General features: G+C 40.1%; 2 protein-coding genes across 3 annotated transcripts; one reads left to right on the top strand and one right to left on the bottom strand.

Moving 5' to 3' along the window:
• Positions 1-28,289: 28,289 nt before the first annotated feature.
• On the bottom strand, positions 28,290-43,170 carry LOC143636350 (uncharacterized). Of its 2 annotated transcripts, XM_077103968.1 has the most exons (3): positions 41,958-43,170; positions 29,388-30,572; positions 28,290-29,252 (listed from the first exon to the last, which is right to left on the bottom strand). In XM_077103968.1, the coding sequence occupies exon 1, from the start codon at positions 43,127-43,129 to the stop codon at positions 42,062-42,064; it is 1,068 nt and encodes a 355-aa protein (XP_076960083.1). In that variant the 5' UTR covers positions 43,130-43,170; the 3' UTR covers positions 28,290-29,252; positions 29,388-30,572; positions 41,958-42,061. The 2 variants fall into 2 exon arrangements, with proteins under 2 accessions (XP_076960083.1, XP_076960082.1); XM_077103967.1 differs by having other exon boundaries at positions 28,290-30,572.
• On the top strand, positions 33,052-35,483 carry LOC143636341 (uncharacterized). The gene is made up of 3 exons (XM_077103963.1): positions 33,052-33,994; positions 34,453-34,941; positions 35,020-35,483. Exons 1-3 carry the CDS (start codon positions 33,052-33,054, stop codon positions 35,481-35,483), a joined length of 1,896 nt encoding a protein of 631 aa, XP_076960078.1.
• Positions 43,171-68,526: the final 25,356 nt, after the last annotated feature.

Below are 68,526 nucleotides of genomic sequence, written 5' to 3'. Positions count from 1 at the left end.
GGTAGAATATGATTGTCGTGTTGAGCCCCTGGTCATGCGAGCGACTGTGAACAATCAGCAAGTTCAGTTCAATTCTAAACAGATACGGGTGGCTTTACGATTCGGTGAAGAGACTAGGGATGACCCTACAGAGTTTGTGGCTCCGTTCCGTGATGGAGCGTTTCTCCGAATGGGCTACTCTGGTCTATTAGGTGATACCCAGAGGAGGAAGGGTTTCCTTCTAGATCAGTGGCGCTTCCTCATGCACGTTATGATAGTTTGCATGTCTGGGAGGAAGGCGGGCACTGACGGTATGGGTGCGACCATGCAGTCTGCAATGACTGCACTGACTTACAATAAACGCTTCAGTTTCAGTCAGATGGTCTTTTACGAGATTGACAGGCAAAGAAGGGCGATGTCTCGGGAGCGGTTCATTATGTACCCACGTTTTATCCAGATGATATTGAACCATGTGGCTCCGAATCTACCTCCGAGACGCCCGATAAGATACGTGGAATCTGTGAGCAAACGTATCTTTGCTCAATGCCGCACTTCGAGTGCGAGGAGCAAGCCTGAACGTCGTCCCAGGCATACTCCAATGTTTGGATTTTTAGTCAACCCGGAGTATGTTCCTGCTGGTGGGGACGAGTTCAGAGATCCTCAACCGCGACAGGCAAGAGCAACTCAAGCTCCACCTGCTGTGCCTGTTGTGTCGGCTGCAGAGGATATAGATCTTGATGCTGTTTTTGGAGGTCAAGGCTATTTTGATATGGATCAAGTTGAAGAGGTGCAGGTCTCTGCTGCACAGGGTTCGAGTGTGAGTGCTACTAGAGCAGCTACATCGATGGCTGACTCCGATTTGGATGAGATCATGGATGAGGGGAGACGGTTGATGGTGTCTCGAGAGAGAACTGTTGGGAAGAGAAAGAGAATGGAGGATGATGATGAGTCGGAAAAGGAAGAAGACATACATAAGCTGATAAGACGATCAAGAAGGGAAAGGACAGGTGTTGGTATGGGAGCTGGAGAGACTTCAAGGACGGTACGTTTTGCTCCGGCCGCACTGTCTGGTATGTCTATCGTTCCTACTTCTGTACAGGTTACAGGTATAAGCGCTGCGGATGTTCCCGTGGTGGCTACATCATCTGCTGGCATTCCATCCATCACTGCTATCCAGACGTCAACTCCGGAGATCGTGTCTCTACCACCTCCAACGCTTACTCAGTCGGTGGTAGCTGCACGATTTGTAGAGTCAACGGTCATCACTACTGCAGGGTTATCAGGTATGGTACCACCTGCGGTTACGCCTGCTTCTGATGTCTCGCCTACGCCTATGTCAGACTCAGAGAGAATAGCTTCACTAGAGCGGATCGTGGCAGAGCAATCGAAGACTATTCAAAGCCTAGTGGAAGCAAATCAACTACAGTCATCCCTCCTGGTTGAGCATGGGAAAATTATAGATGCCTTGAAGGAGTTCTTGGCATCTCAGGGGGAGATGAGCTGTAAGGGCGACGAGCTCAGGAAGAAAAGAAGAAATGACCGAGACGATGATCCCAATGCATCGAAAGATGCAGGTGGTGAGCTGCCAAGAACTTCTCAAACTCTTGGTACTTCCACAGCTGAGGGGGAGTCTACCGACGCGGCTGGTGGTGATGATGTGGTGTTGGTTGAGGATGACGTGATTGATGCGCTGAAGGAACTTGACGATGATATGTTCAGCGATGATGTGTTGTTTGATGAAGATGTGCTGCCGAGTGATGTGATTGAGAAGATCGGTGAGCAGATTGAGATTGAGAGTGAGATTGAGGAAGGAGAGATAGTAGTAGAAGACGTTGAACACGAGATCCCTGATGTTGAGAAAGCCGACATGGGTACTGAGATGGATGAGACTGAGTGGGAGGAGCAGCCTAGGTGGAAGGAAGGCTGTGCTCATTGGTTTATTAAGACCAAGAAGCCTGCTGTTCCAGCCATGTTCAAGAAGAGTTATAACATCAAAGGCTATGCTGAGTCGAAGAAGGGAATTATCTGTTGGATATATGATGAACAGATAAAGTTGTTTGTGGTGAAGCGTTATGATGGTATTCAATACTTCAAAAGAACTCTGAGATCTCTCAATACGTTGCCGGAATGTGAGGTGAAGGATTTGGCCAGGTTGGGCCTGATAAATAGAAGTGACGACAACATGGCAAGAGTGATTGGGAAGATCGTGTGGAAAGAAAGCATAAAAGAAGAAGTTTGAATTATTAAAGCCACAGAAGGGAAAGCTCGTGGAGGATACAAAAGGGGAATGAGAGCAGATGGCAAGCCATGGATGGTGATGAAGTACAAACCGATCCGATGCATCAAGGAGGTTCCAATGAAGACTATGCCTCAAGATGTGTTGAAGAATCTAAAATGGTGGTACGTTGATTGCCAGACTGCTGAGGCCGTGATGGAAGACGAAGATGAACAAGAAGTGCTGAGGGTGTATGATCCGATGCATCTTGTTAACTTATCGAAAGCTGATCTGCAAGTGTTGAATGAAAAGAAGATATTCTATATTCCTGCTTGGAAGGATGAAGCAAGGAAATATCAGCGAGTAGTCACGGTGTGTGTTAGAGAAGGAGTGCACGCGTGAAGATACAGGATTATGAGACAAGAGCTGAAAGAACAAGATATGAAGCTACTGCCAAGGGGGAGTCTGTTGATGCATAAATGTCAGTAGTTCATATGTCTAATGTCTGTAATCGAGTCTGTAATATTGTTTATGTATTTGTTTGTTTAAAGCGAAGTTGTTGACAAGTTCGCTTAACCAAGCGAAGTTGTTGAGGCGAACTTGTTGAACGAGCGAAGTTATGGACAACTTCGCCTGAGGTGAAGTTGTCGTGTATTTATATAGATTACGGATTACGGTTTTAGTGTTGGTTAGTTAGTAAAAGTTACGTGTAATTCAGTGAGTCAAGTGACGTGAGGTCGAGAGTCTGTAAGTATCACGGTTTGAGTTATTAATATAACGTGTGTTTGTTCGTATCGTATTCGGTGTTCGTGTGTTTGTGTTCTACGTCCGTAACGATCTACACAGGGATTCCGCACCTGTGTATATCGGGATATCTCGTGTGATCCGTCCAGGGAACCTACAGATGTTTATTTGATGTTTATACTTGATTATTTGCCTTGTGATTAATTTCTCAAGAAATCTAGTATTTCTGGTAAGCTTTCTTTATTATGTCTTAACTCTAAATTAATTATCTTGATCGAGCAAGGTTTATAAATAGAAGGATTCAGGCAAACTTTGTATATTCAAAAATGAAAATTTTCCAAGCAAAGTTTGACCGGGTAAGCTTTGTAAGTGGATGTATACCGAGTAGAATTTGAAAAGAATAATTCCGAGTAAGGTTTTATTAACTTAAAAGATAAATATTGTTTTTAATATCAAGTGGATAATGTTACTGTTTGACAGCTAATAATTCACAAAATGAAAAAAAGCATTTAAAACCCACTTTCAAAAGGTATATAAGAGGGAGTTAGGCAAAATTTTTAACATTATTTTTCTCTCTCTCTCCTTCCACTGCAAACTGCTTACTCTCAAAGAAACCTAACCGACTTATCACATTCTATTTTTCCTAACCCTAACTTGAATTAGCCCTCTAATTCCGACTGGGTAAGCAACATTAATGTGTCTTTCGACCACGATTAGACTATAATGGGCTTTGGTTATGTATCTGATTACTGATACTCTGTTTATGTGTTTAGGTTATAAATTTGTCGAAGAACAGGTTCTTGATGATTTTTCTCTCTTTTCTTTCTTCTTCATTTTTATACCTTGAAATTATCTATAGTACTGAACTTTATGACTAATTTCACTTTGAATATGTTTGTTTATGTGATTCAGATATGGCAGACGATGAACCCAAGTATGTCTTCGAACCAAAACATAATATGTGTGCACTTCTACAAGTCACACCTGACAATGAGCCGATGGCTAGGATGATAACTTGGATGGCTCGGTCCAATGTCAGTTTCGCATTCACTGAAAGCCCTATAATTTACAGAAATCACTCCTTGGATTTCTGGAGATCTGCAGAACTGGTTGAGGACATAAATGGAAAAAGAATCAAGGCAACCGTGGCTAGACAAGAGATACATATTACAGAGAGAATGATAAGAAGATGTCTCTGGTTGAATGATGGTGATCACAACTCAATAAACTTCAGCACACCCCACCTGATGAAAATATTTGAAGAGACAATGGGTTATCAAGGAAATGTTCATGATGGACAGTTTCAGAAGGGCATGTTTCCTATGCTGTACAGATTTCTTATTCACCATGTTATACACGGATTTGCTCCAAGAAAGGGATCATGGACCTTGATGAGTCACGACTTGGCAAATGCCACAGTTGGGATTATATATGATTTGCCCTTCAATTTCTCTAAGATGATATTTGAAGGACTAGTAGGAAATCTGAAGAAGCCTGAAATAAAAAGATTTTTACAATATCCAAGATTCCTGCAGATAATCTTCAATAGTGAGCTTCAAGATCTACCCACTGTTGGAACTACACACCAACTGCAAGACCCTGACACATATAGAAGAATAAAAAATCCAGGTGTCTCAAACACATACAACTCAAATGTTCCATTTGAGATATTACCATAGTTATTGGACCATGACTTGCAAGTGATGCCAGTACCTGATTTAAGCTCAGAAGAGGAAGGAGGAGAGGATGATGACAATGATGATGATGGAAACTCTGATGATGGAGAGGGTAATGTAGATGAAGGAGGAGACGAAGTGAATATTGAAGTTTTTGCATCTATTCAGGGGGAGCAACTTGAGCACATTGAACAACCAATTATTCCATCACCACCACAAACTCCACCACACCAGATCACTCACACACAACCACAAATCCTAACCTTAAGCCAACCAGAAACATCTACACATACATCCCCACCACCACAAACACCACCATCCATATTTCAATCCAACATTTCAAACCAAGAACAACCTGATTATGAACATTTCACCACATCACCACCTACAACACCACAAACTGATAGTGACCTTCTGACCTTATTAAAAGAAATTGCTGAACTGAGAAGAAGGAATGAGGAAGTAACCGAGGAAAATGTTATGTTGTTGAAGAGACTAGTAGAAGCAAATTTGAGAATTCAAACCCTGGAGCAGGAGGTTGAGAAGACCTCAGCTGCCCCAAAACAGGGGGAGAATGTATCTATGCCAACTGTCTCAGGTGGAAATGATGAAGAAAATGTAACAGTTGCAGAGACTGCTGATGCTTTAAAGTTGATTGTGAATGTGTATGATGATGGAGAGGAAAGAAGTGATGAAAGAAGGATTGATGATGATGAGTATGAAGGAGATATGTCTGAGGGTGCAGAACAAAACTATGATTACATTGATGAATGAAGAGATGAAGAGACTGTTGAGAAAGTGAATGAAATTGAAAAGATAAATGTTGAAGAGCAAGTTGAGACAGAGGAAAGGATTAAAGAGATAAATACAGAAGAAAATATGGCTATCACTGATATGGCCACTGATACTCCTACTGACATAGCTACTGATGTCTTGACTGACATACTTACAGAAGTAGACACTGAAGTGATGAATGATGAAGATACTGCTACTGAGGAGCTAATACTCACTGAACTAGAAAATGAACAAGCAGAATGCTCCAAGAATGTAGAATGTGATGATGAGATGGATGAACTTGAAAAAGAAATTGATAATTTCCCTCAAGAAAGTGAAGAAGAGTTAAAGAAAAGGATGGACAAAGGAAAATCAAAAGTTACAGAAGAAGAGCCTTTTAAGGCATATCCTGAAAAGGATGTATTATTTAGAGATGATGCTATTGCTGCTGATGCTGCCTTAAGGGAACAAGAAAGAATTATCAGAGAATCAATGGAAAGGGAGAAAATAGCCCAATCCTTAACTTCTGAAGAAATGGCAGAGCATGAGATCTTGATCAAACAAGCCAATCTTGCAAAAGAAATGATTGATGATGTGGCTGATCAGGAGATAATTGAAGAATTGATTAATATGAACAGAGTTAAGGAAGTTGACAACTCTCTGGCTTTAGTGGTTAGCATGTTTCAACCACAGAGCCAACCTGAACCTGAATCTGAAGAAAGGCCTCAAAAGGAACCTGAAAGGGAACCTGAGAGACCAACTGGTGAATCTGTTGAAGAGATGATGGCTAATATCACCAAGATCAGGATGGAAAGAGAGAAAAGTTTTGAACAGGTGTATACAAGAAAGAGAAAGTATGATGAACAGAAGAAGGATTATGAGAGGAAAACAAAGAGAGGAAAATGGGATGAAAAGAATAAATACTATGTTGAGACTCCTGATAATGAAGGTGATAATGAAACTAGCCCAATCAGGGCAATTCCTTTGCAGACATTACGACCAGGACAAAAGATCCCAGGTGTCCCTGATGTGCCAACCAGAAATGAACCAAATCATCCACCTTCTGATGAACCAAAAATTTATGCCATGAATGATTTAACTGAAGAAGAGGATGAATCTGAGGATTCTGATGATAATGATGATGACCCTGAGAATGATCAGGCAATGAATGTGAAAGCTGCTAATGTTGTGTCCCCTCAAGTCACAATGACTGAGGAACATAGGGCAAACATGAGCTGAGTGTGTTGGAAGCTAAAAAGAAAAATCCATTGGTGATAAAGTTAAGAAGATTTGGTATAAGCTTTGAAACTCTGGCTGCTATGAATGATGATGAATTGAAGCATAGATTAGAAGAAGAAAATAATACTCTCAAGAAGCTTATGCAACAAAAGAATAGAGATGCCCAGAAATACAGAGATTATCTCAGAAGGCACAACTATTTTGAAAAGGATTTGTCTCACTTTACTTTTAATAAACTCCAAGATCTCTATAACAGTGAAAGAGAAAAGGTGATTGAAAAATGTGTGAAAGAAAATGAGAAACTGGAAAAGATGGAGGAGTTGAAGAAAAAGTTTGGAGGCATGTGTGGTTATTTACTGCAGAGAGGTATGAAGCCTGAGATTGTTGAACATTTATCCAGAGAATCAGTGTTGGACCAATACAACAAACTGAAAAGAAAAGAAAAATTAAAAAGGGTCCAAACTGAGAGCTCTACCAAACAGGCTAAACCAACTGATGAACCTCAAGCAAAGAAGAGAAGAATCCAAACTTTGAGGGAGAAACAAAAGAAACAGGCTAAAAAGGAAAAACCAGATGAAGTGCCTACTGTTGAAACACCCATCCCAGAGGAACCTAAGCCTGAACCTGAGGATGAACCATTTCTCCCTTGGGAAAATGAAGAAATGATAAACATTCTAAGAAACATAATGATAAATCAAAGAGGAATGACTGAAGCAGACTTCAATGTCTTGGAAAATGAGGATTTGAAATACCTCTTTTATATTAAAAAGGATGAATGGGAGAAAGCCTTAAGGGAAGGAGAGAACCCAAGATATTATGCTGATGGTAGGTTTGTACCTGCTGGATTGGCAAGAACTCCTGGAATGGATAAAATGTTAAAAGAACTTAAAGCAGCAGAACACAATGTTGTTGAACTTGCCAATCTACCAACAGAGATGGTTGAAGCTATATACATTAATGTCTTTAACTTGAGGCCTGCAAAACCAAAGAAGTCCATTCCCTTCAGACCTCCTATTTCAAGAAGATTTCCACAAGGAGGAAGAGGTCAAGGAGGAAGAGGTGAGTCAAGCAGTTCTGCACAACAAAGAACAACAAGACCACAGTCTGATGTGGATCTTCCTAGGGAACTGTACTTTGACTCAGTTACTGAATCTTTAAAAGTGATTATGGAAAGCAGATTGCTGAGAGAGATTGTGGTTAGGAGTGACTTTCGTGACTACAATGAAGAACAGTTGGATAGAATGGCCACTCTCAGATTGTATGATTACAGAAACAGAAGCAGATTGGCAGGTAGACAGATGAATGATCTGTCAAAATACTTGTATGAAGAAGCTGGAAAAGGATTCAAATTCTTAAAAGAAAAGAGGAGCTGGAGGTTGATTCAGTCTCACAAGTCAAAAAGGACTGCAAAGCTGAAAAGAATGGACATAGCTGAAAGAGACTTTCAGATGACCTTCAGAGATGAGAATCCATTGTCCAACTTGAATACATGTATAAGTCTGGGAAGAAGAATGAGACGCCCCAATTACACTGTACAGAAAAATGGGATTATAGCTGACAATGAATTCAAAGAGAATGATAATCATTTTGTACTGAGAAATTCAGATGGAAAAATACTGGGGATCATTAAAAAGGATGAAGACTTGACCTGCCTGCACAATGAAGATCTAATGGATATAAGGGAATTGGCTATACCAGAAAGTCACACTCACTACCAAGCCCTTAATATCTTCAAAATGAAAGCTGCTTCAGAGATAATCAATCGAAGACAAGCCATTCATAATGCAAGAAAGAGACAAGATCAATAGAATAGGCTTTGTTTTGTAATGTCTTCGGACAACTTTCTGATTATGTAATTTGCTTATGTTATTTGAATATGTAATTTTGATTTTTGATTTGATGTGTATTTTTGCTAAGTGTAAGTAACCATAGAAATGTTTTGGGTCAGCAGAGGTGTTCCAATCTAGGGGGAGATTGTTGAGTCAAAGATTTGACCAGAATGAAGTATATGGAAGATTGGAATCTTCTCAACCTCCTCAGAATTCGCTAAGTATGGATCCGGGCACACCTTAGACATCCGAGCAAGGTTTTACTTAGCCGGGTATGATATTTTGTCTATCGGGCAAGGTTTACTTCAAGAAGTTTTCTTTAGTGGATATCCGAGCAGGGTTTGCAAATTAGTGCATTGTCGGGCAAGGTACACTAGTTTATGTAAATCCGGGCAAGGTTCACTTTATCAAGCAAGTCTGTTCTTCAGAGCCAAGTATATTACTCTTCCGAGTAAGGTTTGGTTAACCAAGTCCAAGAAACCAAGTGATTGGAAGACCGGGCAAGGTATTCATTAATAAGTATGGTCCAAGTATGCTTGATGATCTAAAGGAATATCTCTAAGTAATATCGGGCAAGGTTCAGCTCAAGCAAGGAACAGTACTCCCGAGTACACTTTGCTAATAAGTTATTTTATAGCAAAGAGCTGAAATGGATCATTGAAGAACAAGGTTGCTCGTAAGGATTTGTCGGGCAAAGTTTGACAAAGCCAAGAAGACTGAAGTCTACCCGGTGAGTATTTTACTTGGTAAAATACTCTTCAAGTAAAGTTTACCCGGAAACTGATTTCGAGTACACTTCTATGTTACCAAGTACTGAAGGATGGCAGAGTACACAGCGTACTCGAAAAATGAAGATTTATGAAAAAGCCTACCCGGAAGACTTGTTTTACACTTAGTTTATTTTGAATATGTAATTTGAATATGTATGATTGTATTTAGGGTTTCTAGAAAGAATGACAGCTGTCCTAGGTTGGCAGGCCTATAAATAGAATGTTTAGGGCACGACGCCAAGGGGGCACAACAAGGATAGACAGACACATTTATTGAGATAGAATATATCGTGTGCCGGCTGTCCTAGGATTCCTAAAACTCTAAATCGACTATCCACTTTGTATGATGAAAATTATATAGATGGAAATCTTTTGAGTGAATCCTGTGTGTGATTTCTACCTTTGATTATTCATTGCAACCGTATGTTTGTTATTGATTCCGCCTTTAACAAACGGATATCTTTCTAAATATAGCAACCCGTCATTAATCTCTTGTCGGCACATTAATCTGTGTGAGTTATGACATGATTAAGTAAGATCCAGCTGAAATCGAGGGGCCTTACATCGGGGATCATATCTTAATCGTGGGCTAGGCCAAAGAAAGCAGTAGTGTACCTTAAGTGTGATGGAGAGGTGGCCAATATCTTAGTCATTGAACCTCTTGTGGACATCTGCATTGTTACTTAAAAACTTGCAAAAGATAAACGTTAAGAATAAATTATCCTAAAAATAACAAGCATCTGAAATGAATAAGTGATAAGATAGATATTACCGATTTCAGGTTCCTGGATGCTTTAAAGGATACTCGATCCTCCGAGGATATTGGATCCTGATCAGAAAAAGTACTTTTTTGAGATGGATAACATTCCATGCTCTTGGTAACCTGCTGCCTACCATAGTGAGCAAATGATATGCACCTTTTCCTGCCTCCGGATCGATCAGATAAGGACCTTCCCACTTAGGTGCTATCTTCCCATCTGTCAGATTAGTTGTATTTTAAAAGGCTTTTCTCAAGACTAGATCTCCTTCTTGAAATCTTCTGATCCTTATGCTTTTGTTGTATGCCCCAGCTACCTTTTGTTGATATGCTGCCATTCTGATTTTTGCTAGGTCTCTGAGTTCTTCAACAGTGTCCAAGTCTTCCTGAAGGATTTCTTCATTGGCTTCAAAATCACGGATGCTTGTTCTAGCAGTGGGAACTACCACCTCTGTAGGGATTACAGCTTCCGATCCAAACACCAATGAGAAAGGCGTTTGACTGTTGCATTCTTTGGTGTTGTCCTGTTAGCCCAAAGTACATATGGTAGCTCTTCGGCCCACTTGCCTTTCTGGGATCCTAGTTTCTTCTTCAAATTGTTGATGATTATTTTGTTACTTGATTCCGCTTGGCCATTAGCTTGAGGATGCACCGGAGTAGAGGTAATCATCTTGATGCCCCAACTGTCACAAAAGTTAGTGGTTCTTTTCTCGATAAACTAGGAACCATTGTCACAAATAATCTCTGAAGGAATACCAAATCCAGTAATAATATTTCTTTTAATAAAATATATCACCTCTTTTTCACGTACTTGAACAAAAGCTTCCACTTCTATCAACTTTGAAAAGTAATCGGTCATTGCAAGCATGAATACCTCTCCTGGGGATTTAGGCAGCTTACCAACGATATCCATGCCCCACTTCATGAAAGGCCATGACGAGGATATAGGATACATAGGCTCCGCTGGCTGATGTAGGATGTTACCGTGTGATGTACATAAAATTATACATCTTTTCAGCATCAAATAACCTCTAAAAACTGCAATTTCTATCAAATAACATAGCACATAAGACTACTTATCATAATAAAATGTAATTGCAAGTGAAACCAAGCCCCAAACGAAGAAACAAGCGAAAATATGAAGAAAAACGGAAGAAGACACAAGAAAAGCAAAGAAACACGCCCCCATGCCTCAAGAAACACGCCCTCATGCCTCTGAACACCAGAAAAGACAAAAATTGGGAACAAAAGCACGGGGCCGTGCCCTTGACCACGGGTCCGTGGTCGTCTACAAGAAAAGACAAAATGAATTTGGCAAATGTCATAAAAATGCACGGGGGCGTGCCTACGTAAGCACGGGGCCGTGCTTCTCACTCCATATTGCCTATAACTAGTGGCTCATGTTGCACTCATTTGGTGTGCCTTGAAGAGAGTTCTATCCGGTTTTCACTTATAAAAACACGCACTAACACTCACATTGAAGATCTAGTGAAGAGTTTGAAGGCTTGGAGGTCATCATCATTAACCATCATCATCAACCATCATCATCATCATTAAGAAGGAAGATTCATCCATATTAAGTTAGATTGTTATAGTTTAATCATGTGTTTGCTATCATCATCCATCTTAATGTTAATCATCATGCTCATCAGAGCTAAACTCCATTTACCATCTAATATCTATGAAGAAGCTTTGTTTTACTTGATAATTATATAAAACATGTGGTTTAGTCTAGTAAAGTACATGGTTATCTTACAGTTATCTTTTGATGAGAAATATTTCACCATCTTAAATTAACAATTCAAAGTTGGTGATTGTTAATTCTATTGGCAATCATTCATAATCGATTCATGTGCTTGAAAAATAGAAATAATTTGATAAACTATCGAAACATGGATCCTTATATTGTACTTAGAAATGATGAGGTATAAGTTATGATCTATTTCTCTAAGTCTTGGTAATCCCAAAATGGCATTGCTTAGGATATCATGCTAGTTAAAGAAATCATATGTTAACGGAATGTGTAATTATAACCTACTTAAATCAACCAAGGGGAGGTTGTGTGACTAAACTACAACCACCCGAAGTTGTTAGAATTGGTATTTGAGAAATCGAAGTCAATCCTAAACTTTCTACTTTACGAAACTACTTGCCAACTTAAATTGACATTCTTGAGGTAGCATGACATTAGGAAAGGGTGGACTTTAAAATGCACATGTTACTCCTTTTATGTCAAAGATGCTCACTTAAGGCTTAAGGATCTATCTATCATATACTGTTACGGCGAGTTTACCACATGTTTACATATTAATTATCAAGGATAAAATGGAGTGGATTCTTGATCTTAGATGGTAACCTTCATATAATTGAACTACTTGTTTAGAATCTCTCATCTTGGTCACCTATATATTATATATAAGTATTTATATTTTATAAAAAGTTCAAAAATTAACCCCAAAATGATTAAAACATCCGATTAAAGTAAAACAACGATTTATTATTAGAAACATTTGTGTCACGGATCGATACTTGGTTCTTATCAATACTATTCTACATATACGATAGGTACACTTGCCTATTTTGTGTGTGTTTAGTCTTTGTAGAAATCACTTTTATAAATTTAAAACACGATCTTGTGCAAAAGCTAAATCATCCCATCTATCATATTTATACAAGCTACGCAACATGCATCACCGTTCCTTTGACATGAGTCACACTTCTTCGAATATTCCATGGCATCTCTTTTCATGGTTGGCCAGTAGTAACATGTTCTAAGAATTCTAGAGAATAGGGCTCTTCCTCCAGTGTGGTTGCCACAGTCACCCTCATGAAAGTCTTTAAGTACCTCTTGAATTTCAGGATCTTCGATACACCTCAAGTAGGGTCCTGTAAGAGATTTTTTATACAAAATATCATGTAATATAATTTATTGTGATACCTTAAGTTTGAAGGACTTAGGATTTTCTGTGGATGAATTTCTCCAGTTTGAATGTACTTCTTGATTGGGAGGATCCAGGATCCTTGATTATTCGAGGATGATGGATTCCAAAGTACAATCTCTTGGTCATTCGTTATCTCTCCACCTTCTTGTTCTCATATTGCTGGCGAGAGTATATGAAAGATTGGGATCTTCGTATCTTCAGGGATCTTCAAAGATGAAGCTAAATTTGCCAAAGCATCTGCCCCAGCATTCTCTTCCCTTGGTACCTGCATGATACTAAATAATTCGAAGGATTTTGCTAATTCTTTCACAACATCTAGATATTTGATTAGTTTTTCACCCTTAACAGCATATGAGCCATTAAAGTGGTTAGCTATTAATAATGAATCTATATATACTTGAAGATACCTGATCCTCATGCGCTTAGCTAATTGCAAACCTGCGATCAGAGTGTAACATCCTACTTTCGTTAAGGATTAATAAAATAATTTCGTTTATTTTATAGTGTGTCGTGTATCGATTTAAATTAATAAACTAATAGAAGATGGGCTTGGACTTTAAAAGATGGAAAAATAGATGAAATGGGCCTTAGGTCCATGGGCTTAAGGGAGTATAAATACCCTTAAACCCTAAACCTTTCCATTTTTATCCATCTCTACACCATAGCCTACACCATCAAAAACACACACTAACACCATCATATATCCCGACTCAAGATCCGAAGGCAAAAACCCGAACCCGTTGGTGCTAGATCGTCGTGAATAACCAAAACAACATCAAGGCTTAACCGTGTTCGTAGTTCGACTCGTTTAAGGTACGTTTATATCTAGAAATCGTTCATTAAGGTTCGGATCTGTTTGGGAAACCTTAGATTTGTATGAGAATGATAAAAACGAACCTAGCACAACAAACCTTACTGAAAACCATTAACGATTGATGGGTAAATCGATTGATAAACGAACCGTAGGTGCTTAGATGTAAATCGCACCCTCTAAACGTGGATGTTAGACAGATTTTATGGTTAGGGTTTGTTAGCGCTGATATTGCGAATCTATTGGTACCAAAATCATGTTATTTCTTCATGATTTGAAGGGTTGATTGCAGATCTAAGGGTCTGTTGACTATTCATTGGTCATATCGATTTTGACTTTGACCCTGAGTCAAAGTCCAGATAAGAACCTACGCCAATTCTTTATGATAATATAATGAATCAGGAGGATTCGTTATTCGCCAATTCGTTATAAAAAGATAACGAATCAGGAGGATTCGTTATTCGCCATTCGTTATGATAAGATAACGAATCAGAAGGATTCGATATTCACCAATTCGTTATATTAAGATAATGAATCAAGTGATTCGTTACTCACCATTCGTTATGCTAATGAACCAGGATAACGAACCAGCTAACAGAAAATAACGAATGAAGTTAACGAATCAGATTATCAGAAGATAACGAATTGGCTAACGAATTAGGCTTAATTCGTTACAGAGAATGAGTTAGCGAATCAAATAATAATTTAAAATCCTAGGGGAAAATGTGTTAAGACAGCTCGACCCCAGCCAGGGGCTCTGCCCCTTGGACCCCACTAGGGGCTGCCGCCCCTAGAACCCCGCTGCCAGGGGCGCTGCCCCCGGACCCCCGATCGTGGTGGGTTACGATTAAACTAGAAAAACGTTATGGAAGTGATAGTAATTAATACATGTAATTGTTATACAGTTAGTCGTGCACAACTCAAGAAAGGTATTACTATTAACGGTGAACGTAACCGTGTTCAGGTGAGTTTATAGCCCCATTTCCTTGTTATGTTTTCGGGGCTGTGTGCATACTCGATGTGATAGTTAATACACTTACCCTAAGTGGTAAGTGTATGCCACGTATGATTTATATGTTATTTATGTATATCTTGAATGTGAATGAAAGCTTGTCGGTACGTGAATGATCTTCGGATATTGCACGTATTAACAAGTGAGGTATGTATATGATTTTGAATGATAGATATGTGAACAGCGTATGAATATGTATGAATGATTAAAGAAAGTATATGTATGTTATGGGTATATAAAGATAGTATGCACGAAGATGAAGAAAGAGGGATCAGACCCTTATAATATCTGAGATAGAGAAGAAAGGGATCAAACCCTAATAATATCTGACATAGAGAAGTAAAAAGGGATCAGACCCTAATAATATCTGAGATAGACAAGGAAGGGATCAGACCCTAATAATATCTGAGATAGACAAGGAAGGGATCAGACCCAAACAACATCTGAGATAGAACGGACAGTAAATATATAGTGTTTTGGACAAAAATCTGCTAAGGATCAAGTATCCAAATTCGTAAAAGTGAGGTATAATGCTAACACGATAATGACAAGTGTGTAATCGTAATATTGGTGAACAAAAAGGTTTGATCACGAGGGAAAAACCCTTAGTCACGATAATCTTACTACGGTCAAAACTTAACAAGGTAATCTTTGGACGAATTGCTTCGGTCAAGGATTAACGAGGTAATCGTTGGTCGAATCTCTTCGGTCAAGGATCAACAAGGTAACGTTTGGTCGGATAGTACATGATTATCGTAATCCCCAGCACAAAAAACTCCCAGACGGTGAAAACTATCACCGTCAATTATATTAATCAAAGAAGGATGTTACAATCGTTGTGGAGTTGATGATCGAGATTACAAAGTAAACTAGTGAATAGAGAGAATGTTTGCTTCTGCTCTAGTGTGTGTGTGATAGTACATGTGTTTTCTAACTGATCACAATCTCCATTATATATAAAAGATAATAACTCAAGGGAGTTATGATTAATAAAGACTATTAACTAATAATCGCTAAAAATCCGCCATGTCTTCAATATAATCGTAACAGCAACTTTGACCACGTGCTCCATCACTCAGGCTGCGAAATATGTGGTAGACCAGGTCTTCTAGCCGTTACACTTGATAAATATCAGCTTTCATATAAGAAACAACCGTTAATAGCACCAAATACCGAGGATCCATGATTCTGACATAGCTCTGGAACTCTTCTGAAGGATAATTGATCCAGACACGTCAATATCTTCTTGATTGCAAGATAGTGGATAGACTGAGTCTTCTAACCGTACCTAGTAAATATAAGACTACACATGAGAGCAACCATTAGTAAATAATAATTACTAGAGATCCTTGATCCTGATGGGATCTGGAACACACGCTAAGGATAACTGATCCAAAACATATGCCAGGATAACATATCCACAGTGTCAAATTTCTGTGCACTAACAATTGCCCCCAAAATGGTGGTTGTGATAAGATCACAACTGTCATTTTGCCTTTGAATTTAGACTTCCTGCAAAAACATATGAGATTTTACAAGCTGGATATAATTGTCATATATCAATCGAGTTTCCTTGGGAACTTCCCTTCCGGCTGTATATCCCTCTCCCTGTAAATCATGAACAACTAGTAACACCTGTTTAACCCGGGTGGATGGGCCATTTTTTGAATGGTGAAATCCGGGTTAAGATTTTTGGTAATTGCAAGTAAGTTTAATAGTATCTTTTAACTATCTGTTGATTGTCTATTATTTTAAAATTTTGTCTGATATAGCTTTAGACTTGTTGAAAGTTTTGAGAAATATTCTTTAGTAAAAAGTCTTTAGGATAGAATATCCTTGCAAAAATAAACCAGGATCTTAAATCCTTATAAAAATAGATTGAGAATAATGAATCCTTATATCTATGAAGATGTAAACTGAAATCAAATAAGTGTAAATCGATAAACAGAAATCATACTGTAAGGTCTGGTTAGACCTAAGTTACCATAAGTATTGATCCTTTTGCAATCCTTATAAAACTGAATTTAAGGATTTTGAATCCATAAGTATTGATCCTTCGGTGATCCTCATAATCTAATTTATGATACCTGATGCAAATAACTTATGATATTATCTGGGATTAGACCCAATAAACTGGGGACAAGCCAAAAAAATAAACTGGGGACAAGCCCGTGCAACTGGGGACAAGCCCATGTAATCTGGGGGCAAGCCCGTGAACTGAGGACAAGCCCAAAAACTGGGACAAGCCCAAAACTGGGGACAAGCCAAAATACGGATGTTAACTGGGGACTCGCCCAAACCGGGATTTAGCCCAAACGTGAGATAACGTGAAAACGTTATAAACCTTAGCTAACCTGAAAATGTTAGAAACCTTTGTCTTGAGATAACGTGAAAACGTTATAAACCGGTGGTATGGTACGTCTACCATAAATCGTAGGATCGTCCATATAGCCGAAAACAACGAAATTGTCAGCCACTAAGCGTGTACTGGTCCCGCTGCCCCGGATTATACGTTGGATAACGTGCGCTCCAGGCGAGAGTGTAGAAACTCTAGTTTATAAGAAAGGTGAAAACCTTTAAACCTTGGAGGGTATGACCATCGGGGGTCATACCCAATCGTGGGCTAGGCCAAGGAAAACAGCGATGTACCTTAAGCGTGAGGGAGAGGTGGCCAACCTCTTAGACATTGAATCCTCTTATTGAAACCTGCATTGTTACTTAAAAACTTGGAAAAGACAAACGTTAAAAATATATTATCCTTAAATTAATAAGAATCTGAAAAGGATAAGTGATCAGATAGATGTTACCGATTTTAGGAGCCTATATCATTTAAGGATACTCGATCCTCTTGGGATACTTGATCCTGATCAGAAACAGTACTTCTTGAGATGGATAGCATTCCATGCTCTTGGTAACTTGTTGCCCTCCATTGTGAGCAAATGATATGCCCCCTTTCCTGCCTCCGAATCGATCTGATAAGATCCTTCCCATTTGGGTGCTAACTTTCCATCAGCCGGATTGGTAGTATTTTGGAAGGCTTTCCTCAAAACTAAATCTCCTTCTTGAAATCTTCTGATTCTTATATTTTTGTTGTATGCCCCAGCTACCCTTTGTTGATAAGCTGCCATTCTGATTTTGGCTAGGTCTCTGAGTTCTTCTACAGTATCCAAGTCTTCAAGAAGGATTTCTTCATTGGCTTCAGGATCACGGATGCTCGTTCTTGTTGTAGGGATCACCATTTCTGTAGGAATTACTGCCTCTGAGCCAAATACCAATGAGAATGGTGTCTGGCCTGTTGCATTCTTGGGTGTTATCCTATCGGTCCAAAGAACATAAGGTAGCTCTTCTGCCCACTTTCCCTTCTTGGATCCTAGTTTCTTCTTCAGATTATTGATGATGATTTTGTTGCTAGACTCCGCTTGACTATTAGCTTGAGGATGTACTGGAGTAGAGGTTATCATCTTGATGCCTCAGCTGTCACAAAAGTTAGTGGTTCTTTTCCCGATAAACTGGGAACCATTGTCACAAATAATTTCCGGTGGAATACCAAATCGAGATTACAAAGTAAACTAGTGAATAGAGAGAATGTTTGCTTCTGCTCTAGTGTGTGTGTGATAGTACATGTGTTTTCTAACTGATCACAATCTCCATTATATATAAAAGATAATAACTCAAGGGAGTTATGATTAATAAAGACTATTAACTAATAATCCCTAAAAATCCGCCATGTCTTCAATATAATCTAACAGCAACTTTGACCACGTGCTCCATCACTCAGGCTGCGAAATAGGTGGTAGACCAGGTCTTCTGGTCGTTACACTTGATATATATCAGCCTTCATATAAGAAACAACCGTTAATAGCACCAAATACCGAGGATCAATGATTTTGACATAGCTCTGGAACTCTTTCGAAGGATAATTGATCCAGACACGTCAATATCTTCTTGACTGCAAGTTAGTGGATAGACTGAGTCTTCTAACCGTTATACCTGCTAAATATAAGACTACACATGAGAACAACCGTTAGTAAATAATAAGTACTGTAGATCCTTGATCCTGACGGGATCTGGAACACACGCTAAGGATAACTGATCCAAAACATATGCTAGGATAACATATCCACAGTGTCAAATTTCTGTGCACTAACATATAGTATGAAATTATGTAATGAAACTAAATTAGTAAGTAATTATTATGTATCTTCGGATGCATAGTTGACGGTAAGTGTATGAATTGTATGATGTATGATTAACTAGAACTCACTCAGCGTAGCTGACTTTTAGTATGCACGCAGGTGAGTAGAATGAGACAGCTGGCTTGAGCGAGGGCACATGGCGGAAGAATAAGAGCCTGGCATCTGAAGACTAATGATGCTTTATATTTAATGTTTTAAATTTGAAATACAGGAATGTTTTAAGACAAGTTATGGTTTATTTTGTAATGTTATGAAAGTTTTATATTACACGTAAAGTTTTAATTAACTCTGATATTTAGAACTGTGTTTATGAGTAAATCCAACGTCTAAATGTGAGGTACCGGTAACGGGGCCTTACACAGAGCTTCATACTCTTCCTCATTATTCGTCGCTTGAAACTCACAAGCTATAAACTGAGGTAATATGTCCCCCTGTGGTGATTTCAGTAGGATACCTAATCATATTCCTTTTACATTGGAAGCTCCATCTGTAAAGAGGATCCAAGGATCCTTGGTTTCTTCTAGTTGCTGTACCTCCAAGTCGGCTTCTTTCTGCATGTCGCTAGTGAAATCAGCCACAAAGTCTGTGAGTGCTTGTGACTTGATGGCTGTTCTGGGCTCATACTGAATATCATATGCACTCAGTTTCACAGCCCATTTGGCCATCCTTCCTGATAATTCTGGCTTTCTAAGGACATTCTTAACATGATAGTTAGTTCTCAAAATAATACTATGAGTCTCGAAGTAATGTCTTAATTTAGTAGATGCCATAATAAGTGCAAGAATTGATTTTTCTAAATGAGAATACCTGGCTTCTGCATCTAGAAGACTTTTACTCACATAATAAACGGGATGCTATTCACATTCATGATCCTTCACAAGAACAGCACTTACAACATTTGCTGAAACAGCTAGGTACAAATATAAGGATTCTCCATCCAGAGGCTTCATCAGAGTTGGTGCTGAGGATAAGTTATCCTTTAAGGATTTGAGTGTAGTCTCATACTTCTCCGTCCACTCGAACCTTTTATTTTTCCTAAGAACGTCGTATAAGTCTTTACACTTTTCGGAGGATCTGGAAATGAATTTGTTGAGAGCAACTATTCTTCCTGTCAGCCTTTGGACATCTTTAGCATTTGCAGGAGACTTCAAGTTAATGATGGCTTCTATCTGCTCGGGGCTTGCTTCTATCCCTCTCTAAGTCACCATATATCCTAGAAACTTTCCAGCCTAAACCCCAAAATGGCATTTTGACGGGTTCAGTTTCATGTTGAACAAGGATATTGAATATTTCTTCCAAGTCTTTAAGGTGGTCTTCAGCCCTCTTGGATTTGACAACCATGTCGTCTATATAGACTTCCATGGTTTCTTCGAGCTGGTCTTTAAACATCATGTTGACTAATCGTTGATACGTCGCACCTGCATTTCTTAGTCCAAACGGAATAACAATATAACAGTATATGCCGGTAGGAGTCATGAACGTTGTATCCTCTTGATCAGATGGTTCCATCTGAATTTGTTGAAATCCAGAGGAAGCATCCATTAAGGTAAGCATATCATGTCCTGTCGTTGCATCCACCATGGAGCCTATATGTGGTAACAGGAAAAGATCTTTGGGGCATGCCTTGTTTAAATCAGTAAAATCGACACACACCCTCCACTTTCCATTCTTTTTAGAAACAACATCCACAATAGCCAACCATCGAGGATACTTAACCTCTCTGATCATACCGGCCTTAAGAAGTTTTTCAACTTCTTCTTGTATGATCGCGTTCCTCTCAGGAGCGAATTTTCTTCGCTTCTGATGGACGGGTTTAACAAATAAATCAATGGCTAACTTGTGAGTAATTACCTCCTTAGAAATATCTGTCATGTCTGTTAGGGCTGATATTTTCTGTGCTGGGGATATATTATCCTTGAAGATATGTCTGGATCAGTTATCCTTCTGAAGAGCTCCAGAACTATGTCAAAGATCAAGGATCCTCAGAGGTTGATATTATTAACAATTGTTTCACGTGTGTAGGTTATTGATCAACAGAAGTAACGGCTTTGTGACTTGGTCCACCTTTAATTTCGCTACTGGAAGCTACCAGCATGTGGTCAATGAACGTTGGAAGAGTAGTGGAAGAGTGGCGGATAGATAGGACTTCTTGTTGTATTTATTTTCTTTATAAACATCGAGATATGATCGATTAGAGATATCACTTGTATTCTCACACACTTAGTGCATAACTCACTATTCTCTCTATACACGTTAGCTACTACTGTAACATCGATGTTTTCGCAGGTCAAAGCATATATGGAGCAGCAGAACAAGACCAACCAGAGGATCCTTCGTGAGATAGAAGATCTCAAGAAGACTAAGAGGCCAGCAGAGGATCACACTCCTCTGATGCCCAGGATGTTGGATTTCACCAGTCCAGGATCCATGGGTCAATAGACTCAAGGATTCTCGTTGGTTCAGCCAGGATCATCTATCCTTCAACAAGGGTCCCTGGGTCAGCAAACTCAAGGATCGCCATACTTCCAACAAGGATCATCCATCCTTCCACCAAGATCCTCTGGGTTATATCTCCAAGGATCCTATAATTCCCAACCTCAAGGATCCTTCTTTCAGAATCAAGGATCCTCAGGGGCCCAACATCAACGATCCTCCGAAGTCCATGAAGGAGATATAATCCCCATGCAGACCATAGCTTCTGGAGGACCAACTCTTGTAGCAGACTCTTCTTATCCCAGCTACTCATCCGGAATGCCGACCTTCACCCAGCAAAGAGGTAACTTGTATGATCCTATATCCTTAGATGCTAACCATGGTTCCATGTAGGATGCAGGTTTCAACCAGGCTATGGCCAAGGAGCTACAGAAGCTCAAGGATATGATATCCAGTGTTCCCGGGGTGTACGACCAATCCCCGAGATACCTGAGGGAAGCTACAAGTTATCCAGATTTGCTCCACCTATCTGTGATGCTGAAATCCGAAGCGATTCCAAACTCCCAACATGAAGACTTACGACAGAACCACTGATCCTGAAGAGCATGTGGCACAATACAGAGAAAGGATGGAGATCAATCCTATTCCTGAGAGACTCAAGGAAGCCTGCCTGTGCAAAGGCTTCGGATCCACATTGACAGGATCAACATTAAAATAGCTGCTAAGTCTTCCTCCCTTTTCAGTTACTTCCTTTTCACACTTAGTTAACTTGTTCAACAGTCAATTTTATAGCAGGAAATTTGAGAAGTTAACTAGTGATTTATACCGAGTTATCCAACCAAGTGATGAATCCCTTAGGGATTATGTTACAAGGTTCGGTAGGGAAGCTATGGAAATCCCTAATCTTGACATGGCCACTGCTGTTGAAGCCTTCAAGATGGGACTTCAGAGGGGCTCCCCCTTTTATGATGATCTTGTGATGACTCCTTATAAGTCTCTAGATGAAGCAAGGAACAGAGCACTAAGGTTTATACGGCTGGAAGATGACAAAAGGATCCAAAAAATATTGGGGGCTCAGACAAAACAAGAATCCCCTGACAAGAATAAAGGATCCTCGTATAGGAACAACAACTTAAAGCCGTACACCAAGTTCAACAATCAAAACGCAAGAGCAGTAGAAGAAGGAGATGATGATGAAGACTATCCCTGCATCTCTGAGTATTGCTTCTTCGTAGATACCCATGGCTTAATTTGTGCCATGAAGGATCTAGGGGAGAAAGCAAGGTGGCCCCGAAAGAACGAGAAGACGACCACCTTCAAAGACAAGTCTAAGTGGTGTGCCTTCCACGAAGATTTTGGCCACATGACAGATGATTGCATTGGCTTAAGGAGGGAAATTGGATACCTCCTGAGCAAGGGCCACTTTAAAGAGCTCTTGGGAAGGAAGAAATCCAAGATCCTGAAGGTCTTCCACAAAAAGCAACACCACCACCACTAGATGCTCACGTGATCAACTTCGTCTCCAGAGACTAAGACATGTTTCAAACTTCTTGTTCTGCAGAGAAGGAGCCCACTGAAGAGACCGGGTTGGATAATGAAAGAAGGCCGCTCATCCCCACTACTTCAATAACTGATAGAAGAATATTCTTTGAACAAGAAGGTAATACAGGGATCCATGATCCTCATCGAGACGCTCGCATGGTCAATTTCATCTTTGGAGGGTCAGACATATGCGGCACTTCTTTCTCTGCAGCTAAGAGGCTCGCCAAGGAAATCAAATTGGATAGCAGGGACCGACCGGTTATATCCACCACTCTGACCACTGACAAAAGAATCTTCTTCGATGAAGAAGATAAATCAAGCATCCAGGATCCTCATCATGACGGTTTGATTATTACTTTATTTATAGCTAACCATTATGTTCGCAGGATCCTAGTTGACGATGGTAGCTCGGTCAATATTATCCAACATGATGTCCTTCAGAAGATGAACATACCGGATTCAGAAATCATCCCAAGAACATCAGTGCTAGTTGGTTTTAGTGGAGAAACCAAGAAAACATTGGGGGACATCAACCTCCCGATATACATCGAAGGGTTAAATTCTTATCAAAGATTATGTTTTATTGATAACCTTTCTTGTTGCAATGTTATTTTAGGCAGGCCTTGGCAACATGGAATGAAAGCAGTGGCTTCTACATACCATCAATGCATCAAGCTCCCTACCCCATGGGGAGTAGTAAGGATAGACGGTGATCAAGTGGAGGCCAAGAACTATTATTCATCATCGATGAAGCCAACAGCCAAGTAGACTGTGGCATAGCAACCACAACAACATCCTAGGGACGTTCTGGAAGCTCGGGAGAAAGACATTAAAGAAGTATCCTTGGATCCCGAGGATTCAGATAAAAAGGTGTTCCAAGGATCCAGTATCCCCAGCAAGATCGAAGAGGATTTGGTATCCTTCTTGGGGCGAAGAAAATCTACCTTTGCCTTTAAACATTCAGACATGACAAGTATTTTTAAGGAGGTAATCACTCATAAATTAGGCCTTGATTTATCTATTAAACCCGTCCATCAGAAGCGAAGAAAATTCGCTCCTGATAGGAACAAGATCATACAAGAAGAAGTTGAAAAACTTCTTAAGGCCGACATGATCAGAGAGGTTAAATATCCCCGATGGTTGGCTAATGTGGTTGTTGTTTCAAAAAAGAATGGAAAGTGGAGGGCGTGTGTCAATTTTACCTATTTAAACAAGGCATTCCCCAAGGATCCTTTCCCGTTATCACATATAGACTCCATGGTGGATGCAATCGCAGGACATGAAATGCTTACCTTTATGGATGCTTCCTCTGGATTTCAACAAATTCAGATGGAACCATCTGATCAAGAGGATACAACCTTCATGACTCCTACCGGCATATACTGTTATATTGCTATGCTGTTTGGACTAAGAAATGCAGGGGCAACATACCAAAGACTAGTAAATATGATGTTCGAGGATCAGTTGGAAGACTATGGAAAAGCTGAGGATCACCTTAGAGACTTTGAAGAAGCATTCAATATCCTCGACCAATATAACATGAATCAGAATCCGTCAAAATGCCATTTCGGTGTTAAGGCTGGAAAGCTTCTAGGATATATGGTGACCAAAAGAGGGATAGAAGCAAGCCCCGAGTAGATTGAAGCAATTATCAACCTGACGTCGCCTGCAAACGCCAAGGATGTCCAAAGGCTCACGGGAAGAATAGTCGCTCTCAATAGGTTCATCTCAAGATCCTCCGAGAAGTGCAAAGATTTCTACGACATTCTTAGAAAGAATAAGAAGTTTGAGTGGACGGAAAAGCATGAGGCTGCGCTCAAAGCCTTGAAGGATTACTTATCCTCAGCTCCAGCTCTAATGAAGCCTGTGGATGGAGAATCCTTATATTTGTACCTAGCTGTTTCAGAAAATGATGTAAGTGCTGACCTTGTGACGGATCATGAAGGTGAACAACATCCTGTTTATTATGTAAGTAAAAGTCTTCTAGATGCAGAAGCCAGGTATTCTCATTTAGAAAAGTTAATTCTTGCACTTATTATGGCTTCTACTAAATTGAGACATTACTTTGAAACTCATACTATTATTTTGAGAACTAATTATCCTGTTAAGAATGTCCTTAGAAAGCCAGAGTTGTCAGGTAGAACGGCCAAGTGGGCTGTGAAACTGAGTGCATATGATATTCAATACGAGCCAAGAACAGCTATCAAGTCACAAGCACTCGCGGACTTTGTGGCTGATTTCAGTAGCGACATGCAGAAAGAAGCCGACTTGGAGGTCCAACAACTAGAAGAGACCAAGGATTCTTGGATACTCTTCACTGATGGAGCTTCTAATGTAAGAGGAACAGGATTGGGGATCCTACTGAAATCACCACAGGGGGACATATTACCCCAGTCTATAGCCTGTGAGTTTCAAGCAACGAACAACGAGGCAGAATATGAGGCTTTGATCGCAGGTTTGCAATTAGCTAAGTGCATGAGGATCATGTATCTTCAAGTATATATAGATTCGTTATTGATTGCTAACCACTTTAATGCTCATATGTTGTTAAAGGAGAAAAACTAATCAAATATCTAGATGTTGTGAAGGAATTAGCAAAACCCTTCGAATTGTTTAGTATTATACAGGTACCAAGGGAAGAAAACGCTGGGGCAGATGCTTTGGCAAATTTAGCCTCATCTCTGAAAATTCCAGAAGACACGAAGATTCCAATCATTCATGTTCTCTCACCAGCAATAGGAGAACAAGAAGTTGGGGAGATAACGAATGACAAAGAAATTGCACTTTGGGATCCATTATCCTCGAATAATCAAGAATCATGGATCCTCCCAATCAAGAAGTACATTCAAACTGGAGAGATTCCAACAATTGAGAATCCCAAATCCTTCAAACTCAAGGTATCACAATACATTTTATTAGATGATAAGCTATACAAGAAATCTCTTGCTGGTCCATACTTGAGGTGCATCGAGGTTCCTGAAATCCAATAGGTGCTTAAATATTTTCACGAAGGTGATTGTGGTAATTGTTTTGGACAAAAATCTGCTAAGGATAATGTATCCAAATCTGTTATTTGAGGTATAGTGCTATGCAAATATCAACTATTGGATGAACGAGAATGAAATGAACACCGTGATTTGGTACGAGGAAAAACCTTCGATCTTGTTCAGATCGAAAGAAAAAAACCCCGGGTGATGACAACTCGTCGATCACCAATTTATTAATCACAAAAAAGGTTACAAGTGTTTGGAGATTGTGATCGATATTACAATAGTATGCTGGTGTATAGAGAGAATTATGATTTCTGCTCTAAGTGTGTGTGAATACCAGTGTCCTTCTAATCGATCATTATCTCGATATTTATAAAGGAAATTACAACTAACAATAATTCCTATTTTCTTGGCACTACTCCCACTAGCTTAGTCTTCACTATTGACCACGTGCTGAAGGTGCCTTGTAGCGAAATCTTAGGTTAGACCACGTCCTTGAGCCGTTATATTTATCAAATATAAGACTACACATGAGAAACAACCGTTAACAACACCAGATACCGAGGATCCATGATCCTGACATAGCTCCGGAACTCTTCGGAAGGATAATTGATCCAGACACGTCTTCAAGAATAACATATCCTCAGTACTCAGTTATTTGTGACACAAAAAGAAGTCCTATAAATCCGCCATTATCCCCACTAAACGTTTTACAGCCATTTGACCACGTGCCATATCTTCTTGACTGCGAGTTAGTGGATAGACTGAGTCTTCTAAACGTTACACCTGCTTAATATAAGACTACACATGAGAACAACCGTTAATTATTAATAGGTACTGAGGATCCTTGATCCTGATATGATCTGGAATACATGCTAAGGATAACTGATCCAGACATATGCCAGTATAACGTATCCACAGTGTCAAATTTCCGTGCCCTAACAATTGCCCCCCAAATGGCGGTTGTGATAAGATCACAGCTGTCATTTTGCCTTTGAATTCAGACTTCCTGCAAAAACAGATGAGATTTGACAGGCTAGATATAATTATCATATATCTACAGAGTTTGAGAACTTCCTTTCAAGCTATATATCCAAAACTTCTTATTTTCCCTGCAAATCATGATCAGCTAGTAACACATGTTTAACCCGGGTGGATGGTCCATATTTAAATGGTGAAGTCCGGGTTAAGGATTTGGGTAAGTCCAGGTAACTTATGTTCAATAATATAAAACGTTTGACTATTTACTTGTTATTGTGAAAGTTTGTTTGATATAGCTTTAGTCTTGTTGAAAGTTTTAAGAAATAATCTTGAGTAAAAATTTTAGGATCGAGTATCCTTGCAAAAATAATTTAAAGATTTTAAATCCTTAAGTAATAGAACTTACAAATATTTTAACCAAATAAATGTAAATCGATAGGTAAAAATCTTACCGTAAGGACTAATTTGACCTAAGTTACCATAAGCGTTGAACATTCCGTAATCCTTGTAAAAAATAATTTAAGGATGTTGAATACTTAGATGTTGATCCTTCTATGATCTTTGTAATCAAACTTAGGATAAGTGATGCAAACAACTTATGATATTAACTGGATTAATCCCAACAAACTGGGGACAAGCCCATAAAATAAACTGGGGACAAGCCTGTGCAATTGGGGACAAGCCCGTGTAATCTGGGGACAAGCCCGTGAACTGGGAACAAGCCCAAACTGGTGTTAAACTGGGGACAAGCCCAAAAACTAGGGACAAGCCCAAAAACTGGGGACAAGCCCAAACTGGGGACTGGCCCAATGATACGGATGTCAACTGGGGACTCGCCCAAACCGGGATTTAGCCCAAACGTGAGATAACATGAAAATGTTATAAACCGGTGGTATGGTACGTCTACCATAAATCATAGGATCCTCCATACAGCCGAAGACAACGAAATTGTCAGCCACTAAGTGTGTACTGGTCCCGCTGCCCCGGACTATACGTTGGATAGCGTGCGCTCCAGGCGAGAGTGTTGAAACTCTAATTTATAAGAAAGGTGAAAACCTTTAAACCTTAGAGGATATGACCATCGGGGGTCATACCCAAACATGGGCTAGGCCAAGGAAAACAGTGGTGTACCTTAAATGCGATGGAGAGGTGGCCAACCTCTTAGTCATTGAACATCTTATCGAAATCTGCATTGTTATTTAAAGCTTGGAAAAGACAAACGTTAAGAATATATGATATTAAAGTAACAAGAATCTGAAATGAATAAGTAATTAGACAGATATTATCGATTTCAGAATCCATGATCCTTTAAGGATATTTGATCCTCAGAGAATATCTTATCCTGATCAGAAAAAGTACTTCATGAGATGAATAGCATTCCATGCTCTTGGCAGCATGTTGCCTTCCATAGTGAGCAAATGACATGCCCCATTTCCTGCTTCTGACTCGATCAGATAAGGACCTTCCCACTTGGGTGCTAGCTTCCCATCAGCCGGGTCGGTTGTGTTTTGGAAGGCTTTCCTTAAAACTAAATCTCCTTCTTGAAATCTTCTGATTCTTATATTTTTGTTGTATGCCCCAGCTACCCTTTGTTGATATGTTGCCATTCTGATCTTGGCAAGGTCTCTGATTTCTTCAACAGTATCCAAGTCTTTGAGAAGGATTTCTTCATTGACCTCAGGATCACGGATGCTCGTTCTGGCTGTAACCACCATCTCTATAGGGATGACCGCCTCTGAGCCAAACACCAACGAGAAAGGTGTTTGACCTGTTGCATTCTTTGGTGTTGTCCTATCTGCCCAAAGAACGTAAGGAAGTTCCTCAGCCCACTTGCCTTTCTTGGATCCTAGCTTCTTCTTCAAGTTGTTGATGATAATCTTATTTCTTGACTCCGCTTGACCATTGGCTTGAGGATGAACCGGCGTGGAAGTAATCATCTTGATTCCACAACTGTCACAAAAGTTAGTGGTTCTTTTCCCAATAAACTGGGAACCATTGTCACAAACAATTTCAGAAGGGATACCAAATCTATTTATAATATTTCGTTTAATAAAGGATATAACCTCCCTTTCTCGGACTTGCATAAATCATTCTACTTCAATCCATTTGGAGAAGTAGTCAGTCATAGCAAGCATAAAGACCTTTCCGCCTGGTGCCTTTGGTAGCCTTCCTACAATATCCATGCCCCACTTCATGAAAGGCAATGAAGAGGATATAGGATACATAGGTTCAGCTGGCTGATGAAGGATGTTTGCATGCCTTTGACAAGCATCACATTTCTTTGCATACTCCATTGCATCAGTCTTCATTGTCGGCTAGAAGTATCCGGTCCTAAATATCCTGGAAAATAATGTTCTTCCACCTGTGTGGTTCCACAATCGCCTTCGTGAAGATCTTGGAGTACCTCTCGTATCTCAGGATCCTCGATGCATTTCAAATAGGGACCTACAAAAGATTTTCTATATACGATATCTTTTAAAATAATGAATTGTGATACCTTTAATCTGAAGGCTTTAGGATTTTATCCTGTAGGGATTTCTCCATCTTGGAGGAATTTCCTGATTGGAAGGATCCAAGATTTTGCTTTTGTAAAGGATGAAGGATCCTTCAATTCTTGAGAACGGTCTGTGGTTACTTCCATCGCTTCTTGTCCCCCTATTGCCGGAGACAATATGTGGATGATAGGTATATTTGTGTCATCTGGAATTTTCAAGGACGATGCTAAGTTTGCTAAGGCATCTGTCCCAGCATTCTCTTCTCATGGTACCTGTAAGATACTAAACAACTCGAAGGATTTTTCTAATTTCTTCATAATTTCTAAATATTTGACCATATTCTCACATTTTACAGTGTATGAACCACTAAAGTGGTTAGTTATGAGTAAAGAGTCTACATAAACTTGAAGATACCTGATCCTCATTTGTTTGGCTAAGAGTAAACCTGCGATAAGTGCTTCATATTCTGCCTCATTGTTGGTGGCTTGAAATGCACATGCCATTGACTGGGGTATTATGCCCCCCTGTGGCGATTTTAGTAGGACAACTAATCTTGTTCCTCTTACGTTGGAATCTCCATATGTATAGAGGATCCAAGGATCCTTGGTTTCCTCTAGTTGCTGGACTTCCAAGTCGGCTTCTTTCTGCATGTCACTACTTAAATCAGCCACAAAGTCTGCAAATGTTTGTGACTTGATGGTTGTTCTTGGTTCATATTGAATATCATACGCGCTCAGCTTTACAGCCCATTTGGCCACCCTTCCTGATAACTTTGGTTTTCCAAGTACATTCTTAACAGGATAATTAGTTCTCAAAATAATAGTATGGTGTTTCAAAATAATGTCTCAAATTGGTTGAGGCAATAATCAAATCAAGAATTAATTTCTCAATGTGAGAATACCTGACCTCTGCATTTAAGAGGCTTTTACTTACATAATATACCGGATGTTGTGGACCTTCATGATCCTTGGAAAGAACATCAATGACTATATTACCTGAAACGGCTAAGTATAGAGACAACAACTCACCATAAATTGGCTCCATCAAAGCTAGTGCTGAGGATATATAATCCTTAAGAGCCTTCAGTGCATCATCATGCTTTTGAGTCCATTCAAACTTCCATGGTCTTGCCTAGCTGATCCTGGAACATCATGTTGACTAATCTTTGGTGTGTTGCCCCTGAATTTCTTAGTCCGAACGGCATAGCAATATAACAATATATGCCGGTAGGGGTCATGAATACGGTATCTTCTTGATCAGATGGTTCTATCTGAATTTGTTGAAATCCAGAGGAAGCATCCATGAAGGTAAGCATTTCATGTCCTATCATTGCATCCACCATGGAATCTATATGTGGTAACGGGAAAGGATCCTTGGGGCATGCCTTGTTTAAATCAGTAAAATCGACACACACCCTCCACTTTTCATTCTTTTAGAAACAACAACCACATTAGCTAACCATCGAGGATACTTAATCTCTCTGATCATACCGGCCTTAAGAAGTTTTTCAAATTCTTTTTGTATGATCGTGTTCCTCTCAGGAGCGAATTTTCTTCGCTTCTAATGGATGGGTTTAATAGATAAATTGATGTACACAAAATTATACATCTTTTATACATCAAATACGCTCCAATCTGTGGTATTTCTTGGGAATTTTAGTTAGAAATGATACTTAACTTGTTTAATTTGAATTTCCAGGGATAAACGAGCTAATAAAAGAGAAACGGGCAATTTTCTAGAAGAAATGGCGATGATAGAACTTCCAGCGCTAAGCATGCACCATGCCCAGGAAGACACAGCCCAATTCTTAGTCAGGCACAACCGTGCGCTCATTCAGGCACAAACTGATGTCTACATAACAAAAAGAAAAGTACAATTTGTCATCTAGCAAGGTCAAGCACAGCCATGTGCCCACTTTGGCACAGCCCGATGCCTAACATGATGGAAGCAAAAAGTACTGTTGTCGGCCAACAAGGGTTCACACAGCCCATGCTTGATTTGGCACACCCGATGGTCAAATGTGTGCACATGCTTTAAGTACAAAGATATTCTGTCAGAGATTTGGGGACCAGCATGGGCTGTGCCGAATTTGGCATACCATGTGCCTCCTGCAGCAGTTTGCCTATAAATTGGTCTTTTGTTTTCTCTTCTTGACACACCGAGTTACATACACAAAAACACTCCCTTATCACCATAATTCCAGAAGATTGAAGGCAAGAAGAAGCTCTTGAAGATCCATACAACATCAAGAAGGGGTTCTAAGCATTCACATAATCATCTAGCTTGGTTCTTGGGTTAGATTATCTTAAAGTTAATTATGAATGCTATGTTCTTTTACTTTGATGTATATTTCATTATTATCATGAGCTAAACTCTTCATATCACCTTAACTTATGATGAAACTTGATAACTTTTGATGGTTTGAAATAATATATGGTAATTTTATGTTGAAATAATGATTAATTCTTGGTTACCTTTGATGAAATATTGTGTTTAAACAATTGAAATTAATATACAAGAATTATAAATGGTATGTCTTGTTATGTTGAAAGACTCTTGATTTTATCATTTATTTATAAATGTTGTTCTTGCAACTTTATAACTTTTAATCTAGAAATAGTTAAAATAATTCTTGCATATTAACATGAAAACTGGTTAAACACATATCCTCATGTTTAAATTTGAAAAGATTGAACATTTGTTATGAATTGATATTCTTGTTAAGTAATATTATAAGTATTTTGTTAACACAACTATTTTGATATTACACTTGGGTTGAAAATTTATAAATTAAAGGAATACTTGAACTTTTTTAATCAACCATAGGTGGATTAGGTGTTTTTCATGTAATCTTTCCGAACGGTTGTTAGATTTGAGTTTCGTAATTGAATGATAATCTATATCCTTAAATTTCAACATAAAGGTTCACTTACAATTATGATTTGAGGTGATTAGTTTGTATAATTCATACTAGTTTTCCAAAAAATCAAAAGAATAGTTATCTATAACTAGTGACTACTCTTTTCCATAAACAAATTAAAATAGTGAATTTGTCATATATTTGAGTTTACCATCATAAGAAGTCAAGTGGATTCTAAAGTTAAGGTGATGGCTTTTAAATCTTGAATCTTTCCGTTATCATATTTTTGCTTGCTTTATATTATTACTATAAGTCACTTTAAAATATTACTTTTAAAAACAAAAACTCTTAAGATATTTCTTACGGTTATTTTAAAATACAAGGATTTAATATTGAAATTTACGTGTCCACGGATTGAAACTTGGTTCTTACCGTGACTATATTACTTACACGATTGGTACACTTGCCATTTGTGTGTGTTTTATTAAGTTTAAGTGAAAACCCATTTTTAAAACCCGACAAAGTGTGAAAAATATTTAATAAAAACATACATATATCACACCACATCAAGTTTTTGGCGGCCGCTCCCGGGGACACGGTAAAATTTTAATACTAATCTAAGTTTTTTATTTTAACCGTTGTTTATAATTGTTAAAAAAAATTTGTTCATATTAGTTTATTTAGTTTTAGTCTAATCTTAGTTTACTCAAAAAAGAAAAGAAAAAAAAAGAGTTTATTTATTTTCGCTTTACTTGTAGTTCACTTTTAGTTGTTTAGTTTTCTTTATATATTTTCTTAAGTAATGAATGTCCACCACGCCCGCCCCTGAGCTTGTTTCACCACTTTCGGAACCCGAACGTCACCTTCACCAAAGGTTACGCAACCGTTCACGTGTAGTATCAGAGACAATAGAAAACGAGGCGTTTGCGGACATAACTACCGAAGAAAACATGGCGACACCCAATAACCCAGAAAACGAACCTAACATGAACCAATACAGCAAGCCGACCCTTGAAGGTTATGGAAGTGGCGTGGCACAACCGGAAATCACTGTAAACTTCGAAATCAAATCCAGCATCATTCATATGGTGGAAAATTCTGTTCAATTCCATGGGCTTCTCGATGAAGATCCCTTGTCTCATATCTCTCGATTCTTACGAATATGCGGTACATTCAAAATAGAAAAGTGCTCTGAGGACCAAATTAAGCACAAGCTTTTTCCCTTCTCCCTTCGAAGCCCTGCCTTGGATTGGCTAGAATCACTGCCATCTGGCACAATTACCAATTGGGAACAGATTGTAGAGAAGTTCCTCCTAAAATACTTTCCACCAGACAAAACCGCAAAGTACCGAGCCAGCATCACCGGATTCAGAACCGACGAAGACGAGTCGTTGCACGCAGCCTGGAAGAGGTACAAGAGCTTGCTAAGAAGATGTCCACATCACAGTCTGAACAAATGGCTTCAAGTCCAAACATTCTTCGACGCCCAATCAAGCCAAAACAAGCAGGCAATCGACCAAATTGCTGGTGGGGATCTCGGAACCAAATCTCCAAACGAAGCATTCGAAGTTCTAGAGAAAGCAGCCAATAAAAGCTTCGCTTACAACCCACCAAGGTCCACACCATCACACAAGGGTATACACCAAGTTGGCTCCAACACTCTTGTCACAGCGCAAATCGAAGCATTCTCAAAGAAATTTGAGCAACTACAAACAGAGTTGGTGAAGGCGAAGAACAAGTGTGACACTTGTAGGGGAGAACACAAAACGAACTATTGCCAGCAGAGCATGATGGTTGAAGAAGTCGATTTCGTAAGCCGAAAAAAAACTCCTACGGGAATTCATACAACCCAAATTGGAGGAGTCATCCTAATTTCAGCTGGAAGGATGGAGCAAACAACCAAGCACCACCTGGGTTTGACAAACGTCCTTTTAACCAAAACCAAACCTACCAACCCAAGCCCCAATACCATAACCAAGAGCCAAGTACCAGTCAACAAACAACCAACAAAACCATAAAAAATAGTCTTCTAACACAATTGTTGGCTAACACTGAAACTGCAAACAAACTAGTTGAGCAAAGGAACTGACTAACCGAAGAGAGATTCCAAAAGAATGAGATAGAGCTAAGGAATCAGAGGGCACACTTGCAAAACATTGAGACTCAAGTGGGGCAACTTGCTCAACTATTCTCTGAAAGACAACCAGGTGGCCTTCCAAGCAACACAGTAAACAACCCGAATGCAGCTGTAAATGCAGTTACCTTGAGGAGTGGCAGAACCACTATGGTTACCGAACCAACCTCAGAACCAGTGGCCACGGAAAAGGAGACTGAGATTCCTAAAAAGGTGCAAGAGAGGCTAGTCCCAGCAAGTACCGCACGACCAAAGGAACCAGTCAGAACCTATATTCCTCCAATTCCTTATCCAACGCGTTTGAAGAAAGAAAGGTTGGAGGCTCAATACGAAAAATTCCTCGAGCTATTCAAGCAACTCCACATCAACATTCCATTCGTTGAAGCACTTTCACAAATGCCAAAATATGCCAAGTATTTGAAATATGTTCTTACCAACAAGAGGAAGTTGGAGGAGCTATCTCATGTCACATTGAACAAAGAATGTTCAGCCATTCTGCAAAACAAGCTTCCAGAGAAAATGACTGATCCAGGGAGTTTTACTATTCCTTACCTAATAGGAAGTTTGTCTGTTAGCAATGTCTTAGCCGACCTAGGAGCTAGTATCAATTTGATGCCTTATGCGGTTTTTGCAAAATTAGGGATAGGTGAACCAAAACCCACCCGCATGAGCATCCAGTTAGCTGATCGTTCCATAAAATACCCTCGGGTTATTGTTGAGAACATGCTAGTCAAAATTGACAAGTTCGTGTTCCCAGTAGATTTTGTGATCCTCGACATGGAAGAGGACAAGAATGTTCCCCTCATATTAAGAAGACCCTTCCTAGCCACGGCTAGAGCACTCATTGATGTTTGCACGGGAAAGCTAACTCTTAGAGTAAATGATGAGCAGGTCACATTCGACATAGGTAGATCCATGCAGCACCCACAACACCATGATGATTCACTTTATTGCATCAATGTTATTGATTCTGTTGTGAGTTGCCATGTGAGTAATTCCGCCATCTCGAATGCTCTTGATACACAAATTCTCGAAAAACCTATCTCTGAACCCATTCGAGAGGATCACATCGTCGAAGAAGTCATCAAATTGGAGGACCAATAAACGTCTTCGCCACAAGAAGTTTTCAAAGTTGTCGATCTCAAACTTGAAACTAAAGCTAAAACATCCACTGAGGAACCACCAACCTTGGAGTTAAAATAATTACCAGATCACCTAGAGTATGCTTTCTTGGGAGGTGAATCTCAACTCCCTGTGATCATCTCAGCTAACTTGTCGATTAACGAGAAGAAAAAGGTGCTCAATTTTCTCAAACTTCATAAGAAAGCCATCGCATGGAAAATTATGGATATCAAAGGAATTAGTCCTTCTTTCTGCACCCACAAAATCCTCATGGAGGAAGACTACAAACCTGTAGTTCAATATCAAAGGCGTCTGAATCCCAACATGCAAGATGTCGTGAAGAAAGAAGTAATCAAACTCCTTGATGCAGGGTTAATCTACCCTATCTCTGATTCACCTTGGGTAAGCCCGATTCAAGTTGTACCCAAGAAGGGAGGAATGACTGTGGTAATGAACGAGAAAAATGAGCTTATACCAATGAGAACTGTCACAGGCTGGAGGGTTTGCATTGATTATCGCAAGCTTAATGACTCCACAAGAAAGGATCATTTTCCACTCCCTTTCATTGATCAAATGCTTGAACGTTTATCTGGAAAAATGTTATATTGCTTTCTTGACGGTTTTTCTGGTTATTTTCAAATTCCCATTGCTCCTGAAGATCAGGAAAAGACTACATTCACATGCCCTTATGGCACATTTGCCTACCGGCGAATGCCCTTTGGGCTATGCAATGAACCTGCTACCTTTCAGCGTTGCATGGTAGCCATTCTTCACGAGATGATTGAGCACTCAATGGAAGTCTTTATGGACGATTTTTCTGTTTTCGGAGACTCTTTTGATCATTGTCTTAAGAATTTGGAAAAAATGTTGACAAGATGTGAAGAAGTAAATCTAGTTCTTAATTGGGAAAAATGTCATTTCATGGTTCGTGAAGGCATCGTTCTCGGTCACAAGATCTCTCAAGCTGGACTTGAAGTTGACAGAGCAAAAATCGAAACAATTTCCAAACTCCCACCTCCAACATCTGTCAAAGCAATCAGGAGTTTTCTTGGTCATGCGGGTTTTTACTGCCGCTTCATAAAAAAATTTTCTAAAATCGCTCGACCAATGACCCAACTCCTTGAAAAAGATGCACCATTTATTTTCTCTGATGAATGTTTGAAAGCTTTCAACTTTTTGAAAGATAAACTTATCAATGCTCCGATTATGGTTGCTCCAGATTGGACATTACCTTTCGAAATCATGTGTGACGCAAGCGATTTTGCTATAGGAGCAGTTCTAGACCAAAGGAAAGATAAGCATTTTCACACAATCTACTACGCCATCAAGACTCTCAACGATGCACAAGAAAACTACACAACCACCGAAAAGGAGTTGCTGGCCGTGGTGTTTGCTTTCGACAAATTCAGATCTTATCTTGTTCTTTCAAAAACCATCGTTTACACCGACCATGCAGCCATTCGCTATCTTTCCAATAAGCAAGATGCAAAGCCTCGACTAATCCGCTGGGTCTTGCTACTTTAAGAATTTGATATCGAAATTCAAGATAAAAGGGGTGCAGAAAATGTCGCCGCCGATCATCTTTCGCGTTTGGAGTGCTTAGCTTCACACGAACCACTGGGGTCTCACATAAATGACAATTTCCCCCATGAGGTTCTTATGCACATTCAAACGATTCTGAAAGAAGAAGAAGACGAGTGCCCTTGGTTTGCCGATTATGCAAACTATTTAGCATGTGGTATCATGCGAAAAGGATTAACACACCAACAGCGTAAAAAATTCTTTTCTGATCTCAAGTATTATTTTTGGGAAGATCCACAACTGTTCAGGATCGAAGCCGATCAAGTCGTTCGTTGATGTGTGTTCGGAGATGAAGCAACAAAAATCCTCCAACATTGTCATGAAGGACCCACGGGAGGACATAATGTCGGTTTCTTCTGGCCCACCATCTTTCGAGATGCTCATGACCTTGTAAAATCTTGTGATGCATGCCAATGGGCAAGCAACATTTCTGCACGAGATGAAATGCCTCAAAAGGCCATACAAGTTTGTGAAGTGTTTGATGTTTGGGTAATTGACTTCATGGGACCGTTTCCAAGTTCCTTTGGAAACCGATACATCCTAGTAGCAGTTGACTACGTTTCTAAGTGGGTTGAGGCACAAGCACTCCCCACTAATGATGCTAGGGTTGTTGTCAAATTCCTTAAGAAGTTGTTTTCACGATTCGGTACCCCAAAAGCTTTAATCAACGATCGAAGGACCCACTTTTGCAATGCCCAAATGGAAAAAGCCTTGTCTTGCTATGGTATCCACCACAGATTTTCAACATCATACCACCCACAAACCAGTGGACAAGTTGAAGTCACTAACCGGGGCATTAAGCGTATTCTTGAGAAAATAGTCGGGCAAAATCGTAAGAATTGGTCTGAAAAGCTAGATGACGCATTATGGGCTTTACGAACCGCTCATAAAACTCCTATCGGTACCACACCGTTTAGGGTGATTTATGGAAAAGATTGTCATTTTCCTGTGGAACTGGAGCACCGAGCATACTGGGTGTTAAAAGCCGTTAATCTTGACTTGGTCGATGCAAGCGAGACTCGGTTCATGCAAATTCATGAGCTGGAAGAATTAAGAAATCAAGCTTATGCGAATTCCACAATCTACAAGGAACGCACTAAGTTGTTACACGATAAGCGTTTGAAAGAACACAAAGATTTCAAAACGGGTGATCGTGTTTTGCTTTACAACTCTAGGTTGCGTTTATTTCCCGGAAAACTTAAATGTCGTTGGTCAGGCCCATATTTGGTAAAGAAAGTTTTTGATTACGGGACCGTGGAAATCAAAAATGGAGATGGTCAGTCATTTAAAGTCAATGGTCATCGTTTAAAACTCTACGTCGAAGGACAAACTGGAACCGTCTCGGAGGTAATGCTCCTCCATTCCAAGAACCCTTGAAAGAAAGCCTCGGGTCTAGCCAAGACCCTTAACCAAAAACTTGGCACTTGCACATAGTTTTTGCTTAAAAAAAAAGAAAAAAACTTTTTTTTTCGGGAAATGTCTAGACAATTTTCAGCGTGTTTGGGGTACTAGTTGTTCCGTGCCCAGTCTAGACGTTATGTTATCTTATTTTTATAACTTTTATTTTTTGATGTTTGTTTCGATGGTAGTTGCCTCTTTCGTTGAAACATCTACCTGGAAGAGAAGTGTGGATTTCGGATGCAGCCCTACGTCACCGACATATATGGGAGTTACTTTTCATTCTTTTCCTACATTTTGTATTGCATTTTTATATATCTTTTCACATTGAGAGCAATGTGAAATTCAAGTGTGGGGAGGGATTTACTTGAACTTTGTTTTTTGTCCAATAAAATATTTTTTAAAAATCTCTCCAAATTTTAATTTTTGTGTCAAAAAAAGAAGAATATTAATAATAATAAATAAAGACCGTTAATCCATTAATAAATTTTTGACAAAACCATGGGTTAAGGTTGTTTTTTTCGAAAAGTGCTCGTACAAACCAACCACCGAATCAACTTTAATTTAATGTGAACACCAAAAATATGGTTTGTATTTATTGAGAAAAACTTTATGCAAAATGTGGCGTTTAACCCCAATCCCTCTGTTTTCGTGAGCAAAGCTTCAAGACTTATTACAATATATCATCGGTTACGTTTTGGCGGATTGAGTTAGTCATTTGTTTCGTGTGAATTAGAACTTGTTTGGGCATACCTTTCGAGATCCGACCGAAATGTTTGTATAAAGATGGAGGTAATATATGACCTACCAAAACATTTCCTCATATACCATTAAAAAACACATTAACCCTACTCCAAAGAAACATTTCCTTTTACCCAGCATAAAATCATCCAACCACATCAACCTCTTCAATTTCAAACAATTTTACACCATTTTTACTTCAAGATCAAGTTTCAAGAAGACCAAAGGAAGTCAAGAAATATGTTTCAATTATTGGTCTCTATTTTTGTATATAGTCATACCCAAAAAAAAAAACTCAAAAGAAGATCAACATACACAAAAGTTGATGAAAGGAGCAAATATTGTGAACTCAAAAAGCATGGAAGATTTATCACAGCTCCCGATCAAGATACATTTGTTTATAATTATTTTTCTTTTAAACCCATGAACCTTAAACCAACAAACCTTCCACACTCTATCCCAACCAAACGCCAACATATATTACCTCCCTGTTTATGCAAACATTTCAATAAGTGGGTGGAGAATGAATCCCCCGACAAGCTTATTTTTCACAAGTGGCATTTTAACAAGAGTGTTCATATACATACAACATTACATGTATGAACAGATATAAAACCGAGTGTGAGTGAACATTGTGAGAACGTGTAATTTTGCATAAAAAGAAACTCATAAATACAAACCATGTTTTCCTATATCACTACATATATTCATAAGATCTCCTTTGGTTGGGTTGTTCGTGTATCTTTCTTCGGGGTCACCTTAACTTTTTGGGGATGTTATAGCTACGGTCTCGTTATCTTTTACCATTTGGAGAATTTTCATGTTTAGCTTGCTTGAGGACAAGCAAGGTTCAAGTGTGGGGATGTTTGATGTACACAAAATTATACATCTTTTATACATCAAATACGCTCCAATCTGTGGTATTTCTTGGGAATTTTAGTTAGAAATGATACTTAACTTGTTTAATTTGAATTTCCAGGGATAAACGAGCTAAAAAAAGAGAAACGGGCAATTTTCTAGAAGAAATGGCGATGAAATGAACTTCCAGCGCTAAGCATGCCCCATGCCCAGGAAGACACAGCCCAATGCTTAGTCAGGCACAACCTGATGTCTACATAACAAAAATAAAAGTACAATTTGTCATCTAGAAAGGTCAAGCACAGCCATGTGCCCACTTTGGCACAGCCCGATGCCTAACATGATGGAAGCAAAAAGTACTGTTATCGGCCAACAAGGGTTCACACAGCCAATGCTTGATTTGGCACACCCGATGGTCAAATGTGTGTACATGCTTCAAGTACAAAGATATTTTGTAAAAGATTTGGGGACCAGCATGGGCTGTGCTGAATTTGGCATACCATGTGCCTCCTGCAGCAGTTTTCCTATAAATTGGTCTTTTGTGTTCTCTTCTTGACACACCGAATTACATACACAAAAACACTCCCTTATCACCATAATTCCAGAAGATTGAAGGCAAGAAGAAGCTCTTGAAGATCCATACAACATCAAGAAGGGGTTCTAAGCATTCAAATAATCATCTAGCTTGGTTCTTGGGTTAGATTATCTTAAAGTTAATTATGAATGCTATGTTCTTTTACTTTGATGTATATTTCATTATTATCATGAGCTAAACTCTTCATATCACCTTAACTTATGATGAACTTGATAACTTTTGATGGCTTAAAATAATATATGGTAATTTTATGTTGAAATAATGATTAATTCTTGGTTATCCTTTGATGAAATATTGTGTTTAAACAATTGAAATTAATATACAAGAATTATAAATGGTATTTCTTGTTATGTTGAAAGACTCTTGATTTTATCATTTATTTATAAATGTTGTTCTTGCAACTTTATAACTTTTAATCTAGAAATAGTTAAAATAATTCTTGCATATTAACATGAAAATTGGTTAAACACATATCCTCATGTTTAGATTTAAAAAGATTGAACATTTGTTATAAATTGATATTCTTGTTAAGTAATATTATAAGTATTTTGTTAACACAACTATTTTGATATTACACTTGGGTTGAAAATTTATAAATTAAAGGAATACTTGAACTTTTTCTACTTTAATCAACCATAGGTGGATTAGGTGTTTTTCATGTAATCTTTCCAAATGGTTGTTAGATTTGAGTTTCGTAATTAATGATAATCTATATCCTTAAATTTCAACATAAAGGTTCACTTACAATTATGATTTGAGGTGATTAGTTTGTATAATTTATACTAGTTTTCCAAAAAAATCAAATGAATAGTTATGTATAACTAGTGACTACTCTTTTCCATAAACAAATTAAAATAGTGAATTTGTCATATATTTGAGTTTACCATCATAAGAAGTCAAGTGGATTCTAAAGTTAAGGTGATAGCTTTTAAATCTTGAATCTTTCCATTATCATATTTTTGCTTGCTTTATATTATTGTTATAAGTCACTTTAAAAAATTACTTTTAAAAACAAAAACTCTTAAGAGATTTCTCACGGTTATTTTAAAATGCAAGGATTTAATTAAAATTTACATGTCCACGGATTGATACTCGGTTCTTACCGCGAATATATTACTTACACGATTTGTACACTTGCCATTTGTGTGTGTTTTATTAAGTTTAAGTGAAAACCCATTTTTAAAACCCAACAAAGTGTGAAAAATATTTAATAAAAACATACATATATCACACACATCATAAATCAAGGCCTAACTTATGAGTAATTACCTCCTTAGAGATACCTGTCATGTCTGAATGTTTGAAGGCAAACGTGGATTTTCTTCGCTTTAAGAAGGATATCATATCCTCCTTGATCTCACTAGGGATACTGGATCCTTTTGTCATATTATAATCGAATGAATCGGAGTTCTCTGTTCCTGACTTCATCTAGAGTCCTGCATGGAGTTATCACAAGATCATCATAAAAGGGGGAGCTCCTCTGAATTCCCATCTTGAATGCTTCAAAAGCAGTAGTCATGTCAAGATTTGGGATTTCCAGAGCTTCCCTGCCAAATCTCGTAACAAAATCCCTAAGGGATTCATCACTAGGTTGGATAACGCGGTATAAATCACTAGTTAACTTCTCAAATTTCCTACTACAGGAAAATTGACTGTTGAACAAGTTAACTAAATGAGAAAATGATGTAACAGAAAAGGGAGGAAGACTTAGCAGCCATTTGAGCGCGGATCCTGTTAGTGAGGATCCGAAACCTTTGCAAAGACAAGCCTCCTTAAGCCTTTCAGGGATTGGATTAATCTCCATCCTTTCCCTGTATTGGGCAACGTGCTCTTCAGGATCCGTGGTCCCATCATAAGTCTTCATGTTAGGAGTCTGAAATCTTTTAGGGATCTCAGTGTCACAGATACGTGGAGCAAATCTGGACAACCTGTGACTACCCTCTGGAATTTCAGGAACCGGTCGGACCACCCCTGGTACACTGGATATCATATCCTTGAGATTTTGCAGCTCCTTAGCCATAGCTTGGTTAATACCTGCATCCTGCATGGAACCACGATTAGCATCTAAGGATATAGGATCATACAAGTTATCTCTTTGTTGCGTGAATGTTGGCATTCTAGAAGAATAGCTGAGATAAGATGCATTTGCTACAGGAGTTGGTCCACCAGAAGCGATGGTCTGCATGGGGATTATATCTCCTTCATGGACCTCGGATGATCGTTGATGTTGAACTCCTAAGGATCCTTGATCCTCGAAGAAGGATCCTTGAAGATGGGAGTTGTAGGATCCTGGGTGAGACATCCTAGAGGATCCTGGTTGAAGGATCGCTGATCCTCTCTGGAACATGGAGGATCCTTGAATCTGCTGACCCATCAACCCCTGGTTGAGGACAGAAGGTCCTTCCTGGAAATTAGAGGATCCTTGAATCTGGTGACCCATGGACCTCGGATCCATAATAGTCGATCCTGGCTGAGTGATCAAGGATCCTTGGGTTTGATGACTGTAGGTTCCCGGACGGATCTTACACGGGATATCGCTATCTGCGCAGGTGCGGAATCCCTGCGTAGGTAGTTACGAGCGTAGAATACGTAAAACACGAACACACGATACTAACGAAACCACGTTATAATATAACTCGAACCACGTCTATTACAGACACTTGACACGTGAAATGATCACACACTATCACTAACTCTCAAACAAACTCTCGAAAAACAACACTGAAACAGTAACCCGTAGGTTACTTAAATACACGACAACTTCGCCTCAGGCGAAGTTGTCAATAACTTCGCTCGTTGAACAAGTTCGCCTAGGCGAACTTGTCAACAACTTCGCGTGTTCAACAAGTTCGCCTAAGCAAACTTGTTGACAACTTCGCTTACATACATAAAGATAAACTTAAACACAATTACATTACAGACTCGATTATAAACGCTAGACTATGAACTACTGACATCTATGTACCAACAGACTCCCCCTTGGCAGTAGCTTCATATCTTGATCTTCATAGCTTGTGTCTTGTAATCTCTCGTCTTCTCTCTGCATCCCCTCAAGCATGCACTCCCTGTCTAACACATACAGAGACCAGCTTCTGGTACTTCTTAGCTTCCTCTTTCCAAGCTGGAATGTAGAAAATCTTCTTAGCGTGTAGTACCTGCAAGTCGGCTTGAGACAGATTGACCAAGTGCATAGGATCATACACCCTCATAATCTCTTGCTCATCTTCATCCTCCATGACCGCTTCAGCAGTCTCACAGTCCACGTACCACCATTTCAAATCTTTTAAGACATTCTTGGGCATCACCTTCATCGGCACTTCTTTTAAATTACGGACTGGTTTATACTTCATAACCATCCATGGTTTGCCGTCTGCCCTCATCCCTCTATCTTTATCTTCAACTAACTTCCCTTTCTGAGGCTTCAGAAGTTCAAACTTTTTATCTTTGATGGCCTCCTTCCAAACAATTTTCCCAATCATCCTCGCCATATTATCATTACTTCTGTTTATCAGCCCCAGTCTCGCTAAGTCTTTCACCTCACACTCCGGTAAGGTATTTAGGGATCTTAACATCCTCTTGAAGTACTGAATGCCGTCGTAACGTTTGATCACAAATAATCTCAACTCTTCATCGTACAACCAGCATATGATTCCTTTCTTCGACTCTGCATATCCCTTTATATTGTATGACTTCTTGAACATCGTTGGTACTGCAGGCTTCTTCGTCTTTACAAACCACTGAGCGCAGCCTTCCTTCCAATTTGGCTGTTCTTCCCACTCAGTGTTGTCAACCGCAGCATCTTCACATATAGTCGATTGTTCAACCACAGGGATCTCATGCTCGACATTTTCTTCCACAATCTCTCCTTCCTCTATCACATTCTCAACAACAATTTCTACACCAATCTTTTCAATCTCACTGATTGGCAGAACATCTTCATCAAATAACACATCGTCGCTGAACATGTCATCATCAAGTTCCTTCAGCGCATCGATCACGTCATCCTCCACCATCACTACATCATCACCACCAGCCGCTTCGGTAGACTCCCCCTCAGCTGTGGAAGCCCCAAGAGCTTGTGAGGTTCTTGGCAGCTCACCACCTGCACCTTCCGGTGCATTGGGATCATCGTCTCGGTCTTCTCTACGCTTGGTCCTCAACTCATCTCCTCTACAGCTCATCTCCCCTTGAGATGCCAAGAACTCCTTCAAGGCATCTATTATTTTCCAGTGCTCAGCCAGGAGGGATGCCTGCAGTTGATTTGCTTCCACTAGGCTTTGAATAGTCTTTGACTGCTCAGCTACAATCCGCTCTAGTGAAGCTATCCGTTCCGAGTCAGAACTGGGCGTGTCCGCAGGTGGTACCGTACCCGATACTCCTGCAGAAGTGGTGATCGTAGACTCAACAAATCGTGCTACTACCACCGGTGGAGTACGCGTTTGAGGTGGTAGAGACACAATTTCTGGAGCCGACGTCTGGACGGCTGTGATCTGTGGAAGGTCAGCCGACGATGTAGCCACTACGGGAACAACCGTAGCGCTTGTACTCGATACCTGCACAGAGGTGGGAACAAGGGACATACCAGACAAGGCAGGTGGAGCAAAACGTGCAAACCTTGAAGTCTCTCCGGCTCCTACACCCATACCTGTCGTTTCCCTTCTTGAGCGCTTTCGCACCAGCTGCACAGCCTCTTCTTCATCATCTTCCTCATCTTCGTCATCGACAATTCTTTTCTGCTTACCCACCGTTCTCTCATGTCTCACCATCATCTGTCTTGCCTCTTCCATCACCTCATCAAAATCAGCTTGTGGACCCGAGACTTGAATATTCTCATGTGGATCAACTCGGTCCATATCAAACAACCCTTGCCCGCCGAACATGGCGTCAAGATCAATCTCATAAGCTGGCACAGCAGCAGATACAGCAGTAGATACAGCAGGCGCAGCTGATACAGCCTGGGGTGCTGCCGCCTGTTATTGTCTTGGGTCCCTAAACTCGTCCCCTGCCGCAGGCACATACTCCGGGTTAATAAGATACCCAAAAAGCGGAGTATGCCTGGGACGCAGCTCAGGCTTGCTTCGTGCGCTGGAAGTGCGACACTGAGCAAAGATACGTTTCGTCACACATTCCACGTATCGAATAGGGCGTCTTTGAGGTAGCGACGGAGCCACATGATTTAAAATCATCTGTAGGAATCGTGGATACATTGTAAACCGCTCACGCGCCACAGCCCTCCTCTGACGATCGATCTCGTAAAAGATCATCTGACTAAAAGAATATCTTTTATTGTAAGCCAGGGCAGTCATAGCAGACTGCATCGTCGCACCCATTCCATCAGTGCCCGCCTTCCGTCCTGACATACACACTATCATGATGTGCATTAGGAAGCGCCACTGATCTAATAAAAATCCTTTCCTTCGCTGTGTATCCCCTAAGAGACCTGCATACCCCATCCTGAGGAACGCGCCATCACGAAAAGGAGCAACAAACTCCGTTGGGTCATCTCTTGTTTCTTCTCCAAATTGCAACGCCACCCGTATGTGTTCAGAGGAAAACTGAACAATTTGACCATTAACGGTGGCTTGCATCACCGGGGGCTCAACCCGGCAATCATACTCTACCGTCTGCCAAAAGTCTTCAATATTCGGTAGTGAAATAGGCAGGGTAGTTGTGATAGCGTGAAATATTCTTGAGCGCAGTAGAAAGGTAATAATCTCCCTGTAGTCCTCCACGCCTTTTGCATCTGGATCTAGAGTGATGAACTGGTTATGAGCTGGAAAGAATTGCCTCTGATCGTCACCGTCATCACCACCAGCTCCTCCAACAGCAGCCATATCTGCACTAAACGAACCAAGTTAGATAACCGTTAAGCAACTCACAAGTTCGCTTTATACCATGAGCGAAGTTGTGATCAAACATGTATAGGCGAAGTTATAGGTGAGGCGAAGTTGGGAACAACTTCGCTTCATCTGTAAGTTCGTCTAATTAATTTTAAGTAAAATGATCTAGGCGAAGTTGATGTTAACTTCGCCTTATCACAACATCGCCTCAGGCGAAGATAAGTGTTAGGCGAAATTAAGCTTCAGGCGAAGTTGCGGATAACTTCGCCTCAAGCGAAATTAAGCCCCATGCGAAGTTGCGGATAACTTCGCCTAAACCCTAACTTCGCCTACATCTGAATCGGCGACTGTTAGGATTCCAACCACCGGAAATCCGGTGTTTACGGCTAAGTTCGACGATCAAGGACATCAAAACACATGACATTAAGGATGTTTAGATGAGAAGGATGTCCATGCACACGTTAACACAAGTTTTGAAAGTTTCGGTTTTGAAGGTCCGACGACCCGAGGTCTCGAACCGGGTAAAAAACGACCATGAAAGAACATGTTTGTGAGGTATATCGACAACATGTACCCTCAACTGATAATAGAAACTGGAAACGAAGATCGAAATCGGAAAGAGATGGTAAGTTCGCCGGAAAAACTTAGCTTAAGTTCGCTGGAAAATGTGAAAATAATGAAAATCACTGTTTAAAAGTCCTTATATAGGGTCAGTGTAGTTCAGGCGAAGTTACGGATAACTTCGCCTAGGCGAAGTTAAGCACAAGTTCGCCTGATTCAACAACTTCGCCTATAATTTCAAAATCAAACCTTTAAGTTTGAACATTTTGCAATTAACATTTGAAACTTCCAAAAAGAGTTAAACAAATATGATCATGTCTAAGTAACCAGTTATAAAATAATACAACTACAAAAATAGGAAAAACTTATAAAAATTTAACGAATAAGGGATCAAATTTCAGTCTAGTCAGGGACACCACGTTTTAGAAAAGATCCTAACAGGAATCATACTAACTACGTGACTATTACATAGATCCGTGTTTAGCTGTATTATGACACATAGAGACAGGTTGTAAGCAGGTAATATACTTAAGATGGTTTTCATCGTTTCTGTGATACGAGTTAGGTTCAATTAATCCTTAAAATTTAAGTGGGCAACAACTCAGAAATATTGATGCCTCCTATCTATCCTCAAAGTGTATTTGGCTTTCCCCAAGTCACCCCGAATTGACTTCGACCCATAGTGTCTGATTAACTTGTAAGTATTCTATGTCTGGATCCCGTATTCATTCTTACTCCATGATTGAGAAGTCTCGATATTTTGAACTCTCTAATGTTACAATAACTTCATAAGTACTAATTTTTTTTTTTTTCAAACGTACTTATTGACTTCTGAGTAATAATCAACTGCAAGTCCCGAATCTGGATCACTGCAGTGTCTTGAAACGCCTTCTTCACGGGAATCAGAACACTTACGGGCTCGTGTATGACTGGGTAATCACTTTTCTGCCTATCCTTCGGAAAGATATACATGAAGACACGCAAAACTCTTAAGGAGTTTCCACATAAAATCAAGTAAACTTTAATTTGTATCACATTTACTTTTACGCACCATAAAAAGTTACCATGACATACAATGATTGTCCTAAAGCCTTTTAAGCCTAATAACTTCACCAGTTAAGCACACAAAGTTAGTATATATATCATTTTCCAAGGTTGGATCAATTTTCTGTTAAACATAGCAAAGAACTTCTTTACGAAGTATTAGACTTGAAAAGTAATTTCATTTCCCAAAAAAAATTTTGACTTTAGTCACCCCGATCACGTCAAAGTCTTCAGGTAAACGGCAATCCCGAAGATCCAATGGATCACCTGGACCGACCACATACAAGTATGTGTCCTTCTCACTAAGAATGACCGACTAATTTTCAGCGACAGAAAGAAAACACATCTTAACTGCCCCGGTCACTTTCAGTCATCTGGTTAATGGCGACCCTCATTCTCTAAGTAGAAACGAGGACCAAAACATATCCGAGGATATGTCCATCAAACTGAGGTAACCGACTAATTTTAAGCAATAGTGATGTTTTTTTTTTTTTTTTTTTTTTTTTTTAAATAATCACAAAAACATGGTTACTCGGGATTGATCATCCCGTTCAGCTCAATTAGGTTTTGAAATCTGGATTTATCAAACGCTTTTGTAAATAAATCAGCGAAATTTTCCAGCGTATCGACCTTTTCGACCTTGATCAGTTTCTTCTCAGCACAATCCCGTATGAAGTGATGACGAATGTCAATATGTTTAGTTTTACTATGCTTCACGGGATTGTTAATTACTGAGATGGCAGCAGTGTTATCAATTAAAATAGGAGTGAGTAAGAAATTCAGACCATAGTCGCGCAATTGTTGCTGAATCCACAAAACCTGAGAACAGCAGTTGGATGCTGCCATATATTCAGCTTCGCACGTTGAGATTGCGACTGACGTCTGTTTCTTGAACTGCCATGAAACTAATCTTCCACCGAGAAACTGACATCCTCCTGTTGTCGACTTCCGACTCTGATTGCATCTTCCATAATCAGAATCTGTATATGCTACCAGTTCTACGTCTCCTCCCTTCGGGTACCACAACCCTAGCTTCGGCTTGCCTTTGAGATACCGCAAAATCCTCTTCACACCTTTCATGTGAGATTCCTTTGGGTTTGCCTGAAAACGAGCACAAAGACAAACAGCAAACATTATATCAGGCCTAGAAGCAGTTAAATACATCAAAGAACCTATTATAGCCTGATACTGAGTTGGGTCCACATCTGCGTCACCGTCAATTTCAGCTCCCAACTTGTGGTTGACGCAAATTGGAGTGTCAAATGGAGAAGAGTCCTCCATCTTGAAACGCTTGAGGACATCATGAACATATTTTGTTTGATGAATGAACATCCCATCCTTCTTTTGATCAACCTGCAATCCTAAAAAGAACGTTAGTTCACCCATAGCACTCATCTCGAATCTTTTCTTCATAACGGCCTCAAATTCCTGACACATGGAGACTCTTGATGCAGCAAATATGATGTCATCCACGTAGACTTGAACTAGCAGGAAGTCACTTCCTTCTCTCTTCACAAACAAAGTACTGTCGATCAAACCCCTTTCAAAACCATTTTCTAGCAAGTAGTCCGATAACGTTGAATACCAGGCACGAGGTGCCTGATGTAATCCATACAGCGCCTTGCTCAACTTGTATACGTGATCAGGAAAGTCTGGGTCGGGAAAACCCAGAGGTTGCTCAACATACACAACCTCATCCACTTTCCCATTGAGGAACGCACTCTTCACGTCCAACTGAAACACTTTCATCTTCTTAAAAGCAGCAAACGCCAAAAACAATCGTATCGCTTCCAACCTGGCCACCGGAGCGAACACTTCATTATAGTCTATCCCCTCTTGCTGATTAAATCCTTTAACGACCAGCCTCGCCTTGTTTCTTATAATGATCCCCTTTTCATCTCTCTTGCACTTAAACACCCATTTTGTGCCTATCGCATGCACATTCCTTGGTTTTTCAACCAAAGTCCAAACTTCCATCTTCTTAAACTGAGCCAACTCTTCTTGCATGGCCTCGACCCACGAGCTGTCCTTAAGAGCCATTTGATAATTTTTCGGTTCAATCTGGCTAATAAAGCATGAGTACAAACATTCGTTCATTATACCCGTTTCTTTTAAGCTTGTATAAACACAGGTGTGCTCACTCAAGCTGCTTCTGGTTTGTACACCGGAGGACACATCACCTATAACATTCTCCAAAGGGTGATCTATGTGAATTCTCGTAGTCGGCACAGCACCGACATGCAGATTATCTTCTAAATTAGTAGAGAGCTCATCAATGGTTATTTCTGGCTGAGAGTGAAAAGGATTGATAAACTCATCTTCAGGAGAGACAGCAGGGGAACCAATAGAATTTGATGAGGAAGGTTGACAATCATCAAATAGTTGTCTATGAGCCAAATTTTCTTCCTCATCTAGAATCATCTTCGTAGCAACACGTTCTTCTTCTTCTGTACGAACCAAGTCAGGTATGTTAAAAGACTTGAAGAGCCTATCATAGTCGAAAATCCCGGGAGGTCCGATGCTCGGTCTTGGCGATCTGTAACTCGTAATGTCGGTGTTACATACCACTTCAACCTTGCCGTTCGTTGTATTAAAGACACGCCTGTTGGGAGTCCCAACTTCGTAGCCGACTAAGATTCCTTCATCGGCTGCTTCACCAAACTTTGAATGTGCCTTTAAAATTGAACACGGGGACCCGAAAGCTTCAAGTCCACACAAATTGGGCTTTCTTCCATGCATCAGCTCGTAGCATGTTTTATTAAGTCTTTTTACCGTTAATACTCTATTCAGGACATAGCAAGCTGTAGAAACAGCTTCAGCCCAGAACACCACCGGAAGCTTCGAATCAGCCAGCATTGTTCTGGCTCCTTCAATTAAAGTTCTATTCTTCCTTTCAGCCACTCCATTCTGTTGCGGAGTATACGGAGCGCTGAATTGGTGTTCAATCCCTCTTGACAGACAGAAGATCTCCATTTCAAAATTTTTAAACTCAGAACCATTGTCGCTTCTGATGAACTTCACTCGTTTATCCATAATGTTCTCAACTTTGGTAATCAGATTCTTCACCAGTTGAGCCGTTTCGTCCTTTGATTTCAGGAAGTATACCCACGAGTATCGTGAGTAGTCATCAGTAATCACCAAGCAATAAGTTGTACCACCTAGACTTCTTACATTCACAAGACCGAAGAGATCCATGTGAAGCAGCTCTAGTGTACTAGCAATTGAGTTTACCTTCTTGGTGAGATGGGACTTCTTGTGCTGCTTTCCCTTTTTGCACGCAAGACATTTGTCTTCAAAATTGAAACTTTTTAAGGGAACACCCAACACAAGCCCATGTCTGACAATATGGTTCATCTTCCGAAGATGAATGTGCCCCATTCTCCTGTGCCACAGTTCAGATTCCGATTCGCTTGCTTTCGTCAAAAGGCACGATTCTTCCGTTGACATTTCAGTTGAACTTAGATCCATCATATACGTATTTCGATCACGTGGAGCCTTCGTTACTATCCACTCCTCTGGTATTTGAAAACCAGGCTTCAACACAATAGCATCAGTCTTCGTGAAGTGTACGGTATAATCTTTATCACAAATCTGCGACACACTCAGCAGATTGTGCTTCAGTTCTTCAACAAAGTTCACATTTTCTAACGTCATCTTCCCGTTAGTTACCGTACCCCTTCCTGTTATTCTGCCACCACTCTCACCAGCAAAACTGACTCTTGCTCCCTGAACAGGTTTTAAATCTTGTAACAAATTCTTGTTACCAGTCATGTGCCGGGAACAGCCGCTGTCCACAACCCAAAGATTATTGGAAGCCCTGTTCAACTGTTCCTGCACAAACAAAAGAGATTATTAAAATTTGGGGACCCAAGACCTCTTGGTCTTGGGTCAACTAACTTTCTTATCAGAACTCACACACCTTGACTGACCATAGTTAGCATTAGGAAAATTTTCACGAGTCCTAACAGGATACCTCCTTGGAGACTGATAGTGAGGCCAACCAAACTGACGAACATTAAGAGAATTAAAAGAATTATAGCAGTTGGTTTGGTTATTAGTAGTGTGAAAACGAGATGTGTTTTTTTGAAAACCGGTATTATATCTCAAATTTGAATGGTTTTCATTTTTAACATTTAAACGATTACTAAAAACCTTAGTCTCAGTTTTCGAGGGCCTCACCTCTCTGAAACGCTGCTTCAGAGGGCAATCAGCAACAAGGTGCCCTGTTTGATTACATCTAAAACAACATCTATATTCAGCCTTCTTTTCAGCAGATGTTTTAGATGTGGAGGCAGTATTACCACCCGTACGTCTCACATAAGGTGGGACATATGGGTTGAGTGGAGTACTCTTTTGAGTAGATTTAACCTTTTCTCCACTAGTGGGTAATACTTCCTTCTCTTTTGTCTTACCCGACTCGGATGACTTATCCGAATCAGATGAGACTGGACTTGAAATTTTAATTTTTGAGACAGGCGAACTTGTTTCGCCTTTACTAACTTCCGGTACTTTACCAGTTTCCTTAGCAGTACCTGTCTGATCAGCTACAAAGTTAACAGATTCATGAACACTAGGATTGAAAGTATAATTATGGTTATATGGTGGTGGAACCTCATGGTAACCAATTCCTCCCCTCTTAGGTGAGGAACCTTGATCACTGACGAGGTGATCAAGAATAGCAGAGGAATTCCTGAATTGTTCCAGTTTCCTATTTAGTTCCACCACTTTTACCTGGTGATCAGCAATCTGCTTTTCTTTCTCAGCAATTAACTTGGTTTTCTCTTCTAAAACCTCGTAGCTTAGATCGATCACATCAATTTTTTCAGCTAATTTTGTTTTTAAACTTTTAACGTCCTTTTCACACGTTTTAATTTTTATTTTATAATTATTTTCTCTTGTCTTTGTAAAATGATGATCTTCTTTCAAGGTTTTAAATTCGGCATCCAATTTAACATACTGATCAGTAATTGTTGCAAGCTGTTCAGACAAGTTCTCACACTTAGTACAGATAGGTTTAGTACATACCTCGGTGTTCTGATCATCAGCCATGAAGGCTTTTTCATTTTCAGCAGCTTTCACACATTCTTCAGCTGCAACCTTCGCCATGTGAGCTTGCTCAAAGAGTTCTCCAGAGAACATATTCCAGTTGTATTCTCCAGCATCAGACATCATGGCTCTATTCCCATTGTTATTTCCACTTTGCTGTGTAGTCCTCCCCTGACTACGTTCTACCCGTGCATTAGTGCACTCTTTTGCAAAGTGTCCATTCTGTTGGCAATTGTAACACCTCACCCTTGACTTGTCAAATCCTGGCTTTCCACCTACGAACTTTCTTCCAGTCTTCTTCATGAAACGCTTCACTCTTCTGACTATCATCGCCATCTGCCACTGCAGATCCATCTCCTCCAGATCATCAGGATCGATCTGGTCATAGTCTTCTTCCAAAACAGCAGGGTCCACAATCTTTCCTTGTATATAGTTCTCGTAAGAAGCAATAAAAGAGGCATAGACTGCAAACTGCTCTTCAGCAGATTTGACACTCATTGGCATCTTAGTGTAGTTATTGCTTGAAGTACTGGGAGAGAAACTACTTTTGGATGCTTGAGGTTTCGAAGCACTTGATCCTCCAGCAACGAAGCAAACATCACCGTTCATGTTTACAGACACATTTCCTTCATGAGAAGAGTCAGAACCTGACTCTCCTTTGGAGTAGTAAGCAGCAGAGTCAGGCTTCGAACTTGAGCCTGAGTTAACTTTGGCACCATACATACCAGGGTCTTGAATCTGATCTGTTGGTGTCTCTTTACGAACCATATTAAGCTCAAAGGTTCTGAGCTTGTTTACTGCTGTCTCCAAATCACAATTAGGAAAGTCTCTGTCTTCCCTCATTAGAACAGTGTACATTTCCCACTTCGGTGGGAGAGCATCGAGAAGCTTCTCAACTATTTCCTCTTCTCTGTAAGCAATCGAATAGTTGTTCAGCTCTGTCATTAGATGATAATATCGGGTGATAATATCATCGAGTGATTCGTTCTTCAAATGCTTGAATACAGAGAACTGGGTCTTTAACAGCTTGATCTTCGAGGCACGAATACCCACGTTCCCTTCGAATCTATTCTCAAGAGCATCCCAAAGCTCTCGTGCAGAAGTGTACTTCCTGAAAGTATGGAGAATCTCTTGAGGAAGAGCCATAGTAATTGCAGCATGGGCCTTGCTCTCGGCCTCATACATTTTCTTCTCTTCTTCCTCCATCTTGCTATACTTCTTAACCACATCACGACCTTCGTACATCATTGTCGGTGGGATATATCCATCCTGGATGCATACCCACATCTTTGCATCCTGGTATTTAATATATTGAATGAATCTATCCTTCCACGCCACAAAGTCAGTTCCTTTCATCAACCTTGGGGCCTTAGTAGCCGACCCCGCTTCTACTTCCATTTTGACTAATTCAGAGATGTTAATTGGCGACATCTTCGCAAAAACAAGAAAAACCCAAAAATTTAAAAAAAATCTTCCAAGCAGTACTATAGGCGAAGTTAAGGCTAACTTCGCTTAAGTGTTAACTTCGCTGGAAAATTCTTAATTTCGCGTGACTTGGCGAAGTTGAGAATAACTTCGCTTAAGGTAAGCGAACTTAGGAGGTAAGCGAAGTTGAGAATAACTTCGCTTAGGCGAACTTATGAGGTAGGCGAAGTTGTGGATAACTTCGCTTAGCCTTATATCTTCGCCGAAACCCTACTTCCAGTGGCGGCAACTTCGCCTGAAGAACAACAACTTCGCCCGAAGAACACTGAAAATATTCAGATCTGTTTTCGATGATTTAGCAGTTTCCGGTCAGTGTAACGGCTTGAATATGACTGTATAAGGTGAGTATAACACAATCCCAACGAAAACGTGTCCCGCGAATAGGTCAAACGAGACGTTTTCTACACCCGCGTGAAATCCCGAACCTCACAATCGAGCCTAAGCTCTGATACCAATTGTAGGTTCCCGGACGGATCTTACACGGGATATCGCTATCTGCGCAGGTGCGGAATCCCTGCGTAGGTAGTTACGAGCGTAGAATACGTAAAACACGAACACACGATACAAACGAAACCACGTTATAATATAACTCGAACCACGTCTATTACAGACACTTGACACGTGAAATGATCACACACTATCACTAACTCTCAAACAAACTCTCGAAAAACAACACTGAAACAATAACCCGTAGGTTACTTAAAAACACGACAACTTCGCCTCAGGCGAAGTTGTCAATAACTTCGCTCGTTGAACAAGTTCGCCTAGGCGAACTTGTCAACAACTTCGCGTGTTCAACAAGTTCGCCTAAGCGAACTTGTTTACAACTTCGCTTACATACATAAAGATAAACTTAAACACAATTACATTACAGACTCGATTACAAACGCTAGACTATGAACTACTGACATCTATGTACCAACAATGACCCATGGACCCCTGTGGAAGGATGGATGATCCTTGCTGAAAGACCGAGGATCCTTGAGTTCGTTGACCCAAGGACCCTTGTTGAAGGATAGATGATCCTTGCGAGAGTTGAGCCAGGGATCCTGGACTGGTGAAATCCAGCATCCTAGGCATTAAGGGGGTATGATATTCCGCTGGCCTCTTAGTTTTCCTCATATCTTCGATTTCCCGAAGGATCCTCTGGTTAGTCTTGTTTTATTGCTCCATGTATGCCTTGACCTGCAAAAACATAGAGGAAACATCATTGTTAGAATTTACCACCGAAGTGCCAGCAGTGGTTTTCGAGCTCTGGAAGACTGATAGTTGCGTCTTGTTTCCAGGAGCAGCAGCCCATGGTGCTCCCGTGATTGGCGGAGGCATCGGCGGCAAAGTCCTTGATGAGAGAAACCGAGGACGGCATGGTTGATGAAGCAGAGGTTGATTGAGAGGCCATTGAAGGTGATATAGGTATGAAAAAAAATCGGAAATTGATGGATATGATATGGATTATAGCACCAATTACCCCACGGTGGGCGCCAAATTGTTTTGGACAAAAATCTGCTAAGGATAATGTATCCAAATCTGTTATGTGAGGTATAGTGCTATGCAAATATCAACTATTGTATGAACGAGAATGAAATGAACACCGTGATTTGCTATGAGGAAAAACCCTTCGATCTTGTTCAGATCGAAAGAAAAAAAAACCCCGGGTGATGACAACTCGTCGATCACCAATTTATTAATCACAAAAAAGGTTACAAGTGTTTGGAGATTGTGATCGATATTGCAATAGTATGCTAGTGTATAGAGAGAATTATGAGTTCTGCTCTAAGTGTGTGTGAATACCAGTGTCCTTCTAATCGATCATTATCTCGATATTTATAAAGGAAATTACAACTAACAATAATTCCTATTTTCTTGGCACTACTCCCACTAGCTTAGTCTTCACTATTGACCACGTGCTGAAGGTGCCTTGTAGCGAAATCTTAGGTTAGACCACATCCTTGAGCCGTTATATTTATCAAATATAAGACTACACATGAGAAACAACCGTTAACAACACCAGATACCGAGGATCCATGATCCTGACATAGCTCTGAAACTCTTCGGAAGGATAACTGATCCAGACACGTCTTCAAGAATAACATATCCTCGGTACTCAGTTATTTGTGACACAACAAGAAGTCCTATAAATCCGCCATTATCCCCACTAAACGTGTTACAGCCATTTGACCACATGCCATATCTTCTTGACTGCGAGTTAGTGGATAGACTGAGTCTTCTAACCGTTACACCTGCTAAATACAAGACTACACATGAGAACAACCGTTAATTATTAATAAGTACCGGGGATCCTTGATCCTGATATGATCTAGAATACATGCTAAGGATAACTGATCCAGACATATGCCTGGATAACGTATCCACGGTGTCAAATTTCTGTGCCCTAACAGTAATCACACCGAAGGCAGAGCCATGTTTTCGAGGATTCTAAGAACATGATATTTCTGGCCAACAATGAAGAGAGATGCAATGGATTATTCAAAGAAATGTGATGCTTGTCAAAGACATGCAAACATCCTTCACCAGCCAGCAGAGCCTATGTATCCTATATCCTCTTCATAGCCTTTCATGAAATGGGGTATGGATATTGTAGGCAAAATACCTAAGGCACCAGGAGGAAAAGTATTCATGCTTGCAATGACGGATTGCTTTTCAAAATGGATAGAAGCAGAAGCTTTTGTTCAAGTACGCGAAAAAGATGTGATATATTTCATTAAAAGAAATATTATTACTAGATTTGGTATCCCGTCGGAAATTATTTGTGACAATGGTTCCCAGTTTATCGGGAAAAGAACCACTAACTTTTGTGATAGCTGGGGCATCAAGATGATAACCTCTACTCCAGTGCATCCTCAAGCTAATGGTCAAGCGGAGTCTAGCAACAAAATCATCAACAACCTAAAGAAGAAGCTAGGATCCAAGAAGGGAAAGTGGGCCGAGGAGCTACCTTATGCTCTTTGGGCCGACAGGACAACACCAAAAAATGCAACAGGTCAAACACCCTTCTCATTGGTGTTTGGCTCAGAGGCAGTAATTCTTACAGAAATGGTGGTTCCTACAGCTAGAACAAGCATCCACGATCATGAGGCCAATGAAGAAATCCTTCTTGAAGACTTGGATACTTTTGAAGAACTTAGAGACCTAGCCAAGATCAGAATGGCAGCCTATCAACAAAGGGTAGCTGGGGCATACAATAAGAATATAAGGATCAGAAGATTTCAAGAAGGAGATTTAATTTTGAGGAAAGCCTTCCAAAACATGACCAATCCGGCTGATGGGAAGTTAGCACCCAAATGGGAAGGTCCTTATATGATCAAGTCGGAGGCAGGAAAGGGGGCATATCATTTGCTCACTATGGAAGGCAACAGGTTACCAAGAGCATGGAATGCTATCCACCTCAAGAAGTACTTTTTCTGATCAGGATCTAGTATCCTGTGAGGATCTATTATCCTTTTAGGATCAAGGATCCCCAAAATTGGTAAAATCTATCCTATTATTTATCCTTTTCAATTTCTTATTTTTTAATTTAAGGATAATATATTCTTAACGATTTGTTTCTTCCAAGTTTTAAGTAACAATGCAGGATATTAATAAGATGTGTAATAACCAAGAGGTTGGCCACCTCTCCTTTACATTCAAGGTACTTTACTATTTTCCTTGGCCTAGCCCACGATTGGATATGACCCCCGATGGTCATATCCCCTAAGGTTGAAAGGTTTTCACCTTTCTTATGAATTAGAGTTTATACACTCTCGCCTGTAGCGCACGCTATCCAACGTGTAGTCCGGGGCAGTGGGACCAGTACACGCTTAAGGGCTGACAATTTCGTTGTCTTCGGTATATGTAGGATCCTACGATTTATGGTAGACGTACCATACCACCAGTCTATAACGTTTTCACGTTATCTTACGTTTGGGCTAGATCCCGGTTTGGGAAAGTCCCCAATTAACATCCGTATTTGGGCTTGTCCCCAGTTTCACGAGCTTGTCCCCAGTTTCACGAGCTTGTCCCCAGTTTCACGGGCTAGTACCCAGTTGCACGGGCTTGTCCCTAGTTTATTATTTGGGCTTGTCCCCAGATTAATGGGTTTGATCCCAGTTAACATTATAAGTTGTTTACAACAGATTTTATAAGTTTATCACGAAGATAAAGTTCTATGGATTCAATATCCTGAGGTTATTTCTTCAAGGATCATTGAAGGTTCAACACTTATGGTAATTTAGGTCTACCTAGACCTTCTGGTATGGTTTCTATTAACGAATTTATATTGTCTTAGTTGCAATAATTTTTAAACGTTTTAGGGGTTATCTCTTTAAGAATGTTCTGTTATAAAATTTTTTTTATCAATTTTAAGGATACTCTATCCTACAATTTATTCTTTAAGAATATTATATCCTAAATATTTTTCGTAAGGATAGTTTATCCTAAGATCTTTCATTCAAGATTATTTCTCAAAACTTTCAATAAAGCTAAAGATATATCAAACAAAGTTTTGAAGTAACAGATAACAAGCAGATAGTTAAAAGTTTTATATTATTAAGCATAAGTCACCTGGACTTACCAAAATCTTTAACCCGGATTTCATCATACAAAAGATGGACCATCCACCCGGGTTAAACAGGTGTTACTAATTGTTTTTAAGTGCAGGAAAATAAAAGTCTGAGGCATCAAAGGTTTCAACCCCACAAACAGATGATCCACCCACCTTCGGTACCCCTGAGAATTGTCTTGAGGATCAGTGATCCTTAAACCCTACTTACTATTGTTTATTACAGACCAAATTATGCTTTAAAAAAAACATCAACACAAACAAAAAAGTGGACTCAGGCCTTGTCTTTTATATCCTTCATCGCCCAGTTAAACTGCCTCTTTACCCTCTGCAGCACCTTCTCCTTCACCGGCTTCAGCCACCTCCTTGACACCACTGGTCCCAGCCTTGTTTTCCTCGGCCATCTCTTCATCATCTTCACCACCAAGAGCCTCTAGGGCAGCCTTCCACTTTTTCACGTCCCAATTCGTCTTATCGAAAGCAGGATCACCAGCCTCCTACGCCATCTTAATCCGTGCTTGGAACACTGACCTATCGGCCCACATCTTAGCCTCGTCTGTAGCCTGCTTCACTGCCTCCTGCTGTTGGGTTTCCGCTAAGGATAGCTGATCCTCCAACTGCTTTTTGTCCTTGGAGAGTTGAATCATGGCTTTGTCCTTGGCAACCACGGCTTTCCCTAGTCCAGACAGCTTCTCACCCATCTGGCTGGTAACCTTTTCATAATGCTCTTTGAAGGCATTCATAGCCTGTAAACAACCATGTAATCAGGGTTAGAAGGATATTGTATCCTTAAAATTCAAAAATCCAGGATGCAGGATACTTACAGAGAGGACTATGTCATAATGGGTTTCGGGATCGGATGACCTCTTTCTTTTAGAAGCAGCGGACTTAGCTCTGGTCGTTGCAGTCTTGGGCTCGGAACTTGTCGCTGCCTTCATAGCTTCTTTCTTGATGTCTGGGGAGGTGACCATACAATCGATGTCTTCTAAGGAAAACTTGCTAGCTGATTTCTGGGATTTCTTGGCGCCTACAAAAGATAAGTTAACAGATAAGTATTCTACCTAATTTTATTTACCTTAAAATTATTGTATTAAACTTACTTGGCATACTGGAACCTTAGGAGATTTCACAGAAAACTTCAATGAAACGGGCTTGAAAGGTTCTAACCTCGGTATCCAGTGCAAGGAACCATTTTGTTTTCTCTTCTGTACTAGGTAACTTACCCAAAGAAGCAAAGTTATCCACTGCAAACAAAAAGAAGACTCAGAGTTAAAATTAAAGCATCAAGGATCCTACTATTTTTTAAGGATCCAGGATCCTACCCTTTCTAACCCACTTTGAAGGAATTCCATTCCCTCCAGGTATGGAGTCACATATTACGAAGAAAAACTGATTCTTCCAAAAGGAATCAATTAGAGTGACTTTCAAAATCGGATGAGGTTGTCGAGGTTTGGACTTTAAGATGAATCGGGCCGGACCGTGGGTAGTGAGTGTGTACAGATGTGAGAGCTCTGGAAGACCAAAGTCGATCTTTTGCTCCTCGATGATTCTTTCTATAGTGCTGAGAACTCGCCACACCATAGGCATAGCCTGAATATAGGATATGCCCGTGGAGTCAAAAAATCTTTGGGTGAAGACAGGGAATGGATAGCGGTAACCGATCAAGAAAGGACAAGCCGGTATACAAACCCAGATCTGAGAGTAAACGTCGCATCGGATTCCGGCATCGTATGGACGGAACTCCGTTCCCGACGGAAACAATGCTCGAAGTTCGTCTACTTCAGAGTCAGTTAACTTGCAGATTTCGATAGAAGGGTTTGCTATCAGGTTTTGTGGCCGCATCTCAGACTCATCGGACGTTTGATCAGAATGGTGTGAAGGGAAAGAAGAAGACGAAACAGTAGACATTATTACAAAGACAAAGAAAATAAGAGAAGAAAGAAATGAATACCTGATGCGTCGCTTGGATATGTGATTATAAGAAAGATATAGGGCGGCATATATAGGCGGTTATGATTATCTCATGGGCCAAATGGTAAATATTTCTGGCAAACCGTCCCGTCATCCAGTTTTCGCAGAAGATTCAAAATTCAAAATGCCAGCTGTAAAGCATAAACACCCCCATTTTGGCGGTAATTGTTAGGGCTGATATTTTCTATGCTGAGGATCTATTATCCGTGAAGATATGTCTGGATCAGTTATCCTCCTGAAGAGCTCCAGAACTGTGTCAAAGATCAAGGATCCTCAGAGGTTAATATTATTAACAATTGTTTCACGTGTGTAGGTTATTGATCAACAGAAGTAAAGGCTTTGTGACTTGGTCCACCTTGAATTTCGCTACTGGAAGCTACCAGCACGTGGTCACTGAACGTTGGAAGAGTAGTGGAATAGTGGCGAATAGATAGGACTTCTTGTTGGATTTATTTTCTTTATAAACATCGAGATATGATCGATTAGAGATATCACTTGTATTCTCACACAATTAGAGTAGAACTCACTATTCTCTCTATACGTGTTAGCTACTACTGTAACATCGATCTAATCTCCACAACCATTGTAACCCTTTTTTGATATTAATAAATTGGTGATCGACGAGTTGTCATCACTCGGGTTTTTTTCTTTTGGTCTGAACAAGATTAAAGGGTTTTTCCTCGCAACAAATCTTGGTGTTCATTCCATTTTCATTCATATAATCATTGTTATTAGCATAGCACTAGACCTCACTTATATGGATTTGGATACATTATCCTTAGCTGATTTTTATCCAAAACAATGTCTGAATGCAAAAGTTGATTCTCTTCGCTTTAGGAAGGATACTATGTCCTCCTCGATCTCACTAGGGATATTGAATCCTAGGAACACTTTTACATCTGGATCCTCGGGATCCAAGGATACTTCTTTTATGTCTCGCTCCCGAGCTTCCAAAACTTCCCTAGGATGCTGTTGTGGTTGCTATGCTATCGTCTATTTGGCTATCGGCTTCATAGATGAAGAAGAATAGTTCTTGGCTTCCACCTGATCACCATCTATCCTTACTACTCCCCAAGGAGTCAGAAGTTCAATGCATTGATGGTAAGTAGAAGCTACCGCCTTCATCCCATGTAGCCAAGGCCTGCCCAAAATAACATTGCAACAAGAGAGGTTATCAATAACACAGAATCTTTGGTAAGTGGCCCTTGCTCAGGAGGTAACCAATTTCCCTCCTTAAGCCAATACAATCATCAGTCAAATGGCCGAAGTCCTCATAGAATGCACACCATTTAGACTTGTCTTTAAAGGATGTTGTTTTCTCGTTCCTTCGAGGCCACCTTGCCTTCTCACCTAGATCCTTCATGGAACAAATTAAACCATGAGTATCCACTGAGAAGCAGTATTCGGAGAGGTAATCTTCATTGTCATCATATCCTTCTTCAACAGCTCTGACATTTTGATTGTTGAATTTGGAGTAGGAATTCGAGTTATTGTTCGTGAACGAGGATCCTTTATTCTTGTCAGGGGATTCTTGCTTCTTCTGACCCCCTAATTGTTCTTGGATCCTTTTGTCATCTTCCAACTGTATGAACCTCAAGGCTCTGTTCCTCACTTCATCTAAAGACCTGCAAGGAGTCATCACAAGATCATCATAAAAGGGGGAGCCCCTCTGAAGTCTCATCTTGAATGCTTCAACCGTGGTAGCCATATCAATATTGGGGATTTTCAGGGCTTCCCGGCCAAACCTTGTAACGAAATCCCTAAGGGATTCATCATAAGTCTGGACAAGTCGGTATTAATCACTGGTTACTTTTCAAATTTCCTACTACAAGAAAATTGATTGTTGAACAAGTTAACTAAATGAGAAAATGAATTAACAGAGTAAGGAGGGAGACTTAGCAGCCATTTGATTGCAGATCCTGTAATTGTGGATCTAAAACCCTTGCATAGACAAGCCTCCTTAAGTTTTTCAGGAATTGGATTGATCACCATTCTCTCCCTATATTGAGCCACGTGTTCTTCTGGATTAGTGTTCCATCATATGTCTTCATGTTGGGAGTCTGAAATCTTTTTGGGATTTCAGCATCACAAATAGGTGGAGCGAATCTGGATAACTTGTGGCTCCCTTCTGGAATCTTAGGGATCGGTTGGACCACCCCTGGTACGCTGGATATCATATCCTTAAGCTTCTGCAACTCCTTGGCCATAGCTTGGTTGATACCTACACCCTGCATAGGACCAAGATTAGCATCTAAGGATATAGGATTATATGCGTTACCTCTTTGTTGCGTGAATTTCGGCATTCCAAAACAATATTTGTGGTACGAGGAGTCTGCTACAGGAGTTGGTCCACCAGAAGCTATGGTTTGCATGGGGATTATATCTCCTTCATGGACCTCAGAGGATCGTTGATGTTGAACTCCTGAGGATCCTTGATCCTGGAAGAAGGATCCTTGAGGCTGGGAATTGTAAGATCCTTGGTGACACACCCCAGAGGACCCTTGTTGAAGGACCGATGATCCTCTCTGGAACATGGAGGATCCTTGAACCTGCTGACCCATCGATCCTGGATTAAGGACCTAAGATCCTTGCTGAAATATCAAGGATCCTTGAATCTGCTGGCCCATGGACCTCGGCTCTAGAAGATCTAGTGAAAGATCGAGTGTCCTTGAGTTTGTTGACCCATGGATTATGTCACACCCTCAAAATCCACTAACGGAGTTTTACCGTCAGAGGGTGTGAACTAACAGGATCGGAATCATCAGTTATAATCAAACCATAAAAACGTTTAAATGAAAATAAGTGCGGAAACGTAAAACCATAGAACAATGTTACGTCACGCAGGACGATTTAAAAACCAAGGATAACAGTTAAAACAAGTTTGCATAGTTAAAAGTTTATCACACAATGCATGTTCCTAAACCGCGCGCCCGCCTCGGCTACCTGAGAATAACATACTAAAAGTGTCAACACAAGGTTGGTGAGTTCACAAGTTATACAAAATAAATCGTTTAGCGTTTGCGTTCAGCGTTTTACGTTAAGCGTATTGCGTAACCACGTTACGGCGTTTTGCGTTAAGCGTTTTGCCTAACCACGTTACGGCGTTTTGCGTTACCAGATAGTGTTATGTCAAATTATATATCGATAGGTAGCTAGTCTATACAACAAGTATTACTAAGTGTTTGACACCGAAGCTGACTCGTTTAGTAAGTGCCTTGTCACCAGGTCCTCCAGACCATGGTACGTGTTAGCCAAAATTACACCCGCTCGACCTTCAGTCGAGTTTAGCGTTGGGTGGGGTTTGTCAAACCCAGTAGTACTACTCAACAGTGACTCGCTATTATCCAAATATTAACCGGTTCGATGTGTAGGACTTCAATTGTTTCGTTTGCCACTTAGCCTTTACAAGTGATATATAATTTACTAACAAAATCTTAAATGCGTTTTTCGGAGTATGTTATCTCCCCCAAGTGAAAAGCGTTTAAAACAGTTTAAAGGGGTAAGTGAAACTCACTGTTTGCGAAGAATTTCCCAAAATAAATCACCAAGATGCGCGTCACCGAAAAACTCTCTCTAACGTTCTAAAACAACAAAGAGATTTTTCTAAGTGTCGGAATATTATCGAGTCTCTAGACCCGGCACATAATACCTATGCACATAACATGTTTCGTGTTTCGTTTGTGAATCGTGTGTGACTTTCACAAGTGTTTTTGTGACACATCACATGTGTAAGCAATCATATACGTGTCATGTATTCATAACGTACATTACTAGCAATTATTCCCCGTAAGGGCATTTTGGTCAACAAATAACAATTAACTAGCCATTATTCCCCATAAGGGCAATTTGGTCAAATCATGGCAATCAATTAGCAACTATTCCCCGCAAGGGTATTTTGGTCAAAACATAACAATTATATAACGAATATCATATTTCGTGCATTTTTACACAACTCAGCAGCTAGTTTCACCGAGACAGAAATCCTACTAGAAAGATTGTACTATTTCACTGATCATAGCATCTCAATTAATTTACCAAAAATCATCACAGAAGCACATATGTCTTAGGTTTCCAGAACATATTTTATTACATTTTTATTCATCATAGTTTTCTCACAATCATCAAATCATTACAGCAAACTCACAACAGTCAGATTCATGCACAACAGAATGTTATTTGCAATTCCCGTTAAAAGAAAAATCCAATAAATGCAAGACCACTTGGGTTTGGTTCCTAACTCAATGAGTCGACTTTCAGAAGTGGAACCAACCCAATTGGTCTCGTAGCTCATGAGATATAACATTTACAACATAACCTAACAGCAGGTCTAACAGCTCAGCTTTGCACAACGTTTTTGTAAAATCATAAAAGTAAACTTCTACTTGTCCAAAAATTACAAACTTATACTTTATAGAAACTAGACTCAACCTAGTTTACTGCAGTACCCACAATCTTAACCAATTTTCACGTTTACACTTCGTTACAGTCACTTAAACATCGTATACACATTCTGTCCAGAATCTGTTTACATCCAAACTCAACATAATAACAATCTATGAACTATCATGCATCCATATAACCCTCTAGACCCATAAACACCATCCATGCACATCAATTTCACATTACATACAAGATTAGGGTTTGTGTTTGAACTCAAATCAAAGACACAACAATCACCATACAACAAGATTCAATCTAGTTATCAAATCATCATCCAAATAACAACAATCATGTTAGCTATGTATACACTCAAAATCGGCAGCCTAGGGTTTGTTATTAACCCAACAAACATCAAAATCAATCAACAAGAATGTAAAGGATGATCAATTATACCTTCCTAGCACCTAGTTCTTGGATTAAACGCTTGATTTCTTGATGTGTGTGTGTGTGGAAGTGGACGGCAGCAAGGATGAAGTGGGAGGGGGGGGCCGGTCGGGTTGGGAATAATATTAATAATAGTTAGGGTTTTATTTTTAAGGTTATATTTATAGACACACAAGTTACACTCAAGTCCCTCTACTTTCAAGTGTTGTTTTTCAAGCCTAACTAACTTGTTTTCGTCTTGAGTTAACGTTTATAACCATGTTATCACATAAGTCTAACACATAATTATCACATAATTACTGTTTTGACGTTTTTCGTTTATTTATCAATCGTTTGCGTCAACTCGTTTGCGTTTCGGTGCAAATCCCGAAAGACTACACATGTAGTAAGTGTTAAGCGTCATTTAAACCCTAGTTTAAATGCAATGAAGTGTGCGTTATAGATTCAATGATCTTTAAGTTTGAATTGACGGAATTGAGTTAACGGAGTTAACCTGAAATTGACGATTGTCACATCATTCCCATGTTAAAGAATTTTCGTCCTGAAAATTTGAGTCAAGTCGTGATGAGAGTCTGAAAGAGTAAAAAAAAAATTCAGTTTGTCATATCATCCCCTAGTAGAAAGAAATTTCGTCCCGAAATTTAATTCATACCTCCGGTGATGTCTGACGGTTTGCCGAGTTTCGCTGTTTTCTGTGTTTGGTTAGCCCTTCAAAAAGGTGAGGATACTTTTTTCATCATTTGATCCTCGCGTTCCCACGTGAACTCCGGTCCACGTCTCGAGTTCCAACGAACCTTAACGATTGGAATTTTGCTGTGTTTGAGCGTTTTGGTTTCCCAATCCAAAACCTCGACCGGTTCCTCAATGAAACGTAACTGTTCATCAACTTGTAGTTCCTCCAAAGGGACTACTTGGGTTTCATCAGATAGGCATTTCTTTAAATTTGATACGTGGAATACATCGTGTACGCCACTGAGTTCTGTTGGTAGGTCTAGTCGGTACGCCACCGGACCAATGCGCTCAGTTATCCGGTACGGACCAACATACCGTGGGTTGAGTTTGTTTCGCTTCCCAAAGCGAACCACACCTTTCCAAGGTGAGACTTTGAGTAACACCCGATTGTTCACTTGAAATTCGAGAGGTTTTCGGCGCTTGTCTGCGTAACTCTTTTGGCGATCTCGTGCTGCTGCCATGCGATTTCGGATTTGAACAATCTTTTCCGAGGTTTCGAGTACCAGTTCAGGACCAGTGATTTGGCTGTCACCCACCTCTGCCCAGCAGAGTGGTGATCGACACTTCCGTCCGTACAGCGCTTCAAACGGCGCTGCCTTAATACTTGCGTGGTAGCTGTTATTGTACGAAAACTCTACCAAGGGTAAGTGGGGTTCCCAACTTCTTCCGAAATCCAAAACGCATGCACACAACATATCCTCCAGGGTCTGAATAGTTCGTTCACTTTGCCCATCCGTCTGAGGATGGTATGCTGTACTCATATCGAGACGGGTGCCCAGTGCGCTTTGCAGCGACTTCCAAAAATGCGAAGTGAAACGAGAATCTCGATCGAAAATGATCGAGACAGGCACTCCGTGTCTCGACACTACTTCCTTCATGTAAACACGAGTCAGTCTTTCCATTTTGTCCGTTTCCTTAATTGCTAGGAAGTGTGCCGATTTAGTCAACCGGTCAACGATCACCCAGATGGTATCGCATCCCGTTGGTGTCTTAGGCAAACCCGTAATAAAATCCATTGAGATGTGTTCCCATTTCCACATTGGGAGTTCCGGTTGTTGCAGTAGACCAGATGGTTTCTGGTATTCTATCTTGACTCTGGCACAAGTCAAGCATTTACTCACGTAGGTGGCAATGTCGGCTTTCATGTTCGGCCACCAGTAAAGTGCCTTTAAATCATGATACATTTTATCTGAGCCAAGGTGGATAGAATATCGGGACTTGTGAGCTTCGTCCATCACTAGAGTTCTCAACTCTCCGTATCGTGGAACCCAAATCCGGTTCTCAAAATATCGGACCCCGTCCGATCTGGTTTCAAGTTGCTTGTTCATGCCCCGCATGAGTTCCGATGGAAGATTATCATCTTTCAAAGCTTCAAGTTGCGTATCGCGAATCTGATCGGGTAAGCTGGCATGAATCGTGAGTTGCAATGCTCTCACCCGTCTGGGTTTATCTGTTTCTTTTCTGCTGAGGGCATCGGCCACCACATTGGCCTTGCCAGGGTGGTACTTGATGGCACAATCATAATCCTTGAGCAGCTCGACCCAACGACGCTGTCGCATGTTCAGCTCCTTCTGATCGTAGATATGTTGGAGACTCTTGTGGTCGGTGTAAATGGTAAACTTGGTACCGTACAAGTAATGCCTCCATATCTTAAGAGCAAACACCACAGCTCCGAGTTCCAAATCATGGGTCGTGTAGTTCTTCTCGTGAACCCGTAGTTGTCGAGAGGCGTAGGCTATAACCTTCTCGAGTTGCATCAGCACACAACCGAGACCTTGTATAGATGCGTCA

This window comes from Bidens hawaiensis, unplaced genomic scaffold (assembly GCF_021521415.1).
Source record: "Bidens hawaiensis isolate Kalapana, Puna unplaced genomic scaffold, B.hawaiensis_p1.1 tig00007885_1, whole genome shotgun sequence".
Lineage (NCBI taxonomy): Eukaryota > Viridiplantae > Streptophyta > Magnoliopsida > Asterales > Asteraceae > Bidens > Bidens hawaiensis.
This window is presented reverse-complemented; position numbering and strand designations above follow the sequence as displayed.

Excerpts from the sequence above, each read along its gene's own strand:
- LOC143636341 (XM_077103963.1), top strand. The coding sequence starts at position 33,052 with ATGTCCACCACGCCCGCCCCTGAGCTTGTTTCACCACTTTCGGAACCC. Across the intron at positions 33,995-34,452 it reads GAAGAACAAGTGTGACACTT|GTGGCCTTCCAAGCAACACA; the intron begins GTAGGGGAGAAC and ends AAAGACAACCAG. Across the intron at positions 34,942-35,019 it reads TATTCCTTACCTAATAGGAA|GGATAGGTGAACCAAAACCC; the intron begins GTTTGTCTGTTA and ends TTGCAAAATTAG.
- LOC143636350 (XM_077103967.1), bottom strand. The coding sequence starts at position 43,129 with ATGGATCCGAGGTCCATGGGTCACCAGATTCAAGGATCCTCTAATTTC.